This window comes from Emydura macquarii, unplaced genomic scaffold (assembly GCF_026122565.2).
Source record: "Emydura macquarii macquarii isolate MOO-44397 ecotype Brisbane River unplaced genomic scaffold, CSIRO-AGI_Emac_v2 contig_1644, whole genome shotgun sequence".
Lineage (NCBI taxonomy): Eukaryota > Metazoa > Chordata > Testudines > Chelidae > Emydura > Emydura macquarii.
Window position 1 is genome coordinate 11,486,198 of NW_027131781.1, and position 71,868 is coordinate 11,558,065.

At 47.1% G+C, this 71,868-nt stretch overlaps 1 protein-coding gene and 1 pseudogene across 2 annotated transcripts; one reads left to right on the forward strand and one right to left on the reverse strand.

Moving 5' to 3' along the window:
- The first annotated feature begins 5,573 nt into the window (after positions 1 to 5,573).
- LOC137158320 (F-actin-capping protein subunit alpha-1 pseudogene) lies at positions 5,574 to 6,437 on the forward strand (annotated as a pseudogene).
- Positions 6,438 to 17,227: 10,790 nt separating this feature from the next.
- On the reverse strand, positions 17,228 to 52,886 carry ST8SIA2 (ST8 alpha-N-acetyl-neuraminide alpha-2,8-sialyltransferase 2). Of its 2 annotated transcripts, XM_067556101.1 has the most exons (6): positions 52,786 to 52,886; positions 38,520 to 38,582; positions 35,017 to 35,145; positions 33,852 to 34,109; positions 29,496 to 29,789; positions 17,228 to 17,805 (listed from the first exon to the last, which is right to left on the reverse strand). In XM_067556101.1, exons 1-6 carry the CDS (start codon positions 52,884 to 52,886, stop codon positions 17,520 to 17,522), a joined length of 1,131 nt encoding a protein of 376 aa, XP_067412202.1. In that variant the 3' UTR covers positions 17,228 to 17,519. The 2 variants fall into 2 exon arrangements, with proteins under 2 accessions (XP_067412202.1, XP_067412203.1); XM_067556102.1 differs by lacking the exon at positions 38,520 to 38,582.
- Positions 52,887 to 71,868: the final 18,982 nt, after the last annotated feature.

Genomic DNA, 71,868 nt, shown 5'->3' on the forward strand with positions numbered 1-71,868 from the left:
TTGTTATAAGAGGTCCAGAGTCTGCAACAATCGTGTGACTCATATAATAGTTAACTACTGGCAAAGACCTGGCTACCTCATCACACTGTACAACCCTCCTTGTCTCTTCAAAATGGACAAAGATCCTTCCTCTGCTTTCTGGAACAGCCTCTCTGGGCCTAATTAACTTCCTGACTTCGATCAAACCCACTCAATTCCCTCTGGACTGTGACAACTTCTAACTCCTGTGTCTACGTTATGGGAAGTATCTGTTGCTGAGAATGAGTGCAAAAAAGCACTGTTTAAATGCAGAGGTGGCCACAGACAAACATTAAATGCCATTTCATTTCAGAAATCACAACTGAGCAATCTATAAGCCAACCCAACCCAAATCATTCTCCCTGAATTGCCTGTTTTCCATCAGTCCTATCCACTGCATTCACATTTGCCTCAGTCCCATCTTATTCCCAGATACCGCTCCAGCACATAGCACAAGCTGCATTACATTGCTGGTATCCACACACATACACTGTAATTGGCTATGAAGCCCCCATGACACCTGTCTCTGACTTGGGCTGTACAGACGTGATTCTGCACTCTGTTCCATTGTGCACCAAATGCTTTCTAACAGGAGGACCTCTCAGAAAGGTTTATGCCTCCATATAAAATAAATGTCTTGAAAGTGCTATAGAAATGATCCCTCTGATGTTCTTGCCTAACAAATGGACAGCAGATGATTTAAAAAAAAAAATCCTGGCTTTCCAAACCAGCGTTTTTATTACATTTTTTAATTGCAATCTCAAGAGTGTCACAAAAACTACATCACAGATGCAACTGTTTCCATTACCTGTTTCACATTAAAAACCCATCAATAAATGGAGCAGACCCCCTGATCAGCATCCTTTGCCCCCTCCCTGACACAGGATAATGAAGGCTCCATAGTGTTAATAAATCTGCTAGGCAGGAAATGGGTTCTGTTCTGACACCCATGTAACACCTTCTCTCCCGTGTCTCTATCCCTAATTGCATTTCATTTAACACACCCAATTACCAAAATGACTTCTTCCAAAAATAAACGGCGGGGTATTCAGCGCCACCTCACTTCTCAGCATTAGGGCTCTTTTCAGCCAAGAAAGCTGTGCCTTTTAGCGCTCTCTTGGCAAGCTCAGGTGCAGGCCGAAGCACTTGCGATTCCTCCCCATCAATACAGTCCTGGGAACAGACCTAGAAAAAAACCGGAGCTGGAGCAGGTGAGACACAATGGTTACAAACCATGATTCCTGCTTCGTCATTAGGTATTTGTTGCAGAGTCTTAAGTCAGCAAGCTCAACAGTTCAGCGGGTCTCAAGCGAGAAATAAAGGAGCTGTAGGAAATCAGGCCATGGTAATTTCCCTAAACCACAGAGTTAACATGCATGATAATGAATCAGGTGGAGAAAGGTTTACCGGGCTGGCTGTGAACTCGCATGGTGCTGACACAATAGTTCTCACACCTAGTGAGGGAGCTAGATGGCCTCCCATGGGCTTCAATCATTTGTACCATGCAATGCTACAAAGACCCCTTCAAGAAACATTTTCAACAAGGGTTTCTAAAAATCAGGCTCTGAAGGCCTCCCCCCCTCCCATCTTTAAAATGGGGGTGCAATCTTCACTGCCTGGGGGAGAGATCCAGGCTCCATTGACATCAATGGGAGTTTGAGCATTGAGGACTGGGGGTGGGGGCCAGGATTTCACCCTGTGTGGCCCACCGTGCATTGGTTTCTCTGTGCAAGATGCAACACCGCACGCTGGAACCTGTACTTTGTAGCCTCTGCATTAAAGGAAAGGGTGGCTGCAATCTGGGCCTTTTGTTTTAGAAATTAGGCGTCACTGTAGGGCTCTTGGCTACTGGCCAGCATGGTCCTTGGTTGAGCAAAATTTGTCTGCCCCTGAGTTAGGTGTATGTCCACATCCAGAGGTGCATCGAGAACATGTAGCTCAGCAGGCCGCTTGCATTTGCGATTGAAGCTTTCCAGACTGGTGCTTGAAAGCCTCTATAACTGTGGTCACAGATGGAGCATAAATGCCCCATTATCGAAGTTGAAGGGCACAGCTTACTTTTGGGGGAATAACAGAACGAAATAATTTGATAGAGATCAACTAGATTTTTTTTTTAAATGTTCTGTTCCTCCAAGGGCGCTGTTGAACATACAACAGCCCCCATAACAAATGCATTATTATACACCACGCTGGTGCCTCTAAAATCAAATGGGATATAAAATGACTAGTATTTAGTGCCATTAGTTTCAATAGATTTATACAATATTTGCATCATTGGCTGTCTCTTCTTGTTTTGGAGGAATACCAAAGCTGGATGAATGTACTCGCATTATAAGCCATTCATGGGACCTGGCCAGGCCTGCCTAACAGATGGAGGCCCTTATGTTTTGGCATTGCACCCATATGGAAGACTAATATGCAGTTCAGGAATAAAATGTGTTATTTCTCTTCTTCCCCAGCAATTTCAAATGCACAGGCTCTTTCAGATGCAAACCAAGGTAAGGAAGTTCATCTGGACCTTGTACTGCAAGATGCCACAAGACAGAGGGTTCAGGCAAAATATTTTTCCTTTTCGTAGTTGATATTAGACTCCAAGCCTAAATTGCAACACTTTCTGGAATGCAACAGGTCGGGTTTTGAGCATTTGAAAAGCTATGCGTGTCTATATCATGCTCAAAGCCTTTCACCTCAGTCAATAGGGGGTTCAAATCAGCCTGAGGCCACATAGGAACAGGATGTTTTACTTCAGCCCTCTCTTGAGTGGGGCCTTCTCCAGAAAACCAAACCACGCTGCCACTGGAGACGTGCCATGCAGGCTTTATTCACTGGAGACTCAGAACTGGTGTAGCAGGGGGTGCTGCCCCTCCAGAGCAGAGTGCGTGTGGCAGAGCCTGTCCATTCCTGGGCTGTACCTACCTCTATCAGACCTTCTCATTCAAGAACATTTCAAATGATAGGGCCAGATCCTGAGCTGGTGTAAATTCACTGGAGCTATGTCTGTTTGCACCAACTGAGGGTCTGGTCCCTCACTGTTCTTTTTTCTGGGTGAAGTCAGTGACTTAATTGTGTTTGTTACTGTAGGGTTCACAGAAGAGGAAGAGGCGAAGGTTTCTGCAGCCGTGTTTTCACCAAAGGGACCAGTATTTTAATCTCAGGGCATCAAAATCCCTATGGAAGTACTTAGTCAGCCAAAACGCCACCCGCCACCGACACCAGGTAAGGCCTTCCACATGTGGCATGCTAACCAATAGGCTGCACGGTAAATAAGGGTCCACGAAATGTTACCCCAACGACGTGGCTGATATATTGCTCCTATGTACCTGCCTTCAGGAAACAAGGACCAAGAGGCAGTTTGGTCTAACCAGCCCCAGAAACCTGAGTGTATGAGCTTCACGGGACAGGGTGGTGATGGGGTCACTCACACGCCCTGGGAGTTTCCAGTCCTTGCAGGCTCACTCCCAGGGAGCAATCGCTGGGTGATGCCATCATAGAGCGTGGGTTACCATGGGAACCTGCTGTTTTGTACTCCTGTTTCCAGAGGTGCAGCCGCGGGAGCTGAGCGGGTAATGGCTCCGGCCGCGCTCCCGCTCTGCATCGCCCCGCACCCGCGGGGAGGGAGCGGCCCACGGGTCAGAGTCACTGTAGCCGGTCCGTGGGGCTGGGTATGGTGTAGGGAAGGGAGGCTTTCTTGCTCTATTGTCCTTTGTGCTGTGTTGCAGGGGTTAGTGCTAGCAGGTGGGGGGGGGGGGGGGTGGCGGCTGGACGTCGCTGCTGCTGTTTCCTGGCTGGCTGTGCTAGGGAAGGAGCTCAGCCAAAGCTCACTCAGTTATCATCCGTGGGGTGAGCTTTACTAAGGTCACCCTGGTTCTAGGGAAGGCCGAAGGGGGAGACAATGCCCAGAGAGGTTCTCTCAATACTGTGGCAGTGCAGCTGAGCGACAGGAAGGCTCAAGAAGCGGCTGTTAGGGTGAGGTGGCCATTGAGAAATTCCCAAGGAGCTAAAACAAGATGTAAACAACATCCCATGTGAGGGGGAAGGGGATGGAGCGATGAAATTACTGGGGAATGTTTGGACAGAGATTTGCTGTTGGACCTTCTCTGACCAGCCGTGGTACAAGGTACCAGCGCCGTGTTCTCTGTGTAATAAAGCTTTGGAGAACCGCAGTTACGCGTCACACAAACAAACCACACGGGAAACCCTTACTTGAATTTGTGGTAGTGCTAGAAAAAGGCAGCAGCGGCAGCAGCGGGGAATGAGTTTCAGGAATCATTGGTGCCGGCTGTGCAGAACTTAGACCTCAGATGCAAGATGTTGAACTTCAGCTGTAAGGATAAGCTCATGTCTGTCAGTCACGTATTTACCACTCCCTCGAGAAACTCGTTGGGAATGAATGCAGCCAGGCCTGCTGGTAAGAGAGTCACACAAACAGCATTGTCACCTAACAGCGGAAGGTCAGGCAGCCAAGAACAGCCAGGAAACCAGTCCCATAGGAAATGGTTTCACGCGCTGGAGGCCACGTGAGCACAAATGACTGTTACTGGAGCAGAACATGTGGTCACTTGGCCAAAGCCTATGAAGGTCCACAGGCAAGAAACAGGTTCAGCAACCAAACAGACCTAGAGGCTCGGTAATGAACTTCAGCCAGTGTTTGGACACAACGGTTGGTGGAGGAAGTGAGGCTCTGCCAGGAGCACAGGGCAAATTCTATAAGCAGCTGGTTTTACCTCATGTCCATGAACCCCAGGCGTGACAAGACTGGGAACCCTGGTGCAACTTTACTCAGTGGTGCCCTGTACTATGTTGTTTCCAGCCTGTCATGTGCAACATACAGAGCAGGTAGTGGCTGCTTTGTAGAGCTGGATGGGACACATGATAAAACCTCTGGGAGCTGCCAGTAAGCAGAATAAATATGGGTGACTGTGACTTCAGAGAACCTTCCACAATCTTGTGTTACTTGCTTCACAGGGGAAGGTTCTGGAAACATTTTTGGTGAAAATGTTGGGGCTCCCAAAAATGTAGGGCTGCATCTGTCCACAGCCTACCTCCATTGTTGGGCATGGTTGCTGGTGGCGTAGGGTTGTGATATATGCTATCAAGGAGGAGAAGCAGATACTAATGTGGTTATCTAGGCTCCCCCAACGGAATGTGGGTGGCCCTCAGGGTACACCTGTAACCACTGTAGAGAGATTTCCTAAGCCCACATCTCCGGATGTGGTGGTATCCACAGTGATAATGGGCAGGTTCATGAGACACCCTTGTGACCCTACTGGAATTGTGAAAGAGAACCATCAGTAGCTCAGGGCTGTTTGCTGTAGGTTAGAGATCTTCAGTATGGATGGGAGGTGGGAATTGTAGGCCATGTAGTGACCCATGGGTGATACCTGAGGTAAGGGTGAATGCAGCCTGCTCCATTATGTGTGGCAAGTTGCCTGTGTGGCCCTCAGCTTTCCAGGCAGTACACCAAGAGCATCCACATTTTGCCTATCTAATAATTGTCCTTTCCTTTTGCTTTTCCTTCAGGTGAGGTGGATCCAGTAACCTCAAGCCCCACATCCATGGAGCGAATAACTGGGAAATGCTCACTGACCAGACAAGAGAAGGTGAAGATTGTGATCGGCCTCTTGAAGCAGGCCCCACCTGAAGAGTTCTGCGAGGCCTTCAGTGATCTACGCCGGCTGGTGGGTGACGACAGCCTGATGTGCCAGGAAGCTGCCTCCCTCTGTGCCCTGCACAACAAGCTCTACTTCACCCCAGTCAGGAGGAAGGAGTGCGAGGTGCTGCTGACCCGCCACAACGAACTGGAGGAAAAACACTTCCTCGACCCCGAGAGACAGGTGTCTTTCAGATTTGACCACGTGAGGAAAGAGGCAAGTGAGTTTCAGGCTCACCTGCAGGAAGATGAGAAGGGTGAGGCATGGAGAAAGGCCCTCTATGAGGGTCTGAAAGCATATGTCAGCAGCCACTATCCTGGGGGGCTTTGCAGTGTCTTCATCAAGGACACAGCCGTCCGGAAAATCCTCATTGCCTGCATTGCCTGTCACCTGCACAGGCCCTCTGCTTTCTGGAATGGCCTCTGGAAGTCAGAGTGGACTTTTGCCCTGACTCCGACTTCCACTCAAGTGGCCGGGACCATCATGGTCCAGGCTCACTACTTTGAGGATGGCAACATCCACTTGACAGTGTGCAAGGATGTGGCTGAGACTCTGGCTGTCACCACGGAGACCCAGACCGCCCAGGACTTTGTGAAACTGCTGGAGGAGGCAGACAACCAGTTCCAAGGTGGGCTGATGGAGGAATACCAAAGGATGAGTGATACCCACCTGAAGGCTCTCCGGAGACAGCTGCCCATCACCCGCAGCACAATCGACTGGGAGAAAATAGTGACAGCTAAGATTGTGGAGGCGCCTGCTGTCCAATGAAAGGCCAGTTTGTATGGGATAGATCCGAATAAAGTGTCCAGAGAAGGGAGAAGTATTAAATACTCTATCAAATAAAAAAAGAAAAGGAAAATTGAAAAATGAGAAAGGCAGAGAAAGTGAAGAACAGGAAGAGTTCCATGGTGTCAAGGGCCAGGGTGCTACCCTGAGGGGTTGGGAGATCCAAGTGGGAGGTGTCCTGCTAAGCAGTGCTGAGCGCAGGATAAGCATTCGCACAACTCAATAAGCAGTCACCTCGGTGTATCAGCTCGTTGATAAAGTGGAGAGAGTTCCAAGAAGAGCAACCAAATTGATGAATGGGCTGCAGAGAGTGTGATTTAATGATAGAGCACTGGACAGCACCTGGTCTCTGTTTCCCCACCTCTCAGGCCTCTTCAATACACAAGACCAGAGTCATATAGTACATCCCTTCTCGGGGACTAGTTTATTAGCATATCATAACTTAAACAGTCTCTCTTCCCAATCTCTCAGGGAGGCACTGTTCCTTCTTTTTGTGGCCTGGGGGCTTTGCCATTTCAACCCATCTTTCTCTTCTCAGCCTCCAACCAGACAAATACAGTTTCTCAGCCTCCTATCAGATGAACACAGTTCCTCCTTCCTGAAGTCTGTCTTCAGTCATCCACAGCCGAAAATAAAAACTCAGCCTTTCGAGCTACTCACTAACTCTTGTCACTTTGAAGTCATGGAGTTTCCCAGGACTTTTTTCTTGAGACTACAGTCTCTAAACTTTCAGGCTGCTTCTTGAAGGCTTACCAGCCTGCTTCGCTCAGGACCTCGGTCCCAGCTCATCCTGGCTAATGCCATCAATCTCCCCTACTGCTCCTGACTCCCAGGTCTCACTCTTCTTCCTCGTGAAGCAGACTCAGCTATTGAGTCTATTCCTCATACAGTTAAGCCACTACATTCTTACCCTGTTCTATATCTTTAGACATTAATAGAGCTTTTTAATGTTACCCCACTTTCCTAATATTATCCCTAAACCCCTCATCGTGTTTTCAATCACCTTAAAGCATTTAAATTCTTCATCAAGAGTCTCTCTTTTCTGGGAACACTCCTGGCATTCCCATATCAAGTGATCAGCAGTTTTTTTAACCTTCCATATATTACATAACTCAACTTTGTGTCTGTTCAATAACTATAAATTATTATCAAACCATTATTATTATTATTATCCTTTTATCCCTTTGGAATAGCACATTATCTTCTATTTTGGGGAAAACTTAATAGATTCTTCTCTCTCTTTTCTCCATGGTCCACAATTCTTGCTATTCCTTTTTTAACTAAGCTTTTAAATTCCTGCGTACTCAAATAGATCCTTATATCCATTTCTCCATTTTTTAAAGCATCTTTCTCTTTCTTACCTGCCATTTCATTGCCAGGTATCCCAGTGTATGCTGAAATCCATACTAGTATTATGTTCATGCTCAAGCATACTAACTGTGTTGTCAACAACATTTCATTTATTAGCTCACTTCTGCTTTCTGAGGAACCCCTTTTAATTGTCAGTATATCTGATAATGCACCTGAAAAGATAACAGCAGCGATAGATCGTATGTTCTTTATGCTAACATTATTAATATCATCATAATCAATTCAGCTGGCATTAAAATTAGATAGTCTTTTAAATTTCTTAACTCCAGTCTCAGGGATGTAAAAGGCTGTTCCCACTCTACCTGTTTTTATATCTTTAGATCCGTCAATGTATACTCAGCAACGATGACCCCACTTACCATATATAATTCAAACTTTATCTGTCACACAGGATGACTCTTTCTTTCTCTTTATTTTATCATATAATTCTAAATCAACATCTGGAGAGATGATTTTTCCAGGTATGATTTATTGTCCCATAACTAACTATTGACTTTAATCTCTTTTAGCCCTTCCTTTTCATTTAACTCTTCTACCCGCATTTTAACCCTAAAAAGCATGAGGGAGTTTATTGTGTCAGGCTACATTGTGTCCATTTAATTTCCAACATTCAGTTGCCCAGTTTTCTTACGTGCCCTGTTTCCCTTGACCTTAGCCCAAAATGTCAGATCTAACATTTTCATTCTTAAATTGATAGGCATTTCTCTAGTAGTGACGCCAAGGTGTCATAAGAGAGGCACCACATGCAATTCATAGTGCTTGAGCTTGAACTGATTCTAACTTTTTAAGCTTCAGTCTGGATGCAGAGCTAAAGGTTCCATCCACAATCTATGACAGATTTTATCATCACTCTGTATGGCATCATCAGCACTGTCTTATCTGCTCCCCAGTTAACCCCCGCAATATTTTTATGTAAATTAATCCTCCTTTTATTTGTTTGTAACCCTTTCTATATGGTCCTCCAAAGTTTGATAATAAACTAACAGGATACCCATTAACTTGAATGGTTAACTGCATGCACCTGTCCTTCATAACATAAATTGCACTCATCTTTATTATTTCTTTTAGTGAAGATCATTCCCTCTTGTTTTAATGATGGAAAATTTAAATCCCCAAACTTCTCCTCATCCCAAGAACTCCCTGGAGGCTTCATTGATTCTTTCTCCATTCATTTTAATTCTCCTGTGCTTAACCCATGTAGCACAATCATCCGCAAATAAGGTAATACCTATTCCCATCCTTACACTTTTTGGGAGGTCACTTGTGATAATGTTAAACAAGGTAGGTTTGACAACATTCCATTGGCAATACTATAGATACCTGATAAGACTTTCCTCTCTTATCCACTAGAACATTCTTCCTTTTATCCCTACCGTGGCCTATTTATACAACAAACCCTCCCTTCATAACATATCATATGCTTTTTCAATGTCCACAAAAAACCCCAGCTATATACTCTTTGTTCCTCATACTTTTTTGTATTTCTGTTTCTAATCTTACAATATGGTCAATCATGGATCTCCCCTTCCTAAAACCACGTTGCACATTATTTAAGATGTCATTTTTTTCGAACTACACAACTAATCACTCTTTGATCATTCTCTTTCCATAACTGTGCCCACACAAGAGGTAATAACAATTAGTCTATAAGCATCAGCTCTCCTAACTTGGCTGGCTTCTCTACTGATACCATCACCATATGCTTCCATTCACTTGGTATTACTCCTTTTCCCATATACTATTACGTAATTTTAATAAAATCCTGAAACTCCCTGCAGGTAATTATTTAAGTATTATATTACACATACTATCCTTACATGGCCTGTGTGTTTGCTTTTGTTTATAGCTTTTTTGACATCCTGCATACTGAAGTTTTCATTCAGTATCTCAGCCTCATCTTTCCAACTATTTAAGATCTTACAATTTTCTTGATCGAATTTTCTCCTCCCCACTCTCTGAAAATCTATATTTTGATGCTCATCATTACTAACATTTCAGAGCACATTTGCTAGGATTTATGCTTTTCCTTTGTTAGAATTTATACCTTCCTCCTCTTCAGTAAGACCAGGGTCAAAACTGTCATTGCCCCATGTTCATTTACCTAACTTGCTTGTAAATCTCTGAAACCTGTATCTGTATTTAATTTTCCCATAATACTTCTTCCTACTTTTTTTTAATCCTCTTAATTCTCTGTGCCACTGCCTTCCTTCTTTTATGTTTCATCGAGTCTTTACTATTCACTATGGTTTAGCTTTTCTGCATGCCTTATTCCTCTTTTAGTTGCAATCTCGCATTGCACCAAGAAATTGGGTTTCTGAATTTAGGGCAATCTGTTACCTTATGAACAGATACTTTTGGCTGCTGTCACAATTCCCTTTATTATATTATCATGAAATTCCACTATATTATCAGTTACATATTTATTAACTCAGGTATTCATCACACTTAGGCTGAAGAACTTCCAATCAGACCTTTTAAAATTCCAAGTAGGACTACCTCCAGTGTCTTCAATATTACCCTTGCCTTGGTACATAAGCACAGGGAAATGATCATTACTCAGTCCCTTTTCTTGGTAAATTTACCAGTTATATTTACTAGCTATATTGCTTGTTGCATTCTCAGTACCAACTGGGAAAAGTAACCCAGTAACTGAGCTAACATTTGGTGGTGCTCCATTATTTACTATTACCAGATGGTGTTCATCAATAAACTGTTCCAAACATTTGTCATTGCTATCAGATTTCCCACTTTCCCATAACTTGTTATGGCTATTCAAATCTCCCCATATAATATATGGATCCTTTACTTCTCTAATGAGCTCTTTTAATTCTCCAAATCTTTACAGGGGTTGTAAACATCATAAATCCTTAAAGAAGTGGTTTTATTTTGCATTGGAATCAATAGTAGTATACTCAAAGTTCAGTTTCATTATAAACTAATGTTGAAATAAATGTAAAGGAAAACCTGTATTATTTCTCTATCATATCTGACTATCATATCCTGGGACTTTAAAAGACAAACTTTTTCATTAACCATGTTTCCCGTATACATATAACATGAGGTTTGATCTTCAATTTCTTTTAGCACCATATTTATTAAACTGCAGTATTGGCCTCACTCAAAAATGCATTAACATGCAAATACTGTTCTGCAGCTTTTATTATCTGTATTCTTTCAGTTCTCTTTCCTCTGTGTGATGTGCAGTTTATTACTTCTTCCATGAATACTACAAATTTCACCTTCTGTACAAATAATATTCTTCTCCTACTGCTTTTATATTTATTTACCATATCCTGTGTTGTAGCCATGGTTCCTTGCCCTACTGATTTTCTCCTCCTTCGCCAGCTATTGCTTTGAATGCCTTTTAGCAGCTTCTGCATAAGATACCTTGTTAATTCTTGTTTTGTGTCTCCATAGCCTGTTTAGCTATCATGAATCCTTGGTAAGCTACTCTGCTTATCCCAACAGTTGCTACATTTTGAGGGTAGTGAAGCACTGGAATGGGTTACCTAGGGAGGTGGTGGAATCTCCATCTTTAGAGGTTTTTAAGCTGAGGCTTGACAAAGCCCTGGCTGGGATGATATAGCTGAGGTAGTCCTGCTTTGAGTAGAGGGTTGGACTAGATGACCTCCTGAGGTCCCTTCCGACTCTAATATTCTATGATTCTAGCTCTGCTCCTTCCACATAAGTTTCATACTAATGCTCCTCTCCACATTGTGTTTCCCCTTTACACACCTGTCATATGTCCACATTTTGGCACTTGTAACATCCCAAGGGGGTGGAATATATAGTTTAGTCCAAAATATCTGTAATCCTAGCTTTATTCTATCAGTAAAAACCCTTCCTCTAAGTGTTATTTGCACACCTGTTGATGGTTTGTTCTCTCCTCTGCTGCTAATTAATTGCTTGATGAATAGCACCTGGGCCACTTGGTGTTTATGTACAGGGCCCACCTATACCTTTTTAAAATGTATCAATCATTTCAGGTGGAAGCCCATCTATTACCCTGCTTTTTTCAGTCAGATATTTGGGTGACTAACAATCCACTTTTATTTTCCCAAGAATTTTATTTGTAAGCAGTTTCTCAGCCTGTTCTTTACAAGGACGATCCACCAATAAATCTCCATCCTGTAATCTTCTAGCTCTTGATATATCCCTAACATTTTCCATAATCCATTCAACTATTTGCAAAGGATTAACGTCACCTGTCCTCACTTCCTTACCCAGCCATTTGACACTTGCAGAGTTTTGGGTGTTCCACCCTACTCTTTGTTCCCTTCCTGTCTGCTTTTTCTGTTCTTTTCACCTTTTTCCTACTTTGCACCCATTCTTCAATCCTAGCTTCTTCTCCCTCATTTCCTAGAGTGATTTCTGTACTAGTCAGCTTACTTTTTTCTTCAGCCCCTCTCCAAACTTGTCTCCCCAGCCCTTCTCCCACTTGGCAAGGGCAGCCCATTAGCTCAACTTTCTGCTCAAGCCTGCCAACTTCCCCTAGCTCAGCACTGAGGGTCTCAGATCTGTTTATATAGCCTTTCCCAACTCCCTCCCTCCCGGCAGCTGGGGTCAGTTACAATTCAATCTCCTTAACACAACAGCAAGGGTAAATTATCACTTGGTTGCTAGGACACAGGCCCAGCTTGCCTTAAAGGGCCGGTCAGCCAGTGATAGGGACCAATGGGCCTGAGGGAAAGACAAACCAATGGAGAGGGCAAAGGTCTTTCAAACCCCATAGCAGCACAGACCAATGCAACTTGCCACATCCTGAGGAATTCAGCCATGGGTCAGGCTGGATGGGTGTGGGCTTCGTGGCGCCAGCAGCACCCTCTACAGGTCATGCCCCAGCACAGCAACAGCATTCTTGTTTCCACATTAAAACCATGCAGCCCTTGTCTGAGACACAGATAGAGGAAACGGGCAGCATGAAATACGGAACAAGAGGAAAACTCAGCAGGACACACAATACATAAATTAGTGCTCATGATACAACACCCCCCCATGTGTTTGGATTTGCAGGTCCCAGAAGGAACCATTGCTTCGGATGTTGACACACCATCACATGAAATGGGATAGCTGCATAGTCATTCTTGTAGCCCATTGCACGTTCCACCTCTCCTCACATGCTGCCCCATCTTGCCGTGATTAGCATGGGGCGCAGTGCTAGCTGGTATGCCAGAGTCCTCTTTAAGGGTGCCTGGATGACTCAAGTGAGTAGTTAAATGGCATGGAGCCTTTCAGCTCTATAGCACAAGTTCGAATCTAGCCTGCGTCAGTAGCAGCCACCGTTTGTTGGTCTTTTGGCAGAACGTTTTGGTGGTGGGAGTTCAATTCCTAGTACCCAAATATCAAGATCAGAAAACCACCCCCACATCTGGCCAGGACGGGCTGTGTTGTGGAGCATCAGTTCAGACACCAAGGACTGTAATGATTATAGAGAACAAAGTCCCCTCTTACACCTAGAGGTCAGAGCTGGGATGGTTTTGGGTTTGTGGCGCACTCTCGTGGTGATGGAGAACTTCCTTTTCCAGCACTATGAGGCTGGTACCATTCACTGACACACAGAGAGTGTCTTGTCTGTACCATTCAGCCCCCGCTCCAGCTACCCCGGGAGACAGGCTCATGGCTAACAACTGATCTCAGCAATGAATGCCGCTGAGCTGAGGCTGAGAAATGTCACTTTGGAACGAACACTCAACTGAGCTTTCTGGAACAGTGCTGAAAACGGGTTAGTCCTGGCTACGCAAGCAGTGCGGTCAACTGGTTTAAGCTCCCATTTGAGAAGAGTCCCACATTCCATTTCCTAGTACAGACAGGGGTGAACAAACCCTCCACTCTGCATATGCCATTTCCTTTCCATGGTTTTTAACAGCTGTTCTGGATTTTTTCCCTTTGGTCTGGAGAAAGCACGTGCAGTTTTACACGAGAAATAGTAAAAAAAATAAATCCCACTCCAGGTTACTATAGGAAATGCTGGCGTAAGCTGTAGTGAGGTTTGAAATTACTACAGTACTTTTTAACGGGGAGGGGTGAGGCGGAGAGAGAGGGACAGAGAAAAAGGGGGCCAGACCAACATATGGGACCAGACAGAGATGGAGAGCAAGAGAGAGACTGGGAGGAAGAGAGGAAAGGGAAAAGACAGCCCGGAGCAGAATGAGAGCATGTACCAAACTGGGGGGGAAGCTGCTGCTGTCATTTGGGAGGTTATTAAGGACATTCATAGTGCAACACACACGTCTGGATTCCCATCTGAGCAGCATCAATAAACTTTTAGTTTCATTCTCTTTGGAAGAGGAGCCTTAATTAGGCATGAAGAGATTTATCCAGCAGCAGCCTCCTGGAGCAGGTTGGTCCCAGTGACATCTGGTGCGATGGCTTCCCGCTCAGTTCCCAGCAGCAGCAGCATCAAGAATTTATTAAGACCGACACCCCTCCCCCCATTCAACTGCAAAATCCAAACTGCATCCGTCTAATTGCCACCGTTACTGTTTTGATGCAGAAGGGAAGGCAAATGTGAAACTCAGCTGCTCACGTATCCTCTAACAAAAAGCCAACACACTGTATTGGTTTGTCTAGGCTGAGACGCTGCCCTAGTGCTGGGGCGTATTGTGCCAGTCGGCCCAGCCATTAGTTAAAGCAGGAATGGATTCAGTAGGTTTTTCAACTCACTGGCCATCGCTGCACATTGGTGCTGGCGCTGCAGCTGTTCAGACGTCAAGTGAGAACTGCCTAGAGGTGGCACCATACGGAGCCATGTTTCACAGGATCGGGCTTTAGGGCCTGTCCCAAATCTAGTAAAGCCAATGGGAGTCTTTCCAGATGCACACAGGTAACTTATAAGTGGCAGATTCTAAACAGGATTTTTGAGCGTGATTATTGTGTAACGCAGAGCCATTGTTTTAAACCACATCCCATGAAGTGAATGGAGAGATTTGCCATTGAGTAAATAGGAGCAGAATGTCACCCCTGGTTTAATGCATTTTGTTTCAACAGTGAACGCCTGGGATCCAGTCCAGGGCCAGCAGTGTCACCGGGATACTATGCCTGTAGAGGTGCTTCACAAACATTGGGCATGTACTTCGATTCAATCAAACAGCAAGTCCAGGAGTTGTTACGTGTGACCCAGGAAAACAACCCCTTCTTTAAAAAAAAGCCCCCCAGTTATGTAATGCCCTGGGATAGACCTCGTGGGGCTTTGCAGGCGTTTTAAAATATCTCACAGGAAGACCTTTAAGTCATAGCCACGCCACCCTTTCAAGCAGGCAAGCAATCACTTTCCCTTCATAGACCCCCATCGCCACAGCAAGGAAACTGGGCTGTGCAACTTCCACAGCAGGGGTGCCAGCTCTGGCATTTTAGTAGCTGTTCGTTTTTTAATCAATTTAAAAATAAAAATCACACCATTTAGTTTATTTTTTTTAAAAGTTATGGTAACAGCAATCACTAGCCAGCCTCAGGCCATTCTGTAAAGGCAAACAGCTGAGGTTAAGAATCCAGTGGCTTCACGGTTAGCCACCACCTCCTCCTAGCTGGGCATGAATGCCCCAGGGGATGGCCAGGCTTGAATGATCATTCATTACTCAATTGTGTAAAGCCTCTCATGATTATAAAACATTTGGTTTTGATGCTTCTTTCTTTTTAATCTCTGCCTGTCTCTCAAAAAATACAAATAATTATATCAAACTAAGGTAGGAGGTAGGATGTATACTCAAAAAATCAAGATGACTCTAACGGTTAAATCTAAAAATCTGGGCAAAAACAAACACACGGGATATAATTTCCTTAGGTTAGGAAGAACTTCTCCTACAGGCAGTTTAATCCATAATTGTCTGCTCTGCGGTTACCTGCACCTTATTGTGAATCAGGTAACACTAATTACCGGCTAGATGGTCTTACAGGAATGGCAATTTTTGTGTTCCTAAACATGACATATAGTTCTACCTTTCATACGTTATGGAGGCTGGCACTCAGATGTCAAAGAAACAATGTTAAGTAGTTTAACCCTGCAATGTAGGTGTGCAGGTGACAAAAAACTAATACGAACAGGAACTCTTTCACAATTAAAGACAAAATTTTGTAATGCCACTTGTTGCTGTTGTTTAAATTAAACCTTCTGCATTCTTTGTAAGCTAAGCAAACCCAACTGCATTCTGTGAGAAATGAGAGTTAGGAAACGGAACTGGAATAGAAACGGGAAGTGAAATTGACTAACCAGGTCAATCTAGTTTTACTGACAAACAAAAAAAGTCAAAAGTAAATGTTTTTTGTAAAGAAACATTTCATTCTTCGTACTGTAAGTATTAATAGTAATGCAGGGAAGGGACTGATTTATTTAAACTATGCGTGAAATTCACCTGTGGGCAGAGGGCCAACATGACATGTATGTACCACTTAAATCCTACCTACATCTTCTAAATAAAGATTAACTGGGCCTTGAATGGTGCACAGACCTCATGGTGATTCTCTGCCCAAGTGTGAATGTCACCTGTCTGATTTAATCTTGACAGGGTCCCTTTAAGCCCTCACTTTTGGTCTTTCTGTTTAGCTGAGGCTTGGGCCCATTACTAGTTTTGGAGTTGGAGGACAAAGGGCTGTTTAACAGGAATCAGGAGTTACAATGTGCTTATGGTTTTCATGAGCTCTGACAGATGCTGAGTCCCTTTGACTCCGACGCAGTGTAAGTCTTAGCACTGACTGTGCTGGCTTGCAGCATCGCACCTGCTACGTTCCAGTGTTTTTGCTTTTTCTATTAGTTCTTTAGGAGAAGAATCAAAAAAGCATAAACACGGCATCCTTCTGAGACCGTCAGCCCAGTCTGATCTTCACCATCACCTGTGTCGTCTCCCGGAAGGCCACGTATCTCCTTTGACAGCAAACCTCATTTAAATCAGCCTGCCTTTGAAAGCTCCCTCTGGTGTCTCCTGGAGTCACAGTCACAACCGAGGGTGAGTCTCACATTGCATCTCAAGGGCTCTGTCCAGAGTCCAATGGCCTTTCCAAACAGGCTGCTCTGACTGTGGCACCTGTCTCACCAAACCGTGTGGGTCGGATCTGAACTGGTGACCGTCTGGAAGAAGTCATGTGCTATTCACCGGGGACAGTAGGGCAGCCCCATTGGAGAGAAGGGACTGCAGTGCTCAGCTGAATCCTGCTGCATTTCTCAGTTTCTGTCCAGTCCCTCAGGCACTCTCTCAGCTGTTTAGCCACAAACAAAGGCTCCCTCCCCGCCCCTCCCTCACTCCCGTCATTAGCATTAAGCCAAGAACACTATTTACTGGGAAGTGCCAGCACCTGGGTTCTTGGCCAAACAGACCCTAACTACCCACCTTGGACCAGTCACACACATGGTCTAACATTTACCCGTCACCCTAACGTACTCTTAAAAACCAAGGTGACCTTCAAGCATTTTTGACGTTGCAGAACTAACTTCCTTCTGAGCCTAACCAGCCCAAGGCAAAGCCTCTAGCCCGGGCAGCAGCTTCAGACTCTCCTGCAACTCGTCTGTCCTTTCCTTGGTGAACACCAAACAGTTATAATACTCAGGTCAATATAGCTAGGCACCACGTATATATATTTTTGTCACTGTTCTGCACATTAACAAAGAAACCCACCCTACTAGCCACTGCTCATCCTTCTGTCCCGCTCCCCCATTCTCCCATGGTGTGTAGCCTGCAGGAACGTGAGCCACAGAAGCCTCTCTTACGTGGCTCCATCACACTCGCCGACAGTCAGTTTCAAGGCTCCTTGCTGGTGTAGCGTCTTTAGGGCTTTGAACTCCAAGGGCATGGTGTGAGGGCTGGCCTGGGAGGTGTAGCCGTACTTCAGGCTGTCATAGTAGTGGTATTTGACAGGGTTCTGGTTCTGATCCCGGGGAAAAGGCCAGAAGCCGTAGAGATCGATCCTGTTGCAGAAGCGGGTGGCCAGGGTGTACATGAGCAGGCCAGTGGTTGGTCGTTTTATGTGCACTTTGTTTGTTAGCCAGTACCTGGAAAGGGAGAGAAAACCAAATCCTGTTATTCATGCCATACGTATGCAGCCTTCATGTCATGTATTCTCCCCTTCCCTCCCTCTGCCTGAGCTACATCAAAGACCGATTCAATAGTGAGAGATGTCTGATTGATGTAGCAGTGCTGCTGGCCAAGAAATAACTACTGCTGGGTTTGCTTCATGACTGAGCAGCTGTCTCTCTGTCTAGGAATTTACATCACACTTGTCACTGTGGCATCTGAGTCCTTTACTTCTCTACAGACCTTTATGAAAATAAAAAACAATCTCCTCCAACAGTGGCCCTCAGTATTTCAGTCTACAAGAATCTTCCTTACAGCAGAGAAGACCAATACTATAGACAGGTCAAGTAGTCTCTGTCGACGGCTCGAAACACACTCACATACAGATTATATAGGCAGCTCATTGTTATCACTGATGCATGCATGATGTATGGACTCTTCTAGTAACTGTAGTGGGGCTGTGAACATTTTTGACTTTGACTAAGGGGTTGCCCACCTGAAAAGCTTGAGAACCTTAGAACATACGGCACATACCACAGCTTTTTGGAGTAACCGTGCATAGAGCAGGAGCAGGCATAGTGCTGGTGCAATGGTTTGGGGCCAGCACTGCTGAATATTATTCTTCGTGAAGGATGGCCGAGAAGATGGGTGGAAGTTGCATCCTATTGCAATGGGCCAAGGTATAGCAGAAGCCCTGTTGAAAGTGGCAGTGTTTTGGGCTGTGACTAGCAAATACCGTAGCATTATTTATTTTCACAAGGGATGTAACTAGCTCCTGGCGTTTGACAGCACAGAGCATCTCCCTGCTTTGCTGAGCTGTGAGCGCTGGGTGATGAATGTCAGAATGAGGATAGGCGGAGGGCAGAAAATCTCCTCCCGGTGTATTCCTCCCCAACCAAATCATGTCTGATATTGGCCATGTTCTACAGCTGGCATCCGTGGCTGCAGCACAGCTGCTGCTCTCCTGTGATCACGCCTGGCTTGCACTTCCCCAGGGTCCACAGGGAGCTTGTTCAAATACCTGCTGTAGGGTACGTTCACTGTAGATGCCCATGGATTATTTGTAATCAGGATTTCAAAGAACCTAGTTTCAGGCGAGTCCCGCTGCAGGGCTGACAGGAGATGAAGAGCAGCGTTTGGCAGCTCTTTGCGGCATTGCTGGGCGGCCGGCCAGAATTCTGAACATCGATTCTGCTCTCTCGGGCCCACTCCACAGTGCAGGCCTTACACTCACATACAGTCCCACTGATTTCCATGGGACTCCCGGCAGGTGTAAAGGACCACTCAGCTGCAACACTGTGCAGGGGGTAAGCCTCAATCCTGCAAATTAGCTTTGCCAAGGAGCCATGAACATTTAGCAGCCCAGGTATAAAACCTACTTGTCTCCGTTCTACTTGATGGGGGGGAAAATGACACACTCCGAGTGAGCTGGTGAGTAGAAGTGTGTGCGTGCAGCTAATTTGGACAGCGCCTAAGGGCATGCCGGGAATGCAGTCCTGCTTTCCTGTAGGTTAGCGTGGTGACCGCTGGGTGCTAAGCGCTAACATCACCTGCTAGCTGAGTGCCTGTGGCTATGGCAAAGCACTCTACTGTGACCTTCCCGGAAGGCATGCCTCAGGAAGACGGTGCTCCTTGGAACAGCTCACCTGCTCCCCAGTCAGCATCTCAGAGGGTGGTGCGTTCTGGGAATGACAGGGAAAGAAGCATGGCGATGGGCGTTGGGTGCCTGCCTCTGAATGGCCCTGCTCAGAGGCATTGTCCCTGCATCTTCTGGATCTGCCAGGCCTCATATGTTGTAGCAAGAAAAAAGTAAGCTTTGCTACTGTAAAGAAGTGCAGGGATATCCTACAGGTGGCCATGAAACAGCTGTGCCTGTGCATTTTACACTGCAGCCCAGAGGGCAGCCATTAGACTGATACAGCCAAGAAGAGAAATGGGCTATTATTACAGCCATTTCGTACTGAGAAGCAGGGGAAAGTCATTCAGCTACTGTAATCTGGCTACCCTGGGAATCCCTGTAAAGCCAAATTCATCCGTTTGCACCAGTGGAATTACACCAGGGATGAATTTATCCCATAAAGTTTACTAGCCTCCAAATTCCCTCTACCCCCTCTGCTGATCTAGCATTGGCATCTTAACAGTATCTTACTGTGCCCCACCGTGGGCTGTGATATGACGCCACCAAGAAAAATATCGGCTACCTCACAACCTATCAGAGGTATTTTTTGCAGGGTTGGTTTGTTTACAGATTCCAGGAAGCCTATTAACGGACCATGGCCTTGTTGAAGTTCCACTGAGAAGGCCGGGAGGCCTGACGTTTTACCAGCTGTCCCGGTCACAGGGAGAGCTGAGCCTTTACAGGTATGGCTGTGTTGCAGTCCGAGATGTGACTGCAACACACGTAGACAAAGTGGAGCTTGCTTTGATCTAGGTAGCTCGAATAAAGGTGGCAGCGAGGTGGCAGCAGCATGGGCCATACGCAGCTCCTCAGTGCTGCCCCGGCTTCACTGCTGTTGTAATTCCAGCTGGCTAGATCAAAGCTAGCTCAGACATACCCTGTAAGACAAACCCCAGGGCAGCGAATCTGAGCACCCAGGACAACTGACTTGGGCCTGTGGGGCTCATGCTCCTGGGCAAAAATGAGCACTGTAGACATTCCCACTCAAGCTGGAGCCCGGGGCGTGAGACCCTTCCCCCTCGCCAGGTTTCAGAGCCCGCGCGGGAATATCCACACTCTGTTTTCAGCCCTGGGGCTTGAGCCCTGCAAGCCGGAGCCGGCTGAGCCAGGCTCTGAGCCTCCCTGTCCTGAGGTTCTTTGTACATTATAGACGTATCCTCAGAGTTTGAGTAGTTGGGGTTCCGGGGCGCACACAGACGCAGGATGGCATGAGCTCCCCTGCACTTCAGCTGCATTTCCTGGCGGACAAGCCTGCAGCCAAGCGTTGAACGACTATGTGTAGAGCCCCTGCCGGGAGGGGAGAAGGTCTGACCTGTGTTGGTTGCTGGGTTGCACTTTTGGGTACCCTAGAAAGGGAGAGTTTTGATTTGCCCAGAGAGCCAAATGGCCCAAGTGCTAAGAGCAGGAGGAAACAGAGGTATTGAAGTGGGGAAAAAGCATGGCTCCCTCACAGTCTCTCCTTGTAGCTGTGTGCAAAATCTGAGTAATTCTTGATGTTTTATGTCATTTTAAAAAATATCTTAATGGTAATAAAAAATAAAAAAAAAGTCAGTGCCAGCAACAGAAGCAACCCTACCAAAACAAACTCGTGTGCACAGCCCAATATTAACGAGTAACCCTATAATAACAAAAATCCATGCGTCTTTCCCCTGGATTTCCCTTTATTGTAGATACTAAATTTTGACACCCTGGCTCCGACCTCCTCACGCTCTCAGCCATAACCAGATAGTTCCAGCCCTTTTGCCACTTGGCAATCATTGGGTGGCATTTAGCAGCAGCAGTGCTCACCCTCGGAAGTATTTCTGAGTGGCACACGGGCAAAATATTTTCCCCTTCTCAATGTCCAGAGATCTGCTGGTGCCAGGAGGCAAAGGTGCCTGCTGCTTTAGTGCTGAAGAGTAGGGATGAGGTGGGAGGGAGGAAGAGAGGTGAGGCTCCAACTCTGGGCCCTTCTGGAGACAGAGAAGAAGATGGACGTACTGAAAGGATTGTTGTATAGCACTCAAGCTATGGTGCCGTCTGGATTGTGGTGAATGCATCTCATCCTCACTTTGTGGGAACTGAGAGCTCCTCAGGTGACGTCTGGAAAGGACACAGGGGCGCTGTTTAATGAGCAGCTTGTAATAGCAGCTGAATGAGTTATGCAGGAACAAATCACTCTCTTATCTCTTTCGCCGCTCTGGTCAATTTAGACAGCATCCACATTGCCAGTGCATGTGCTGTTCCCAATTTGGGAGAACAGCTGGGGACTGAAACAAACACTAATTAATTTTGCAAATCCAAATGAGGTTGTCTGGGTGCACATGGGATGCTGTGTCAATAGCACACCTTTCAGATGCGAGGTCTGGGATTTTAATTAGGAGGCGAGGTAATCTTGAGGAAGGCAGTAATTATTTTTCAAATTGGCTACTCCAATCACCATAACTATTAACTACAATGTTTTATGGAAGCAGACAGCAGTAAAAGGAGAGAGTTAAGAACAAAGTCTTCAACTTGATGCCTCCTTTCCCTGAACTATTCTGGCAGACTGGACTGTCTTCCAAAGGTAGCAGTATGTCATTTATGTAAATAAACCTTCAGAGGCTTAAGCACCCACACAGAGGTGGGCTGATGTGTAGGTGGGTCTGTGAGTGTGTAATAGAAACCGTAATGCCATCAGGCAAAAATGCCTTAAACAATTCTTGTGCAGAATCCACAACAGTGACCCACGAAAAACCCTTTGGGATCATCATGTCTGTCTGCTGTAAGGGCAGGATGTAGCCCCTTATGGTGAAATTGCTATTAAACTGATACTTGATTGTAGTCAAAAAGGCAGTACCTTCAAGAAGTAAAGCTCCAGTAGTCCTGTGCTGACCCAGTTAGAAGTTGACTAGGACACTGGGACGCTATCAATTTCCAATGAAATTTCTATTTCTCTTCACCGTCTCTCCTAAAATGTTGCATAACGTTACCGTGTGGAACAACCATTGGTATGTTCCACTCCAGAAGTGGTTGTCTCCCAGCTATGGAGGAAGTGATCTCTGTACAGTACATCTGTATTGTAACGTTTGTTTTGTGAGTCTTCAGGATGGAAAACACCCTGTCATGGTCATTCGCGAAACTGTAGTCTCCTCTGAGGCGATTCCTCTAGGCTGCCCATCAATAGGATTCACAAGTCTCCTTGCATTCATCGCCACACTCCGAATTCAGAGCACAGAGCCTGTCTGGAGTTTGTGTGGAAAAGTTCAGTGCAAAATACCTCCCCACAGGCAGGCAGACAACACTGCAAGACTGCCAGCTGTTAGTTTCAATAACAGAGAGAGTTGATTTGCAGCTAAACATCACCTCTGATCCCCATGCTGATTTGTCCTACAAAAGCTGGGTGGGGTTGCCTTTGAGGGTAAACCCACAGGGCAAGTTGAACAGAAAATCCTGTGATAGGAGTGTGCCTCTGGAACGAGTATAGGAAGTCCCAGGTCAGACAAGAAATCAGGTTATAGGAGTATCAGCTGCCATTTTTCTGTGATAACAGTCACAATGGAGAAATAAATAAATAAATAAATGTAACTCCAGGCCCTTTTAAACCAACTTATTCATAACAATGAGATGAAAAAATCAAACACACTCTTCTGGAGATGCTGGTCTCTAACTGGCAGAAGCATGCTATCCGTCTGCCCCATATAAATTGGTCAGATGGGTGGGTCAAATTCTACTGTCAGTTACATTGGTATAGACCTCGTGTAAATCTATTGCCGTTACTCCAGATTGATGCTGGCGTAGCTGAGAACAGAGTCTGGCCCATTATCGGTTAAGTGCTTAGCGCACTGCAGCTGCTATAGAAATAACAATACATAATCAGAATGCAGCTAAAATATAGGGGTGATCATCCTTCCAACAGGCTAGCATCTGGCAGACCTATTCTGTCTGTCAGTCTAGGTTCTTCTACCACCCTGAACAATGTAATAACTGAGTGCCATATAAAACAATCAAACCTGCGTTCGTCACCTGTAAAAATGGGACCGTAACGCCCCTTTAACTTGGATGCCAAATTGGGATCAGGATCTGAATTTTACAGTTGTCTCCTAACTGAATAACAAGCCAGATCCGAACAATCCACATCCACATCCACAGTGTGTGGCGTAGGCCCACCTCTAACGATCAGACACGAAATCAAATTGAGGGGCTAGAAGCCATCACACATCAGCGTCTCTTGCTTTGAAAGTGAACAACTTGTCGTTTACTGTGCGGAGAAGCCAGAAGCTGTTGTGTGCCACTCAGCCACTCTCTCTTCATTCCGAATTCAGCTCCTTCCTTACAACTCACTCCTGTGTTCTAACTCCTCCTTCGAAACTCACCGCACACCTTCGTAGTGACAGCTGTCTAAATTCCATAATGTAAAGAGGAGAGAACGGGAAAATAAGTCTCAAGAGAGCTATGTGTCTGCCTGCTTTTCCCTGGCACTCCACGCGGAGAGGCATGTCCCTCTGGTGTATCCCCCTCCTCTTACTTTCCTTTGCCTCTCCACTCCCTCCCTGACTGTTACCTTCCTCATGTCTTGGCTCTAACCGTCCTGTAAGCTGAGACCTCATCTGTAAAGCACCAGCCTACAGGTGGGAGAGTACAAAGCCTAAGCCCCGCTTCAATCCCACTTTAAGTCTTATTTTGAGGACTTCAGTGGTGCACAGACTTTGCATGGGGCCCGCCCTGCACAGGGATGAATGTCACCCCATAGTTATTATTTATTATTTGTGCTGCAGTAGCGCTGAGCAGCCCCAGCCATGAATCAGGCCCCCTTTGTGTTAGGTCTGTACAAATGCAGAACACAAGAGATGGTCACATGAATCATACTCCTTATTCCGATGGCGAACCTAGAAGGAGACCTCGTCACGTAGGTTAGGGCTAACCCTGATTTATCTATTTTTTTTTAACAGAGGGTCTGAATAAAAAACCAGTGCAATTAGCAAATGTCCAGCGCCTGAAGGCAATGGTGATGGGTGTAATGCAAATGCCAGAATAGATAAAAAAGGCAGACTGAAATGTGTCCATGAGTTTTCTATAAAACCAGTGACACTCAAGCCTCCAAATACACAGCCAGTTACATTCAACCGCCCTATTCTTTTCTCCTGCCTCGTGCAAATGTGCTCTACCAAAATCTGCTTGGCAATGAAATTGCCAGGCTCCTAGGAGACATACACAGCTGACTCCGTAAGGAGACTTCTTGCTTTCCAGCCTGCAAGAGAACCACTCAATTCCACACGCCACTTGCCAGCTTGCTCCGGGGCATTTGACAGAAGCACTCAGAAGTGTTCAGACATTCCAGGAGCCTCCTGGTACCAGGGCTGACCTAGAGTGCTGGCTGCAGGTGTGATGAGCCTATATGAGCACTATTCGTATTCCTAAGTAGAAATTCCATTTCACAGCTGCAAGAGTCCGTCACCTCCCCTCATGTCAAGAGTTTATACTCCTTTGACCTCCTGCCTTAGAAGCCCAGGCAAATCATCGGGATGCATGGCTTGTCATGGCTGACTGCAGATAGCCACCCTCTTGCCTGCTCCACAAATCATCCGGAATTTCTGCTAGCCTGCTCCTTAACAAAGCTCTCAGGACACCTACTTAAAGCGCATTCGTAGCCAGAAAAGTGATGTTTCAGCTGATATAGCTGTGGACGACAATAGTGAATATTTTATATTTACAACAGTACCTTTCCTTCCAAAGGATCCCAAAGTGCTTCCTGAACTACAGGGAGAGATCCTGCTTCAGCCACCACTGACATGCAGCCATCTCTGGCTGGCAGACAGCAGCTGTTTAGCAGTGCACAGTTTAGGATAGGGAGTGAAGAATTATAATGTAATCTGGTGGAACCAGAGGAGAACCGGAGGATGGCCGAATGTATTTGCCATCGCTGGAACTCGGCTAACACACCCCTTCCTTTTGCCAAAAGGTGCTGTGGAACCTTTAATAACTCCAAGTGTCAGGGGTTCTGGTCTGGCAGGCGAGTCTACACCTCTTTCTCATGCTCTTTCTTGGTGACTTTCAGATCCAGCTGGCTCAGCTGGAAGTCAAAAGATGTTTTACTCCAACAGCCAGTTCCTAACACTCCTCAGGTGAACGGCCATTAAATTCCTGCTATCCTGGGCAGACCCCGACCCTGCGAAGGCATCAGCACCAGCAGCGGAAGGGTTAATAATGAGCGTGGTCTCAGCATTGCTCTTGGGGTAGCGCAGCTGCTTTAGCGGCTCACCTGTGATCTGGTCTCAGAGCAGGGATTGTGGCCACACCGGAAATTCGCCAGCCCAGCTAGTGGCTAACCCCTGAAGTATCCTCACCCAGCCCTGTGTTTCTGAGGGTGACGTGGAATCCTGACTGCAGTGATGTAGCATTCTGTGGTCATTAATTAACCATCAGTTTGCATCCTTATCCACCCGCCCCTGGGCTGAGAGGTGGGAGAACCAGAGCGGTAGGGCAAGTCAGTCTGTTGCCCTCATGGCTGCAAGACTGATCCTCCTGGTGGGGTGCTGCTGACTCTGTGGCTGTCATTGAATTAGCTCTGTTCAGTACCAGCTGGCAGCTCTCCTCAACCCCTCTCATCGCTGCCATGCTCATTACAGACAGGACTCGTCTCTGCAAGAAACAGCAGTTCTGCCCTCTGCTCTGTTCACTTCATTGGCTGCGGGTCCTGGCCCCTGAAGCCTTTAACCCTGCTCTGGACTCCCTAGGCCCCCATCCTAGCACTGGGCAGTGCACTAGTGCCGTGGCCTTACTGGGCTCCCATCCTCGGGTAGGAAGCGCACCTGCCTCCTGGTCTGATTAGTGTTGTCTGGCTGGGCACCCTCGCCCGCGGCAAGCATTGTCAGAAGCCTGAGTGAAGACCGTTCCTTCCTAGCGTCCTAGAGTGGTTCCCCCTTGCCAGTGGATCCCATCAGACTCTTTACACTGTCCTGATTAGTCACCGAGATCTGCTGGGAGGACACTCGATCCCAGAGCAAAGGAACGTGAATAAAAGATGCCCTGGAAATGCACCCCCAATTGCACCGAGAGATATCACCTAGGGGCTGCCCCCGTAGCACTTCTGAGCCTGGGACTTCCCAAGGCTCCGGGGTTCTGGGCGTTCACTCTTTGCGGCTCCTCGTTCACGCAGGATCGCCAGCCCCTCTTCTCTGGTGGCTGCACGGTGCAGGCGGAAGGCTGCTCCTCTCACCAGCCTTGCATCTGGTTTGTTTTGGGAGAGCACAGTATCACTCAGCCCGTCAAGACCTCTGGTTGGCTTGTTCTGTGTTCCAGAGGCCTCCAGCACGGCTCGACGGGTTGTTGTTTTGCCAGGGCCCCTTTAGACAGCCTGCGAGGAGCCGTTCAGCCAGTGAGCCAGCGAAGGAGGTGAGATCCATTACCAGACTGCCCAGTGGAGTCCCTCCTTCGCCCTGCTTCCCTCCCAGCTGGAGACACAGCCAGCCCCTTGCCAGTTTCTCACGCAGCATCTCCTGTGGGGAGTTTCTGGCACAGGAAAGTGCTGCAGTCACAGGATTAGCAGCCTGTTGATTTAAAAGGCTTATTACAGGAGCTTAAATTTATTTTGACAGGTTTAAAGTAAGTCAATTACAGCTGGAAATAGCTCAAGGTTTGGGTTATATTTTTTGCCTCCTGTGTACTGTGGGATCCTTCCCTCTCTTCTGTGTGAATCTCCTGCCTGAGAGCCTCTGGGCCCAAGGAAACCACTGCCCTGCCAGGGGAAAGCAGGGATTCATTCTGATCCCACTTGGTGCTTCATCCAGACAGCAGGGTCCCCCTTTCTTTGTCGGCGGGTCAAGGGGCCCTACGGAGACTGCTGCCTGCTCACAGGCGCTCAATAGTTCTTTGGGTTTGTTTCTGCTGGAAACCAGCCCCTGCTCCCTTCCCACACACACCTGCCCTCAGGGGTGTTCCCAGGAGCTGCCCCGAATGCCCAGTCTCTGCTGACTGTTCTGCCTTGGCTGGGATAAAGCTCCAGGCAGCTCAGATGAATGGATCAAACCTGCGTGAACTGACAACAATGCTCTGGGGGGGAAAGGGGGCGGGGGAGGCAAATCCACAAAGCAGGGGAGGGGTGGAGGGTGATGGGAGGGGGGTGCCCGTGCAGACAGGTGAGTGAACCAGTTCGCATCCTAGGAGGGGGTGGTGTAGATGAAAAAACATCTGCAAGGAAGGGTCTGCTGCTGCCCCAGTTTTCAGACAGCAAAGCTTGGATCACCTCTCAGAGTCCTCGACAACTGATCATGGCCCAGCTGGCCACCCATGACCCTGTGGATTCTCCTGATCTCACTCACTGGTTGACATGGAAGCCTCAACCCTGCACTGATAAACCCCTTTGTCTTGATCCCTAAACCTGACCTGAACCACATGTGTGTCTCCTGACTTACTGCCACTCAGCTGAGGCTCCAGTGACAAAGCGGGCGACACCTTCTCCTTTATTCCATCCATCCATCCGTCATTCATCTAATCTATTTACCTCATCAACATAGCACCAGAGTGCCTTGCACAGATGATGCTACTGACCACCTCACGTCCTCTTCATTTTAAGCCTTCTCCTTGGCTCTCTCTAGCAGAGCAGTCGGGCCACCACCAACTCCACACAAGAGGGCTGAATTCCATAGCCGGGCCCACGTCTGACCACCCCAGCCCAGCCTGCAAGACAATGACCAAGTCCTCAGCATTGCCGCAACCTGATGATGTTGCATCACCATGCAGTGTTGCAATGATAGATGATGACAGTCCTCAGCTGTTCCGCCAGCTCCCTCCTGGTTCTAGGGAAGCTGTTTTTTATCCCCTGTGAGCCTCTGATCTCAGGAGGCTTCAGTAGAACCCCTGACATTCAGCTTCAGTTTTGGATCTGACGACATTAAAACAAGGAACAGAAGAACTTCAGCACTTCCTCACCATTACTAGGCCTGCAACACTTCCATGGGAAGGGGGATGTAAGAGGCAGAGCCAGAAATGAAAAGGGAGAAGGAACCTGTATTGCTAACACTAGAGAGAAGTACCAGATTCACAGCCCGTGAGTCTCTCTATTCACAGCCTGTGAGTAGACCAGAAGCTCCCCTCACATTGCTTCACTTAGACTTAACCCCGTGAAGGGTAAAAGATATTAAAGCCCATCCTATCCTTGGCCTCTCGCTTGAGATTAGCAATGAAGTTGCCAGTCATGGTGATGGGGTTTTAGGAGGGGAATGCATATCCACCAAGAAGTGGGCTGAAACCACCAAGGTCATTTCACACAGGCCACTTTGGAACAGCCATCAGAGGGTAGCAACTTTCCTTCACTCCTGACCCAGGCTAGATTGGAATCAATGAAATACTTTGTTACCCATTCCTAATCTCCTGCTCCAACTAGCTCCTTGAGGACCATGCCTGTGACCCAGACACAAGAATGGGGAAGGAGCAAGAAGATTAATCACTAGCTAAGATGACCACAGCACAATTCCTCACAGGAAAACAACAAATACCGCAGTCAAACTGCAGGTCTGAAATTCAGGCCTAGGGCCAACCAAGTATACACCGTCTGAGGGCCCAGGGACACTGGTATCAGGTTTACTCGCTCAGCAAATTCCAGGGCTAGAAACAATCACTTCCTGCAGTGGGACCAGAGCCGGGAGCCTCAGCTTGCAAATGATCTAAAGCAGGGGTTCTCCAGCTCTGGTCTATGGACCATCCATTGCTCACTGAGCCCTTCCTGGTGCTCTGCAGAATGAAACACCGAGAGAGTGGGTTTGGCTCGGGCCCGCTCCAGCTCAAAGCATCGCACTCTCGCTGTAGAGGTTCATGAGATACCAGCTACTAAAACAACGTCAGGAACACTCTGCTTTGTTGGGCCTGCAGCATGTGTGCGTCCAACTGTGGGAAACCGGCAACACATCGGCCAAAACAAGGACAGGTCCCCATAAACCATCCTTTCCATGGGGTCATTGAGAAGCCCCTGCCTCGTCCCCAGCACAGCGCATCGCCCATCAGAGGCCTGGGGAGCCAGAGAGGCATTCTCACCCTCGGACGGCGTGCAGCAGGCGCAGCGAGGGGTAGGCGGTGCGGACGCTGATGCGGTGCTTGAGGATGAGCTCGTTGACCCACTCCACGCGCTCCTTGCCCCCTTTGGCCATGAATGCCGGGATCCAGAGAATGCTGCCATTGAGGCTCTGGAGGCGCTGCAGCAGCTTCTCCCGCCAGGTCTCATTCACCAGGTCCTCGAAGGCACGCTGGATGACGGATGGATTCATAGTCACCAGGTCCGTCTTCATCCCCACGTCCCAGGCGTATTCCTGAACAGGGGCCAGATTACACCTGCAACACAGGAGAGGGCGTCAGGGCGTGCTCAGAGGAAAGGGGATGACAAACATTAGCCGAGGGACCGTCGGGGACTGTTAGAGCTGGGGAAAGGTGCTTGATTGCCAGTCCTGGGACTGCACAGGTAGGGCACAGGCAGCGCCAGGGCAAGCTTCCTCGCAACTCCCCATGGCAGCATGGTGCAAGCCTGCCCTGGAAGGATCCCTTCTAGAGATGAGAGGGGAATTCAGTCTCCGGGGCTCCGCCAGGCTATGCCCTCTCTTCGAAGAGACCACCGCCAAAGGGACCAATCAGTGCCTGTGGAGAGTGGTGGTGTCAAAGCAGCATGGGGTGGCGACTGCAGGACCAGGAATGCCTCACTTTGAATCCTGGCTCTGCCACTGACTTCCTGTGCGCCCCTGGGCAAATCACTTAGCCGCTGTCCCCTGCCTGAACGTAGGGATAGCAACACCAGGTGGAGGTTAGGAGGATTTGTTAATGTTTGTAAAACGCTGGGTAGCATTGCAGTGATGAGGGCACCTGCCTATTGGTGGTGTCTGCTAGGACACTGCTAAAAGCCTGCTAGGAATATAAGTAATTACCTAACGGCCCCTGGGCATCTTGCTATGTTGCTAATGTGACGTCAGAGCACACAGGATTGGAATGTCAGAGTATTCCAATTCAGGCCACGGCTACGGTTTAATACAGAAAACCCACAATGGGCAGAAAGAGTGTTTGTACCACACGAGAACGTGGGAAATGGTGTCACGCATGTGCGTGCCCGTGCGTGCATGCATCTGTGTGCACAGGTTTATGTATGCATGTGCGCTTGCACATCTGGGTGAATGACTACATCTGTGCATATACAGGCATAGATTTGCTTTTGAATGTGTGTGTCAGTCAGTTTGCATGCGTGTCTGTGGGGAGGGTCATAAATGGCCCAGGGTGTGAATTTTTGGTGCACGTGTGTGCAGAATTAAAAAAAATACAAGGTAGCAAAATATCTATATTTACTACTATGACAAATTTGAATTGAAGGGATTTTTCCAGAGCAGGGAAACCTTCTCTGCAGTAGATGTCTTGTGTGTCTCATTGCATCAGAATCACAGCCTTCAGTTCTGAATGTCAAGGGGTGTGAGGTGCACAGAGGCCACTGTTACCTCTGATGATGGTCTGTGTACCTGGGGAAGGGGAGAGCACACAAAGAGCCGGCGGCTAGCGTGAGCAGAACCCTCCACTGGAAGGAGGGAACAGCTGGTCATGGAGCTGCAGGAAAGCCGTGGTGGCTGAGGAGTGGAGTAGGTCAAAACTGGGGCTCCTTTCAGGGTGCCCCGGGGACTGTGCAGTGTGAGTGTGTGTAGTGAGACACCATCTCTTGCAACTTGACAAGTCACTCCAAGGACCTTACTGCACTGTAACCTGCAGAGATCTGCTATAATTGGAAGGGCTAGTGATACCCTGTGAGAGCGTTTGCTTCTCGCCAGGAATGACACTCTGACACCTGTGGTCCTTATTTCTAGCCCTGCTGGGGTAACATTATCCTGAGCAACTTCTTCCCTCCCTGCGACCGTCTGCTAACTGTCTGCTAAACAGCAGGGCCCAGGGCACCAACATGATACTGATACCAGCAGAAGGGGGAGGCCAGGGATATCGATGATTGTGGGCTCCACAGGCCCGGCTACTTAGGGGCTGTGACCTTCAGAATCCTCTTTACGTTGTAATGGTGCCTCCTGTTAGGATGAGTGCGTGCACACTACACACACGTGCATGCACACACACGTGCATGCACACACACACACACACACACGCATGCACACAAAAGGAATTCATTCCTTCTGCTCTGGAAACCCCTTGCACTCACTCTGTGATTCCAGCCCACGTGCTAGGGCAGGGGAAGCTGGGAGGCACTGACAGTGAGGGCTGCATTTGCACAGAATCATTCCCGTCCCCCATTGATTTTGTTTTGCTCCCCACGATCCAAGTCACTTATTTGTGTTGCTTTGACTGCAGGACAGATGACTATACTGATCCTTACCATGCAGCACAGCTGGGGCCGGCAGCATGGAGTGTGTGAGCAGCTGATGTGGCCTCACAAGGCCCTGCAAGGGTGCCATGCTTCAGGCAATGTTGTGTGGAAAACCCCAGAGTACCCCCACGCTGCCTATCGTGAGCATTTCTGTAGCGCCTTTCAGCGGAAGGTCTCAACGCACGTCCTGAACACCGATGAATTAATCCTCCCGACTATTCTTACAGCAAGTCATCGTCATTGTCCCCATTTTACAGAGGGGGAAACTGAGGCACAGACCAATTAAGTGACTTACTCGAGCGTACACACAATGAGAAATAGGATGCAGGAGTCCTGACTCCTAGGTCCTTGCACTAATCTTTAGAGAATGCTGCTTTATGGCTAATAAACTCAAAGGAAATACAGGAACTGAAAGCCAAAGACATGGCAATCTCTTTGCCCAGGAATGCAGGTCACAGTTTTCCTTGTCACCATCCTTGCTGGTGCCTTGTGTACACTATGACAGGTTGGCTGGGAGACCTATGCAGGTTTAGCTGCACCGGCAAACCCTCCAAGTGTATAGTCCGTTTGTACCAGCAAAGAGTGCTTTTGCCAGGAGAGCTTATTCTGGTTCTCTGAGCAAAATAAGTTATACGGCACAAGCACTGTTATTTAACCGTGTCTACACTAGGACTTTTGTCAGAGAAATGTTGCATCAGCCGACCTTACTATATTAGTTCCTAGTGTAGAGTTAACACTTTTGCTGCCACAAGACACTGGCCTAACCTTTGCTGTGACTGCAACAGCCTTTGTTTTCTATGCTGGCTTTTGTTTCGTTTCAAGCTGCCGAGCAAAGCACCCGGGGAACATTCCCCAGAGATCAGAGAGAGGCCCGGGGTTCCACCCTGTCACACAGGAAGGTTGGGTTGGCTGTGTTCATCTAGAGGGCAGAGGTGCCATTATCTTCATTCCCATGTCACACACAGGACTGCCTTTGTAAGCCACTGATGGATTGGGCTGTCTCCATAATAGACTTGCCAGAAAGTCAATGTCTGCACAGACATAAATCACCAGCAGACACGCAGAGCTCCTCCACTAACAGATCTGCATGGGCTTGGGTGATCAAGGGGTAGACACTTTCCTTCTCCGTCTTTGCTAATGCAAGTATTTTTTGGTAATTGTGTGTGTGTGTGTTTGGGTGAGAGAGAGGAGGGGAGGGCATATGTTTGGCTTGTGTAGGGATCGTATGTGTTTCTTTAGAGGTAAAGGGGATGGTACATCTGTGTGTGTAGGGATGCTTGTAGATGTGTGTGTGTTTATGTGTAAGAACAGAGTCTGTATTGGGGTGAGAGTGATGCATGTGAGAAAGGATTGAGTTGGGATGTTTGTGAAGCGTGTAGGTGACAGTGGGCGAAGATACAGGGTGTCTGTGTGGGAGTGATGTACATGCCTGTAGGGGTGTATAGGGTAGGGTTTGTTTGCATCTGGGGTGTTTGGCTGGGGTGTGTGTTGTCAGATTGTTGGTGTACTTTTCTGGAACAGTGCGGGGGTGGCGTGTATTGTAGGAAATGAGCGGTGCATATGAGAAGATGTGCGTGTTTGTAGGGGTGGGAGGGACAGTGTGTGTTAGGGTGTGAGGAGCGGGTGTGTGAGAAAGACGTGTGTGTGTCTGGGGGGGTGTTGATGGAGGTGTTCATGATGTGGGCTGTTTGTGTGGATGGAGTGCGTGTGTGTGACAGGGTGTGCTTGTGGGGTTGTGGAGTGGAGTGCCCTGGCTCCTTCGCCGACTCAGATTTCACACTCCCCTTTGGTTTTGTTGTTCAGTGCCAATCCTGCCCGCCCTGGCCAGGGGGCCCCCTGCACTACCTAGCACACAGCAGGACGGGGGAGAGAGTGCGGCAGAGGGAAGCTTGGAGTACACCGCACTCTGTCAGCCCCCCAGGGACAGGAAAGGTTCCGGTCCAGTTCACCTGGCTTGGAGCCTGAGGGTCCCATCCCTGGAGCCTCATGTGTTTTGTGGGAGTGAGTAGCAGCCTTGCTGTATGAGAGGTGAGGCCTCTCTGACCCGCCGCTACCTGATCACGAAGCTGTGAGCATCAATCTCCCTCCCGCAGCCGCTGTTCAGCAGGATCCCCGAGTTGCCCACGATGGCGCAGGTCTGGAAGTGCTTGCCCTTCAGGGGCGAGGTCCTTGGCAGCAGCTTGTAGAGGTTCTGTGAGACGTTCATGGTGCTGTCCCTGTCAAAGATGTAGTGGATGATGTCCCCGGGCTTCAGGGTCCCCTTCAGCACCGAGATGTCCTTCTCTGCATCCAGGAACTTCAAGATCTGTTTCCTTGGGAAAGGAGAGAAAACACATAGGGAAAGCTTGCGGCGTGGCCTAGAACTGCAAAGCACCCTCCTCCTGCCTGAAATTAACAGGCAGCAGCTTTAAAATGAACAAAAGGAAGTATTTCTTCACACAACACACAGTCAATCTGTGGAACTCCTTGCCAGAGGATGTTGTGAAGGCCGAGACTATAACAGGGTTCAAAAAGAACTAGGTAAGTTCCTGGCGGACAAGTCCATTAGCCAGGATAGCAGGGATTGCTGTTTGCCAGAGGTTGGGAACAGCCGACGGGATGGATCACTTGATGATTGCCTGTTTGAAGCACCTGGCATTGGCCACTGTCGGAAGACAGGACACTGGGCTAAATGGACCATTGGTCTGACCCAGAATGGCTGTTTTATGTGCTCCAAAGTCTGGCTGCAGACAGGCTGACAGCCTTCAAGAGCCACTCAGACTTTGGTATTCTACCTGCTACCCCACCTGTGCTATAAAACAGCTCCCAACCTTAAGGTGTGCATCTCCCATGCCCCAATTTCCACCAGAGCAGGCCCTTTACAGGCCCATCTCTGCTGCTCTGCTTTCCGCCAGCAGGGGCCACTGTATTTACCCACCGGGTGGCAGATTTCCTTCCCCCCCACGAGTGGCCAGCCATGGTGACTCTGCAGCACACTCTTGCCCCTGCTTGTCTCCAAGAGCGGAGGCTCAAGCGTGCGTCGCTCTGTTAGCACGAGGCTGCCTGACTGAGCTGAGAATTCATTTCCAAGTGATCGCTTACAGATATGAAGTCTAGCGCAGCAGGAGATAAACATTTTCTTTTTTTCTTGACTTCTTTGGATGATATACAGAGGCAATTTGCCAGCCTGCACTGGAGAGAACCAAATCTGTCTCTTGTCCTATAGATAATTACCAGTACCTGATCTTCAAAGAGAGTGTCTGGTTGTGTCTCCATCTGAATGAAGCTGGTTTAATGTTGTGCTTAATGCTTTCATTACTTCTGTCAACAACAGCTGGAGATGAAGAGCCATTTATTACTACCCCAGCTCTGGAGAAAAGAGAGACAGAGAAAGGGGGGAGACATGATGCGTTAGCATCCCAATGGCATCTCTAATCGCCCTGAGGCGGCTGGGATTCACACTTCTTCAGAAAAGCAAAATTGCAGTTATCATCAGAGCAGGGAAGGAAAGACTATTTATTCTCTGTTACACACACACGTGCGCGCGTGCAGGCACAGATTTACACAAACAGACATAAACTCATACACAGACTTTCACAAATACACATGGACTTGCAGACAGACACACAAACACATGCATACACAGACACACTGACACACATTCAGACTCAACCTGCAGACATAGATATACAAACACAGACACACACACACAGATTCCTCTCCGAGCTGCCGGTCTTCTACCAGGAACTCCTCCAGGCCTGGAGGCTGGTCTCAGCCTCCAGGCCCCTTGCGGCCACCGAGGGGGAGGATCTCCTCACGGAGCCCCTGCTACACAACCCCCAACTCTGTGTGCAGGTGGCGGAGGTCCCCTCGGTGCGACGGAGGTTGGTCCTGGCAGGAGTCACCAGGGTCGGAGATTTCCTGGACTACGACCGGGGGGACTGGGTGGATCCCCACGTGCTGGCTCGGTGCATGGGGCTCTCCACCCTTCGAACCCGCCAGCGCATACTCCAGGAGGTGCGGGCAGCCTTGCCCCCTCTGCTTGGGCCTATCTCGAGCAGGTCTTGCGAGAGGGCGCTCCCCGCCCTCCCCTCAGTCCCAGCCCTCCGGTGCTTCCATCAGGCCCCGGCCCCCGGACCCCCCCAGCCGCCCTCTCCCCACACCTCAGGCTGGCTGCATGACTTGCAGTCGGTCCTTTTCGAACTGCGCTGAGGGACCATCTGTACACACTCGTGCTCCACACCCTCCATTTCCTTGCCCTCATGTTCTGCCCTGACACCAAATGGCGGGACTTGCTACCAACTGCGGAGGGCAAGGTCCCCCGGTGGGCCAGCCTCGATTCCACCTTGACCCCACGGCCTGCTGGGGACATCAGTTGGCGGCTCCTTCACGGAGCCGTGAGCATGGGCGTGTACTTGGTGCGGTTCACCCCCTGACACCTGCCCCTTCTGCGGTGTGAGGGAGACCCTGGCGCACGTGTACCTGGAGTGCGCCAGGCCGCAGCCCCTGTTCCGGCTCCTCCAGAACCTCCTGCTGAGGTTCTGGCTGCACTTCTCCCCACACCTACGCACATCCCATCCGTGGCCCCACAAAGTCGCGGGATCTCTTTGTCAACCTGGCCCTGGCCAAAATGGCCATCTACAAGATCATGGAGAGGAGGTTGGCTGGAGGGCACTCTGTGACTATGGGGCCTACTTCCATTCCCTTGTGCAGTCATGCATCCAGGCGGCGTTCCTCTGGGCAGCGTCCACTGGCTCCCTTGACACCTTCCGGGAGCAGTGGGCGCTGTCCGAGGTTCTCTGCTCGGTGTCCCATTCTGGTTCCCTTCGTTTAAACCTGTGACCCCCACGCCTGCTCCTTTTTTCATTAGTTGTCCCACGCACTTAGTTGTGTCTTGGGTCCAGTGATAGCACACACACAGATTCTCACAGAGACTTAGACACAGGCACAGACTCACAGGGATTCTATAAACAGACAGTCTGGCTGTCGCATGCTGACACAAACAGATGCCCCCCACACCCGTACGCATGAACCTTTCACAAATGACAAATCAGATCCATCCGTTGGGTTAAATCAACATCAGAAAAATGTGACCTTTACTTCACCCCGGCGAGAGAAATGAATTTAGCTGAGATGCTGGGCATTGCATGCAGGATTTGGTACTAGTGGCAAAACGCCCCATTACAAACAGCAGGGCTCTTTGATAACTTTTCTTCCCTTCAGAGGCGAACAATGAGATTTCATTGCAGCCACTCTGCGTTAGGGCACCAGACCTTAGCGAGTGATTGGTCGGGGAGGGCCAGAGAGCAGTCAGGTGCCCAGGTGCTGCAGCTCTGGAGATGATCATTGTGAGACCCCCAGATTTAATCACTGAACCAACAAACAATTAAGGCCCCGGTATTTCAATTCAGTTTGCATCAAATGGCATAAATTATGGAAGCCTCTGCATGTTTTATGTCAGTGAGCCTCCCTCTAAAAAGAATAACCGAGAATCTCATCAGGAAGCAGAGCATGTGTGTGCAGCCCCAAAAAACCCTTCACACTCCAGAAAAATTCACAGCCAGAGGGTTTGCTGCCAGCTAGGCAGAATGTCCCTCCTTGTCGCAAGGAGCTTCTTCCAGCCGGAATAGAGTTGACAAATAAAGAGATCTATATCAAGGAGGTAAACACCACGGAGGGAGAGGAATTACCTAGGAGGCATCTCTAGGAAACATGGGGTGAAAGTAGATAGGGATGCTTTTGATGGTAGCAGGTAAAACTATGCTGACAGTGAGCTATGGCAGCTGGGGGCATCATGACATAAGGCCAGGTTCATACACAGAGATGCAATGTATAGTGCAGTGTGATTCCATTTCTCCTGGAATGCCGGCTGCCCTAAACGAGTGACTGCCGGTTGTTTGCTTCAGGTACAGATGGGGAATGATTGACAGGAGATTTCAGGCACATGTGAGGATATTTTGGGGCTCATGCTACTTAATATTTAGAGAGGGAAGCTGAATATATTTCTAGATGCCAGTTGCCATTGCATGTGTGTATAGAAAATAGCAAACTATGATCTCCAGAGACTGCCATCAAGGATAGCTTCCAATCTCACACTTCACCACATAGTCTGATTTCTTGCAAAGCAAATTTAGAAAATGGAAAAAAATGTCAAAGTTAAGTGGGTGGAGAAAACCCTCCTAGCAATAACTGGGGTTTTGTGGTGCATGATGCTTTTTGTACTTTTAGTGTGTCACTGACTGGTGTCACTAAGCTACCCAATTACGGCACATAACAATGTTGTGATGACATGGGATGATCTTGCAAATGATCTAGAAGAATGTCACAGTATCACTGACTGCCTGTAGTGCCACAGAATGATTTGGTGATGCAGTGATGGCTTTGTGTCACTGAATGGCATTATGATGCAACAGAATGATGGTCTGATGTCATAGAAAGGCATCCCTTTTTTAATACCACAGTGGAAAATTGCAAAGGTGGAAACTTTCCCTCTGACTTATTTTGTACAATTAATAACTCTCTCCCATATTCTTGGTCACTGCACTTTGAAGATCCTTGGTCATTTGCAAATAATTATTGCACTGAGATAGAGGGGGAGTGATTAAGAAAATGCAAAGCAAAAGTGAAAAGAAACGGACACATTTGCTAAATAAGAAGAGTACCATCCAGCAAAGAAGAAGACGAAGAAGATTAATAGCTGCCTTACAGCAAAAACAAATGAACACAAAATCTAATTTACAAACCTATTAGATTTGCTATGTAAGCTGTTCACAGCTGATCTGATTGTACCTCTGCCTCCAGAATTCCTGCAAGACAAAGGAAATGCATTATTTATAAACCCAGCTCTTCTTTGTACAGCACTGTTCAACAATCAAGAGATCCCCGGTCTGGAGAGCTTCAAACTGAGAAGCTGCTACAACACTCACTCACTCGGTGCCATCCAAAATGGAAACACCCGGGAGGGCGGGGGAGGGGTTCTCATGTTCATCTTGGTTAGCATGGCCCCATCGTGACTAAACCAGAAGTGGGGAGCGATCCCCTTCTGTGCAGTCCAAAGAATCAGTTAAAAGTCATTTTCATTAAGCACTTCAGAGCTGCTGCAGGCTTCTAGTAATGAGCCTGATTCTCTCATCCTGACAAGCTGCACTTGGAGCCAGAGAGGGGGGTGGGCAGCAAAGGTATCTTTAATCCATCTTCATTCTATCCTGATCCTAAGGTTGGCCACGGGTCAGTTCCCAGCATGCCCCTCTAACTTATCTGTGACTGCCTCCAATGTGGTTTTCTGGCAGCTGTGGATCAGCAGGGAGCAAGGACTCCCTGGCCCACCCTCTTTTGCCTGGCCAGGCTCATATACCAGTGTCTAGAAGTGGGAGTGGCATAGCAGCTACATTTCCCGGCCATGGTCATGGGGAGTAACAAAAAAACTACAGAGGTGCTAGAATACCAGATCCAAACTGCTGCCTGTAGGGGAAGTTTGGATCCAAATCCTGATCTGAACATCACAGCGTGGGCCCATCTCCAAATAGAACTTTGCATCTGTAGATGCCCCTTTCAGGTGGGGCTCTCATCATACTTTACCTTGTCCCAGTTTTACAGGCAGGATCCAGGGGCTGAGAATGTACGCTGGACTCCCCTTTTCCCTGCATCCCCAGCCCATCCCGCCCTGCACCTAGAATGTTGTCAGCGTGGGAGAGGGGAAGGATTAGTTCAATGGAGGGGATGCTTTTTCGGTTGGTTGTTTCTGTGGGTTTATTCTCTGAGTTTAAAACTAACATCCAAACAGCCCCGAGCACTAGGTTTTTGCCACTGCCACAAATGGCTTTGGTCACATTGATGAACGACACGACCATCATATGGCAAAGGACATAGGCCAAATCTTAGCCTTTGATAGTGGATGCCAAGGGCCCACTGACTCATTTACAAGCCTTGGCTGGGGTGGGCAGCATGGATCCAACTTGGTCCTGACCATTTCTCTCCAGCAGATTCCAGTCAAGTGATGGGTTATTGCTCTTTTTCCTCCCCAGCCCTCACCGGCAAAGAGCCCCAGCAGTCAGTCCTGGCCCCCATCTTTTACAAAGTATAGAAGAGCTCTTTAGCAGAAATTGTCAGATTGCATGGGCCGCACTGCCACCAGCATGTTGATGAGATCCCTGGTCTGACTACATATCCCATCAGGCACCTACAATGTGCCACACAGCTTAGTCAGAGGCAGGACTGCATTGCATCATGGGAGCTGTAGTCTGGCCAGAGAGCCCAGCCCATCAGACAGAATGGTGCTATCAGGCGACTCAAACTTCAGCTCCCATGAGGCAGCATGCCACAATGGAGAAATGCAGTTTAATGTTAAACTGACTCGAAATAAATATATGTTTCGAGTCAGTACAGCAATCCAAAATATTACATTACTATTGGAACTGACCCGAAAGGAAATATTTCATGTCAGGTTTCCCAAAAGAAAATAAAAAATTTTCCCCAGAAAATTTTGATTTTTGCCAAAACTGCATTTTCTGTTAGAAAAATTCCAGACCAGCTCTATTAATAATAACCTCACCCACCACCACAGGTGTCTGGCTCCAAGATAATCAAAGTATCACACAACTTCAGGGTCACACTAAATTCATCCCTGGTTTGCAAGAACTAGGTCACAGCAGTACCTAGGAGAGCCTTCCTCCAGTCGCCAGGAGACTTCACACTTCTCTCTCACAGGAGGAGTTGGCAAACAAGATCCATTTCTAGACTGGACGCCTGCAACCGCTTTTATCTCGGGCTGTCAGTTAAGGCCAACCAAAAATCTCCATCCTGTCCAACAGACAGCAGCCCGTCTCCTGGGTGAGTCACGGAGAACATATCACACCAACGCAGCCACCACGGGCTCCCTGTGCCCAAGGCTGGCTGCAATTCAAGGTCCTGGTATTAGTCTATGGCCAGACTGTGATGCCTTAGCACAAATAGTCTCGGTGAAATCATGGGCACTATTTAGTATGGCCTATGAGAGGCTGGAATAGATTACCCAAGTTAGAGCCTTGTCGTTCACAATCCTGAGACCACTGCACTCAGCAGAGACACAGAAACTGCATCTTTCCAAAGTCAGACTGTTGGGAGCCAGAGGTAAGACATTTCTAGTGCTGGCTTCCAGACTAATGCAACCCCGTACCGGGGAGAGGAGAAAAAAATAGGACAAATATCCAATCTGCACAACGCTGACCGCAGAGCTCACTCTTTCGTTAGCCTGGCATTCTCAGGGAATTGGCCCCCAGTTCCTACTGATGTTCAATAGGAGCTGGGCCCGTAACTCTCTTAGACCTATTGGGAACTACCAGCTTTAAGTCTTTTCTCCACTTTGTGCCCATTGCCTAGGTACGAGAATTACTGTGCTCTATAATTACTAAAGCTGCTCAAAAGATTCTCTTTTTTTCTTGCAGAAATGTTCAGCTTTTCATCTGGACTTTTTTTTTTTTAAATGAAAAATTCCCTTTGGGGCCTGTTTGCTCCCACTGCCCAGATGCACCAGCCCCAAGAGGGTAAGCAACAGAGAAGAAAACAGTACTGTACCTCCAGAAAGAATTTGAGTTTGGAGTGAAAGGTCAGGGGAGCTGGGAGACAGGTTCCTTGCTTTATCTGAGCTGGATTCTCACCCCTTCTTAATATCACATCCTCTGAGCAGTTTGTTTTGCACATGTTGCTTTGGGGCATTCCATCCTATGCAGCTTCTTGCTTCCCATAGGACACTGTATATTTTCAGACAGGAGGGATTCCTCCTGTATCAGGTTTTTCATTCCTTTGACAAGTCTGAGAATCAATTGCTATTTCATCTCGTCAAGAGGATGGCGGGGCTGATTCATTCAGATAGCTTATTGGCATTTATCGAGCATCCATTTGCAGGATGCAGGAGCAGTCAGGATTAATGGGCAATCTGAGCATCCTTTTCAAACACTTGTCCTTTGAAGAAGCAGTCCAAACGGGATTCACGCTCCCTCACACTCTCTGTAATACAGATACGGACTGGATTAAGGTCTTGGAAAGGGAAACGTATTTCCCTACTGCCTGAATAAGTGGTTGCCCAACGTCTCTGCCACACGCAGGGATGGAGAATTTAGGAGCTGGAGAAGACCCTTGCAGCTGGGGCTGTGTCAGACTGAGAAGATGGCTGGGAATGATGTCAGTGGAAGAACCCTGCTAGCTAAAGACAACACTGTCATCTGACAAGAGGGAATGTGAAATGTGATCCATGGCTGATGATCACCCTGAGCCACTTGTTCTATTTCCAGTGCTCGCTGGTTATTGACCTGACGTGAGAGTAACTTCAGGAGAAAAACAAACAATGGCTCTGTTAGCAAATATTTCTTGTAAGTTCTTTCCCCTCTGCTCATCAGTTTGTCGAGCTTTTCTCCTGAGGGTGCATTTAAAGCTTACAGTCCTCAGGGCATGTGAAATGCCAGCCATGAAGAACACTGCCAGCATCAGAGCCCATGCAGGATTGGAGAGGTATCCTCCCGTTTACATCTCTAGCCTGAGGGCATCTAAACTAGTTCTGGTGACTGCTGTGACATAAGGGAATTGGAGAGGAACTCTGTGCCCTATGTCTTCAACCTGATGGCATCTCAAATGAGGAACAAGGTGTGGTTTAATGCAAGGAGTTCAGGCAAATGTTTCATTTTCCCGGCCGACACACACAGCAGATACTCAGCTTGAGGACATCTGCACGGCTAGTCATGGTCACTGCAGTAGGCACACTGCTGGCAAAGAAGAATCTGGGCGGCACTCTCCTGCACTAGGTGGGCAACTGAAATGCTGCTCATGGCGACTGTGCCAGGCTCTGAGCTGATTTCATTTATTCTTCACCATTCCCTGAAGCTGCGGGTGTTGATCAGAGGTTTGGCATGACATCAGGCTTGATGGACCAATGGTCTGAACTGGTCTGGAGAATCCTATGTCCCTCCAGTGAATAAATACTAAAAATATGAGTGGACGCTGCGCCTTTTCCTCTTCACATTCTAACATTAGGATACTTTCCCACATCTCCTCTCAGTGTACAGTTCAAGGCATCATGCAGCATGACTATGGTCTGCAGTGCTGCTTGTCCCTTCCCAGCTGGGGCACTGGACAGCTCCCCAGTAGTGACTGTCCAAGCAAATCTATTGTTTAGACACTTGCGGTCCCAACAGGCAAAAGATTTTCCCAGGTTTGTCATGCTCCCAGACAGCACGTGCAGGCCAATATCCCTAGGCAGGCCCTGTCACTGGTCTGCCAAGAGGAAAATACTAAAAGATGGGCGGTACTAATTAAAAAGAAGCAAAAAAGTCAGCCCATTTTATTTTAGCTCAGTTGCTCCAGACTTAAATCTCTCAGCCTCAAATGGTAAAGACCAACCACTATTAAAGCTACGTGGACAGACCTTGATGCAAAAAGCTGCCTAATGCTGCATGGCTGTATTCTCTTACTAATCCAGGTGTTCTCAGTTTGATCTTACAGTCAGCCCCACAGCATACTAACCTGCTTCCCAATTTCAGTCACAAAGCTCAGGTCCTTTGACTTCTGTTTGGAGATGTTTTCCAGTGAGCAACTAGCATATATGTATGGTAGCTTTTTATTATGGATGAGTAGCCCAGACGCTTTAATTTTTGCTTTGAGGTAGTTGGGCTGAATTTGGGCTCTGGAAGATGGTATGTTGGCTTAGAAGCTCTGCATACAAATATAAGGTGACATGATTTATATCTCACAGGCTGGGGAGGCCAGATTGTCCCATGGATCAGTCTGAAGTCAAGGCTGTAGAGCTGAATGGATCATTTGCGATGAATCATTTATTTGAAGAATTTTCTGGTCACAACTTGTCTGTGCCCAGCCTGTGATTTTTCTCCAATGCACTCATTTTCTGAACTGATTCACTTACTCTTCTTTGGGACTAGTGCTTGGTCTGTAGCTTATTTACAAGCCATGTGCCGTGAGTTTTCGATAGGCAAGTTCCGAACCACTTTGACTGGACAAGTAGATCATGTTGTCTATTTGAATGAGTGGAACTTTGGAGGCAATTGTCTGGTCCAAATTCTCAGGATTATGAATTCAGAACGTGTTTTCCATGGATATACTCCATATCTACTTAAAATTCGCAGCTGCCACAAACAGCTTTGCCAGTCAGCTCATTCACTAGAATATTCGTAGAAAATGAACACAAAAAAGGGCACAGTAAAAGTGAATTGGTTGAACATTTTCAAACAAATCTCAATGATCATTTTTGCAGTATTCACCTAGTTCTAGTGGATCTATAGCTGGTTCTGACACATCTGGTCTGTGTGACCTGGGGCAAATCATTTTAGCTCTGTGTCTCAGCTTCTTCCCTTTGTAAAATGAAGACAATAATAGCTACCTAGCCCTGCGGGTGGGGTGGGGTGGAGGGAGATTGTTAAACTAAATTTAAGCCCTTTGATATTCCCAGATATCCGAGGATCTCAAATGATTAACTGATTTATTAAGTTTCACAGCTCTCCTGTGTGTCAAATAAAATTGATCATCTCCATGTTACAGATAGGGTAGAGAGGTTAAGTGACTTGGGCAAGGTCACCCAAGAAGACAGTGTCAGAAGCAGGAACAGAACCTCTCTCTCTCTCTCACACATGCACACTTATGGACACAAACACTCAGGCACAGATTTACACAAACACAGATATAAATTTGTACACAGACTCACACAAATACACACAGATTTACAAGTAGACATACAAAAATATCATATGGATACACAGACAGATACACTGACAATCAATCATCGACTCAACATGCAGACTCCTAGATGTGCACACACAGACACATACACAAACAGAAAACACACACTATCACAGAGACTTAGACACACACACACACACACAGATTCTATACAGTCTGGCTCACAGATGCTAACACAACCAGCTACCACCTCCCACATACACACCCTCCCCCTCGCAAATGACAAATCAGGTCCATCTTTTGGAATGGGTTGAATCCACATCAGAAAAATGTGACCTTTCCTTTACCCCAGGGAGAGAAATGAATTTAGCTGAGATGCTGGGCATTGCGTGCAGGATTTGGTACTAGTGGCGATCACCCCATTATGAACAGCAGGGCTTTTGATAACTTTTCCTCCCTTCAGAGGAGAACAATGGGATTTCATTGCATCCACTCGGCACTAGGGCCCCAAGACATTAGTGAATGATTGGTTAAGGAGGGCCAGAGAGCAGTCAGGTTCACAAGTGCTGCAGCCCTGGAGATGATTATTGTGAGACCCCAGATTTACTCACGGAGCCAGTGAACAATTGAGGCCCCAGAGCTGGGTGGAGAATAGTCATCCTGTTTCGTAGAGGATTTTCCAATTTTGAAATTTGGGCTTGTTTTCATTCAGAGCCAGGGGGGTGAGCTGGCAGGAAATCAGGCAGGCCGCAGAATTTCACTGGAATCAGACTATCTTTGCAAAGCCTTTTGCTATTGATGAATTGGCAAATTCCCACCAAAAATGTTTCATTGAAGTTTTTCTGACGAGCTGTAGATTTGGGGTTTTGGCGGGGCCCTTTACAGAGACAGGAGCTGAGTGAAAGATTTGGGTTTGAATTATGAAATCCTCATCTGCACCCCAAAACTTGGCTTTGGGACAATGCCTAGGTGTGATGCTGCCTGGCGAAGGTGCGGTCTGAGTCCCGCAAGCTTGACTGTGGATGATTCAGCTGGGCTTCAATTTATACGTGGACCTTTCACCTGGACATGTGATTGTGGCTTGAAAATTAGCTTGGTTTGTCTCATCCTGTTCTCCATTTGAGCACATCACAACTCAGCACGTCTGGCTCAAGACAAAACCAGCTGTGGCGCAGCAGTGGGTGCTGTGCGTGAGGAGTGAACTGAATTGACAGAACAATGGGGGACCCAGGACTGGACTAACAGCGGGCATCAGAAGTGAAGTACACTGGCAGAATTGGGCGGGGCCTAAGACTGGAACAGCAGGGGTGCTGCAGGCCAGAGCTGTGTGTGGGAAACTTGTTGGGTGCTGGCCTGCAGTATGCTGGCTCTCAGCACCCCTAGTAGTCCTACATTTTCATTAGGGAGACCTGCCAACTCCCACTCTCATGGCCAGCGAGGTTCCCTTTTTTGGGATTAGGAAATTGTGAATGCGTCTCTCTGCTGGGGGGAGGGATCTTGCAATGTGTCTCAGTGAGACATTTGAAATCTCACTTACCCATGTTTAACATCTCACTTTTCACGTTGTCACCACTTGGCAGCGTTGGTGTTAAAACCTCCTAAATATCAGATGCTATTTTTAGAGCTGTGAGCTTCATTTCTCCTAATGTCATGAGACTGAATTCTAGAGAGTGTGTCTATGCTGAGGATTTCAGGAAAATTCGCACACTCTTGCTGTAGGGCTGATGCAGCTCCAACAGGACTAGCAACAGTGGAGCCACTGGTGTTCTTATCTTAGAGCAGGTCTAGAAGATACAGTGGTAAAAATGTGGAATGCTGAACTATGCTACAACTCCCAACTTTGCTTGTCCCAGTGGAGATGCATAGATGCTAGACCAATAGTGGGAGAATGCCTTACAATTCTCTAAGCAGACATGGCTCTGCTAGTCAGATACTGACTTCAGTGGAGTCACTCCAGATCCACAGCAGTGTAAATGAGAGCAGAATTTGGCCCTCAGTTTTCTGCCTTGTCACAAATAAGTGTCTCATTGCAAGTGTAACCTGAAGACACAGGAACCGAGACACTGAGTCTACAAAAACCCGACGCCTAGTGCCTGAGAGAGAAAAAGCCAATTACGCTGACGTGCTGACATGGGGAAATCAGTGAAGAATCAGCATGAAAGGCGCAGATCTATACACTGAAGTGCAGGTGAGGCAGCCTAAAATGAGGCAACAGGAGGGAATCCTCCATCTGCATTTCACATGGCCGTCATGCGGGGATCTACTTTCATTGATAGCAGTGGGCAGCTATATGGCCACACCTCTTTCAGTTGTTTTCAAGCATGCAACCCACGGAATCAACAGATGGGAAAAATGTCACTTTTCCTAAAATTATCTTACTGTCTCTTTAACTTGTTTAAAAAAATGAGCTAGAGGGATAAAAAAAGAGGCATATGTGACGTGTCAGGTTTCAGATCCACACACTTCCAATATAATGTCAATGGGGCTTGACTTATCAGGCATTACTACTCTTGTTTTATCACTGTTTTACAGTAGCATGCTTCAGGAAGTGGGATTATCCACACACTTCACATCACCACGCACCCCTGCGCGCAGCCACAGCGTTATTCCTCATTTACCCCACGGCAGCTCTTTCAATAATAGCATTGGCTCTCTTTTGAGCAAAACAGCTCTGCCTGAATCCCCCATTTACTCTTACTTAATCACAGTTGAATTTACACTAATGAAACAGCCAGCAAAAGAAGACAAGAAGCAGCCATACAGGGTTCAGAGAGAGAAACTCAGGTTATCTTTGATTTACTTGGGTGAAAAAAATCCTCTGAAAACCTAGGAGATTCTTAGAGCAGAGATGCTTCCTCGAGTCCTGTCGAAGACTGACAGGTGCCTCACCTCTGAGATCAGAAGTGGCAAATCAGACTGCCTGGAAGACCTAAGCAGACCATGAGTGTTTCATGGATGACAGCGAAAGAACATCTGGGCTAGAAGTGTTCTAAATTGAACACATCAAGTTGTCACTCCAGTCTTGTTGTCAACACAAACAGACGTTCAGCCATCATAATTGACCCCCAAAGCCACCCCTTGTTGTTTCCTCTGCCCTAAAACCACAACCAGAGAACAAAAAGCAAAACCAATGGAAAAGTGCTCCCCAGATACTCAGAAGCCAGACACAGCCCTGCAGTGGGATCTGAAGCTGGCCAGGCTAGGGATCTGAGGCACTGTCTGGGGGGACTCTCAATTGAGAACACTGTGCCACTGAACCTGGAAAGCAGACAGTGGCAGCAGACACATGTCTACAGCAGGATATAAGGAGACAGGTAATCTCTTATGTAATTGGGTCCCAGATATCCAGGGTTTAAAGATTTTCACCAGCAACATCTTGTGTTGCACCTTCAACTGAAGAAGTAGCCAAAACAGAATACAGACCTGGTAAATGATCGGACAAACCCACTCCACTCGAAAGGGGAGGTGCCACTGTGTTCTGCAGCCTCTAGGCTGCAGCTTCCAGAGGCTGGGTCAAGGGCAGGTTTACAATAATCCAGTCAGGGGGCATGGCTAGGAGTGACCAGCTCTATGCCTGAGAGAAAAGGCCACAGTGTCCTGGAAATGGGCGGTACAGGCTGCTGTTATGTGCTATGTGCACATCCAGATGAAGTGAAGGATTCAATGGAACCCTTAAGCCACACTAGCAAACAGTAGCATGCCACCCCCAGTTTTCCAAGCTGGCCAAAAACTCATGGGCAACACCAGGCATTTGAAAGAGCAGCGTATATTTTCTCTGTAATTTGAGGCTGAGGGGCATGCAGTCTGGTCCAGCAGAGAAAGGGTTAATACACATGACAAATGTGCACCAGGATGGCTTATTGAAGAAGTCACCTGGTGACAGCAAAGGCACGGGCTCCCTTAATGGCTCTGACAGATAATCAGGGCAGTGAGGGATCCCTGCAGAACTTGCTAAGGGACACTGTCCCTTTAAACTTCACAAAGAGAAGCACATTTTTACTCTCAGTAACTGACAATAATTATTCCACCAGTCGTGGCATCCTTTGTCTCTCCCTGCAGTAAGAGGCAGAGGGGCAGGGCAATTATTCCCCATTATGCCACACTAACTAAAGCGAATAAGAAAAAAGCCACACTCATGTCACGGCTTCCCCAAGGTGTGTTCTAGAGGGAAGACTTACAGGGGAACTTTGCTCTGAGTATTTCAGGGGAAACAGAGCAGACGGCACAGAGGGACTTGCGGAAAGGAAGTCTCTACAAGATTCCAGCAGCCTGCAATCAGGCAAGTGTTTGAAAACTAAGTACCAATGTCATTTGAAATGCCAATGCTTTATAAAGGCAATATACCAGAGTGAAATGAATGGACTTGTCTAACCACAAAAGTTGCGCTTCTTTGACTATATCAGTACCAGTATACATCAGTATAGTCAAAGAGGTACAACCCATCTAATGTGGCTGCAGTTATACCAGTATACAGGCACGTATACCAGGATAACTTATTCCCATACCAGAAGGGAAACTATTATAACTCACTAAATTAAACTATTTCTGTGTCCACGGTAGCAGTTGAACCAATATAGCTTGTTACAAATTACTCCCCTAATTGACACAGTTATACTGCTACAAAAACTATGTATAGGCCACGCTGAAGAGAAAGAGAGGGGTGGGTTGATGTGTGGAGCTGCAGTGAGTAGCTCCTGGAAGTGAGTAACTCCTGAATTCTAATCCTGGCACTGACTTCCTCCATTTTAACCTCTGCCTCAGTTTCCCCCATCTGCAGAAAGGGGTGTAATAACATGTGGAGCAGCAAGAAGGATGACTTGAGAAAGAAACAAACTAAATGACTGGCTTTCCCCGAAACATCTGTCACACTTCAGTAACTACAGCACTCCTGCGTCTTAGCCTTCTCTTTACCTGTGATGCTGAGGACTTGTCCTTGGAAAAAGCCTGATTTTTTTTGGTCACCTCGCCAATAATAGTCACACGACCTTCACTTTGCATTTCATGAGCATTTTATCCATTCTTTCTCTTACTGGGATGCTTGAGACTTCCCAGTGTTTGAGGGTGAGACAAGCATGTTCCTCTCCCACCCAACTCCCTTCCCATATGAGCCATCTTCTTCCAGACAGGATGCCTGGCCCTAGAATCCAACCAGAGCTGGGGGAAGGGCATGTGAAAAAATGCGCAAGCTGTTCTTTTCCTTAAAATAATCAAGGGATATGTCTAAGCTGGGGAACGGCACGATGGGAATTGAACCTGCCCTGATTCCCAGCCAGTTTGTTATTTGGTCCTTCCAGAGGACACATGGTCGACTCTGCTTTCATTTCAATAGGCCAAGAAAGCTGAACAAAGAGGAGGGAGTGGACTGAGAGCAGAGGAAGGAGCTGAAACACAATCTGGGATCCACGCATTCCTGAACTTGTGGGTGTGAAATGCAGATCTGGATGCAAATCCTGCAGATTCCTGGCAGCTCTAATTTAGAGCAAGTTTGCTCTAAAAAATACACTAAGAACTGTTGGAAAGCTTTGAAACACTGTTTCTCTAAGCTGTTCCCCTTCTATCTGCACATTTGCAGCTACTCGCTCCTCTTCATATGCACTTAGGGTGTCTACACTGCAATTAAATACCTGCGGTTGGCCCATGTCAGCTGACTTGGGCTCACAGGACTCGGGCTACAGGGCTGTTTAACCGTGGTGTAGACATTCCAGCTCAGGCTGGCGGTTGGGTTCTAGGACCCCTCTCTCCTTACCAGGTTCCAGAGCCTGGCTTCCAGCCCAATCCCGAATGTCTACACCGTAATTAAACAGCCCCGCAGCCTGAGCCCTGTAAGCCTGAGTCAGTTGACACCGGCCAGCCGTGGGTGTTTAATTGAAATGTAGACATGCCAATAGAGTCTGCAAAAGATACTGGAATCACACAGCTCTGGAGACTGAAAGCCAAGATTATACCCCCAGAACAGGTGCAGCAAAGGCAGTAGCAACTTCCCTACGATGCCCCACCAATGTCCCTTAAGCCTGACATGGAAGCACCCTCTGAGTAGATTATTTATTTATTTCATGGTAGCATCTTTGCACCAGGCTCTGTACAAACACATAACAAAGAGCCAGTCCCTGCTCTGAAAAGTTTAGAATCTGAGGACAACCATGCAGATCAACCTCCGTGGCCCATTCAGTCCTTGGTCTCGTTGCAATAGTCACCAACCAGAGGGCAATCAGAGTATCTGTGGAGGTGATGTGTTTAGCTGTTATACAAGAACTGGACTGAGACCAGCAAACACATTTCAGAAAGGCCGTCACCTGGTAACAACTTGCAGTCATTGCCAACCTGGGTTAGATTGGAACCTAGAGGTTTAGGCTCCATTGTCTATTAAAAATCCCCTTCTACCCATTACAGATCGCTTCTTATGATCTCTAGGCAGTTGCATTCCAACATGCTGTTTGTTATTCCTGAGGAGCTCCCTTGATCCTGCTGGCTCTTCTTCACCTGAATTCATATGCAATCCCTCCTGTGAAGGACCGCTGTCCTCTCCACAGCAACAAACTCAGATGCCACAGACTGGGGATACGGATCCTTCGATAATAAGCCTGCACTTATCATCCAAATGTACAATAACAATGAGGTGGGATGGGGTGGGTGGCACAGGGACTCCCTGACGAAAATGATGACTGAGAAGTAACTCCATAAAATGGTTTTCTGCAGAGGTGCCCGTAAGCCTGAAAGAGACAGACCCTGAGGGAGTAGAAGCTGGGACAGAGGGAAGAGAAGAGGTGGAGCAAGATGAGAGGGAGAAGAAAAGGAGGACGGGAGATTAGAGCTGTCTGACTGATGGGAACAGGGCAGGGAGGAGACGGCACCTTTTAAATACATTGCAACTGGTTTATTATTTCAAAGGAGCTGCCAAACCAGACCAGAGCAATGGTCCATCTAGGCCAGCATTCCTGTCTCTTGGTGATTCAAAGGAAGGTTATTGACATCTGTAATCATCTCCTGCCCTCAGCACCAGGAAATGCACCCAATATAATGTAATAATAAAATGATGAAGACAATTAATGAATTTATTTGTACAGTGCCGTGCTGGGGGGGGGGGGGAGGGGGAGGGTGAGGGATGAGGAGGGGGAGGGAGGAATCTCTTCCTGCTCCTAACAGTCCTTGTCATTTTAGCCTGGATGGTGTCAGTGCTTGGGCGATTCTGATTCATAGAAACGTCGGATCTTTTGCTTTCATGCTGCCTGCAGCGGTGAGTTCCGCAGGTCAAGAGACACCCGATGTTATTTAAAAGCTGCCCCCTTCGTCCCCCGCATTGTGCCCTTAGAGAATGCCTTGCCTTTTAATGCCAAGATGCCCCTGGGCGCAGGTCATTATGGGATGACTCACGCCCATCTGCCACCTGGCAGGATCCCCAGCCCCACAAGCTACAAGAGACCCACCCTGCTCACCTCGCCGCTAGCAGTGCCTCCGCCCGGAACCGGGGCTGGGGAGGAGCCTTCGGAGCAAACACAGACGCGTCGGGGGGCGGGGGGGAAGGGGAAGGGGGGAGACAAGCGCAGCAGAGGGAGGGGGGAGGAAGAAGGGCTGGGCTGGGCGGGGGGCGCGCAGGGGTTAATCACAGAACCCCAGCCCCACCTCGTGGGAACCCCTGCACATTTCGGACTGGGCTCTCTCCACTCCCATCCCCCATCCGGACCGGGACCGGATCCCCCGTCCCCACCTGCTACTCCTGTCCGCACCTGGAACGGTACCTGCTCCCCCATCCCCGCCCGGACCGGCACCGGCTCCCCCATCCCCGCCCGGACCGGCACCGGGACCGGCTCCCCCATCCCTAGTCGGGCCGGTACCTGCCCCCCGCGCCCGGCGTTCGCCTCTCAGAGACCCTCTCTCCCCACTTGCTCAGTCCCCGAGAGCAGAGAGCGAAACACGTCGGTAAAGGCAAGAGACCAAGAGACCCGGAGAACCAGACAAAGAAACTCTCCTGAACCGCCCCCCCCTCCTCCTTCCTCTCTGCCCGGCACCCCCTTCCCGACTCCCCCAGCCCCCCCCGGTACGTCCCCCAGCACTCTTCCCCCCAGCACCCACCCCGGCACCCCTCTCCTCCCCCCAGCACCCCCCCCAGCACCCCTCTCCTCCCCCTAGCACCCCTCTCTTCCCCCCCAACACCCACCCCCGGCACCCCTCTCCTCCTCCCTAGCACCCCTTCCCCCCCAGAAATTCCTCCCCCTAGCGCCCACCTTGGCACCCCTCTTCCCCCCAGCACCCCTCCCGCACGGAGCGCCCCCTTTCCCGCGGGCAGTCGCCCCCCCGGTGCAGACAGCCCAGCGCCCGTCCCGGAGCCCGCTCCCGGGACCGGCTGCTCACCCGCTCCCCTCCTGCTCCAGCTCCGAGATGTCCGCGAAGATGAGGAAGCCCACGAGCAGGGTGAGCAGCGCCAGCGCCCAGCTCCGGCACGGCAGCTGCATGGCTCCTGGCCGGGGGCGGGGGGCGGCTGGCTGGGGAGCCGCGCTGGGGTCCTGGGCGGAGCGGCCCCCCCCGCCCAGTGCCAGCCGCTCGGGGGCTCGCCCGAGAAACGCCACCACCTCTGCCCGCCTCGCGCCTTCTTCGCCCTTCCCCGCTCGCCGCAGCCCAGGGGTGGGCAGGGGCTGCTGGCAGAGCCCGGCCGGTCCCCTCTTTGCAAAGGAGCAGGAGAGCGCTTTTCCCACCCTCCCTGACACTGAGCGAGAGAGAGGGAGGGAGGGAGCCAGAGACTGGGAAACGTATCCCCCTCTTCCCTCCCCCCCCCCCCCCCGCAAAGTTTGTCTGACACACAGACCAGCACTGAGGACAGCGCTGAGCTCCTGCCTGCACTCCCCTGACACAGACAAGGGTGGGTGGGCAGAGGCAAATGCTTTGTAACATTCCCCCCCTCCCCACACCACCCGTACCCCCCTGCAAGTGTGTGGCAGATCCACTGCCAGCCTCTCCCCCCATGGGCGGTGCTATACCCTGGCACAGGAAGAACCTCTGGCCTCTCCTTATGGACACATATGGGTTCTATTGATGTACAGAACATGGATTTAACATGATGAAAACTAACCCCTGACATTAATGTCTGCCAAGTGCTTGGAGATCCTCAGATGAAATGCACTATATTACTTATTACTTGCATTACCCTGTCACCTAGGAGCCTAGTCATCCACCAGCACCCCATTGCACAACCAGCCAAATCTTATAGCTAGGTCCTCTAGATTTGTACCTGCAAAGATGCCAGAGGCAGTGTTTTGCACCTACAAAATGATGTGTGCGCTAACATTCCCGTCTACCCAATCTGCGCGCATAAATAGAGGGGTCTGAGGAATTTTTGCAGCTTCAATCACTTATGCATGTATTGGAGGGAGTGCCAATTGGTGGCAGGTTTGTCCCTCTAAAGACAAAATATACTATTAACGCTGATTATTATAATCAGGTTTATTACAGTAGTGATTGTACCTTTTCCCTTCTTGTATAATGTCCACAGTAAACGGGGTCCTTTGGGATAAAAAGCACTATATAAACATAAAATAAACATGTGATTAATTATTAACATTCTTTATTAGTATTTATATATAATTTGAGAGGAATAATTATTTGAAAATTGTGAAACTGCTTTTGTAATAATAAATTATTAGCCTGGTGTGACTCTGACTCTCACTAGAGTCATATCTGGGGTTTATTTGGCCCATTGTGTTTAGCAGCAAAGGCACACTATAGCTTTAATGCCCAGAGAAATAGAGGTGTCTGTCACACTCCTAGCCCCAGTGACCTGCTGCAAGATACAGCCATAATCTTAGTTTCTATGTTGGAGAGAAATGGCTGCTGGGGTTAGAGCTGCAATTTCTTTCACAGGCAGGGTAGTGATGGTGTGTGTGTGTGTGATGGGGTGGGAGGAGGGGAAAAGGAGGTGGAGTTGGACTGGAGAATGACCCAGGAGGTCCTTGCCTTCCAGCCCTGTCATCTATGAGACTATGATTCTGGCATCCTGCATAGAGATAAAGGGCCAATAATGAAATGGGGTTAGCCGAGGCCAAGCTGTCCTGCTGTGCCTAAACTCAGGCTTGTTCAACTGATCTAAAGGTTGCTGGACATAAGTAAAATATCTGACGTTATTCATGCCACCAAACTAGAGAGGTATGTAGTGGATAATGATGCAGCAGATATGAGGTACAGATGTGGAGAGAGGGGGGAGAGAGAAAGACTAAGGCCTTGTCTACATTACAACTATGTCTACACTTGCTGTGAAATTTGGCGGCTGCTGATGGGAGATAATGCAAGTTACGTAGAGTAGCTTGCGTAACTCCTGTCAACTTCCTAACTTCTACTTACCAAGGCGTCTTCACTTCACTGTGCCGATGGGAAAAGCACTCCCGTCAAAGCAGCGTTACTCTTCTTGGTGGGGGTGGATTAGCAGCATCGATTTCCAGGTCGATTGAGTGGGTCTCCACTTCCGAATCGATCCGACGGCACCGACTGTGCTGCCGTCAGTATAGACATAGCCCCCAAAGATAAGTTGACGTATGTTAGGTCGACTTACAGCCACTGTATTAATTACTGCGGTGGCTGATGTCCACACTCCCCTCCTTGGGTTGGTGGTGTACATCCTCACCAGGAGCTGTCCGAAGAGGGGCAGTATGGGGAGCTGAGAGCCAGGTCTCTCAGCTCCGCTGGCAGCTCCCTGCCAGGAGCCCAGCTGCCCCACAGGTTCCCGGCAGTCTGCCACCCCCACTCCCCGTTCCCCACCAGGAGCCGGGTCCAGCCTCCCAGGGCTTCTTCCCTCTCTGCTGCCAGCCAGGAGCTGGGGGAAGCCTCTCAGCTCTCCAGGGGAGCAGAGGGGCAGCTGGGCTCTAGCTGCCCGGCTTTCTTCTCAGTTCTGGAGCCATGATATTGACAAGAATGACAGCCAACAGTGGATGTAAGGAACACAGTGTCTACATGACACTGCGTCACCCTAACTACATCGACATAAGCCCTACATCGCTCGTTGAGATGGTTTTATTATGTGGGCATAGCAGGGGAGTTACATCGGTGGGAGGAGCATTTCAGCGTTTACACCTCCATTGTTTTGTTGACAAAACCTGACTTCTGTTGACAAAACTCTGTGGTGTAGACCAGTCCTACTTGCCTGAATATTTAAAACAGCATATTTAGCCTGAATAAGAGGCACTATTAAGCAAAACAGGGCTATTAAATGGGGCCACTTGGAGAACTGTCATTTTCTATTCTACACCCAATTTTGTACTGGTATAACTATGTCAGGTAGGAGTGTGATTTTTTACCAAGACAGTTATTCTGGTACAAATCCTGATGTGGATGCAGTTATATGGGAAGAAGGTACACTGATATAAACACATCTACCAGTAGAATTGCACCCACACTGGGTGTATGTAGAGGGTTGTATCAATATAACTACATCAATATACTTAGAGTGGTACAACTTTTTGTGTGTAGGAAGGGGAATGTGGGGCTTTGGGTCTTAATGTGACTTTGTGGTAGTGCAAATGGCTCCATAATTTCCCCTCTGCAGAAATCCAGAAAAAATGCTCATTTTCCTTCCAATTTCCATTTCCTCAGCTCCTCCGTCTTGGAGCTTCATGGGAAACGGGCAGCATGGCTAGCCTAATGAATAGGCAGTAGTGCATGAGGTGAAGAAGGGCTGTGAGAGGGAGCACGATGACTGCCATCTGGGGTTCTGAAGATGCACTGGAGCGAAGCTCTCATCCTGTGAGATGAATACCACACATAAGGCACTTTTCCTCTGCTATGCGACTCTCTAGTGATACAGAAGCTCTGCTCCTCAGGGTCTCCTCCTGCTCTGTCCCAGATGGTGCTTCAGTCCCTTCTGTCTGATCCTTCTGTTTAGAGTGTGACAGTCACATTGCCTAAATACCAGAACAGCCTCATCCGAGTGGTCTGAGTAGGAGGGCAGGATACTTTGCTCTGCTTGTGGCAGGACTCATACTCCATAAGCTGTTTGTCTGTCTCAGTAAGAAATGTATTGGGGACTGGGGCTTGCTGGCTGGAGAGTCATCCCTTCTGCTTAGGAAAGGCTTGTGTAAATAGATGCCTGCTCTGGGTCTTGATCTGGCAGCCATGAAGTCAATGGGAGTGCTGCTATTGACTGCAATGGAAACATGACCAGGCCCTGAAGGAGGCAAGCTGTGAGTTGAGCTTGATGGCAGGGAGCTCCATAGTGAGGTACTTTCACAGAGAACTTTGCAGCATCAGCTGCATCATGCCTATTGACGGCATGTTCTTGGAGTGCTGCAGAGGGAAAGACTATTCTTTAGGTAGTCAGGCTTTGGCCACAAGGACCAGAACCTTGAATTGAATCCAGTATTGGATGTGGAGCCAGTGTCCTGGGTGGAGGATGGCATCTGGCCCCCTTGATCCTGGTTAAGGAGCCGGGCAGTTTACTAACTTATTTTGTAATTGATTAACATAGTCACACAATGTCACGTAACTCCATGCAGCTCTGTAACATAGATCTGGGGGATTTACTGTTTCAGCTAGGGCTAAGTGGTACAGCAGCCTTGAATATAGGCACAAAATCAGTATAACAGATACCGAGCATAGTACAGTATATTTCAGCCTGCATGGAGGAATCTGAGACTCTCCCACAGAGGATGCCGCAAGATTTGGGTTTAACACACCCAGTTTTGATATCATGCTCTTTATCCCAAAGGATCCCAAAGTGCTTCACAAACAATGGGCCTGATGCTGCAGCTCTGAGTCACCTGTACATTGAAGCCACTGGGACTACTCACCCACTTAAAATTAAGCAGGTGCACAAAAGTTGCAGGATTGGAGTCCATAAATCATCAGGGCCTCAATTTCAGTTTCAGGAAGATTAGAGCAAACTGTGGAAAACAGTCGGTAGAGGAAGGGCAATATGTTCTCAAATAGAATAAAAGACTATTATATCACCTGGCCTCTGGTAATTTAGAGAATAATTCTCCACTCCAAAAATTTTGCACTAAATAAAATTGGGTGTACTGAAAAAAAAAATCTTTGCATAGTGGCAAAAGCAATTCCTTTATGCATTATCACATTCATTGCTTTAAAGGAAAGGAAAAGAAAGGAAAGACACTTCTACATTTCCTTTTGACCTTTCATAAATATCAATGGATATTAACCAAATTCCCATACAATAGCTCAAGGCTTCACGAAATAACAGTTAACTCTCTAGGGACGTTTACCAATAACTTGAGGAGAGAAGGTGGATTTATAATGCAGGTATGAAAGAGATGTGTAGAGAGAGCAGCAGTTCTATATATTTAAAACCAAGTCCTTAACCTGGGCAGGAGGCACCATTAAGCCAAGTAGTGGCATCCTGAACTGGCGGGGGAGGCGCAGACAAAATGGCCTAATGGGTACCTGCTGTGGTATGATGAATGATAAGTCCTTGTGCAGCAAGACCTTTCTCCTTCAAATTTGTAAAACTGTAAAATGCACATAACCTTTATCATAGCTGTCAGCCCAAAATGAACAAAATTGACAGCCCATTTTATACAGCTAAACAGTATGGTGACATGATAAACAGGTATGACAAATGGGAGCCTACATTAACCAGGGCCACAAGATTTCATAGCCTCATTATTGACACTATAACCTGCCTCCAGGCGCTTCTTCCAGTGAAAGCCTCAGGCCTCCTGCAAAAGTCAAACATCTCCCACAGGGCAGGATGTGTCTGTTCCTGTCCAATCAGTTCATTAGCAGGAATCAGCAATGCAGATTTGGCAAAGTTCAGTGTCCTCAATCTTCTCTTGAATGCTCTTGTCATGCATAGCAAAGCCCACATCTGCATAAGTCCTACTCTTGCAGAAAGAATCCATTGCATCTTTGATTGTTGAATGGATAAACACCTAATACCTAAGCAGCTTTCCAGTGAGTAGAGCAAGGCACTGGGAACCAGGTACCTCAGCTCTTTTCCCAGATTTGTTTGACTTTGGGACAAAGTCACTCAACTTCTCTGTGCCTCAGTTTAATTATATGCAAAACAAGACTTACCCACCTTGCAGTGACACCCTGCTGCTTGTAAAGCACTTTGAAATCATTGGTGATCTGGCTCACGGGTCTAGAAGTGTGTTCTCACTTAAGAAGCAAGACATATCAAGTCAGATCCTCAGCAGGGGTAATCTGATGTAGGTTAAAGTCAAGGGAGCTGGGTTGATTTATTCCAGATGAGGATTTGGCCTTCTGAGTTCCATTTTTGGATGAACCATCCAAGAGAGCAATATTTCTACCTGGATTGTTGGGCTGGGGCAAATGATCCTCACTGTCCTGGGATGAGAGTGTAAAGTATCAATATACTCCTCTTCCCAGTGTTTATTGTCCTCAGAAGGAGGAGTCCCTTAGCTCATTTTATTATGTCGAGGGGAGAGCTCTCTCCTGGTGGCATAACACGGCTATACGAGTGCTTTTACAGCGGCACAGTTGCGTAGATACAGCTGTGTCTCTGTAAACTTGTAAGTGTAGACATGGTCTAACTCTGCCCTGTTCTCTACGCCTAGAGCTGTGCAACAGCAGCGAAGATCCTCACTGGTGCACAATAAAAGGCGAGCGCAAAATTAAATTGTATTCATTTCAAGCTCTATTAGGATTTTCAGAAAGTAAAAAAATCAATAGAAAAGGACAGAATCAGTAGGGAATGGGACCTGATTTTCCCAGCCTCTGAGAGGGAATTGTAAGCAATGGAGAGACAATAATATACACAACTATAAAAATGTACCAATTTCTCTGATGGGGAAAAAGAGAAATTAAAAAGCCTACAAAAACAGCCATTTAACTGTTTGGCATGAATGTCCAAAACAGATAACTGTCCATTATTCTCCTTTGTTTTTTCCTCTCATAGTAAATTGCTGAATAGGGTGATCCATCCCAACATTTCCTCGTATACAACTCACTATTGTCAGGGTGCAATGTTTGATATAAAACAAGAATAATCTTTTTTATTCTTTTTTTTCTCTTTTTGGTCAGATAAGCTGGTTTAGATGAATAAAAACACTATGTTGCAATGATATTGATAATTTGCATGTGAAAAGCTTTCCACCTGGTACCAAAAACAATTTTTCAGTTTTGCCACCACGAGTCACAAGAGATAAGGCCCTTCCTCCTCCCCCTCAATTAGACACACACAAAAAACTGAAACGGTAGAAAATGTGTGACAATTGTACCTCCTGTTATCTGAGACTGATGCTAATGTATTGATATTTCCAAATGCATCTGCACAGTTGGCACTGTACCCATCCATTATATCCTGGCAGTTTATGCATCTCTAACAGGGCATCTCCCATTTGGGGAGGTGGAACATATCTGAGTACTGTCAACTTTTTAAATGCACTGCTACTGGCATTTGGCTGAAATCTGCAGATTTGCATTGCCCCTCTTTGTTACTGTATTGCTTTGGTGGATTATCAAGCCACCAGGTGGCAGCGTGTGTGTGTAGTGGGCAGGGAGCATTCTCCCAGGGGGGCGTGAACCTGGGAATGTTTTGATCATGCTTGATGAGCACAGGGTCACAGAGGTGCCCAAGGCAGTGAGAAAGAGAACGAAACAGGCTGGAAGAGGCTTTAACTTTGAAGAATGTTGGTTCTTGCTGTATTTTCACTGACCCTTGTAAACCTCAACAGCCAAAGGGAGCAAATTCACTAAGTTCAATCCCAATGTCAGCTTCAGAGGCTCATAGAAGCAGTCAAAGAGTTCCCTAGAAATTTGCATTTGCAAATTTTCCCTTACATAGATCCATCAAACAAGCAAAGGAGTCTTTCATGGATAACACTGGTGTAGAAAAGGCACAAGATTTACCTGTTCTATTCCCTGAGCCTCCACACTTCAGCCTTATTCTTGTGTACGTTACAATTGGAGAGGTGATTGTTGCTCATGTAGGCATTCCTGCAATAGTTTCAGGGTGCCAGGGGGGCTTGAAGAGGCTGGGCTGATGCGCACCCCACCACATTTCCCCTGCTATTTTTATCTGTGCTAGCTAGATTAAAGCTAGTAAGGGTATGCCTACCCAAGCTGTGGTCACACTTCTGATTGCAGTGTAGACACACACTTAGTGGGGCAGCCTGCTGTTTTAGAAGTAAAACTCATTCATTAGAGCAATAACATATTGGAAACTTGCACAATAATGAAATAATCGGGCTATATAAGATCATATTTTTAATTAATCAGACTGGAATGTGTGTAATACTTATATTTCCTATAGACAACCTGCAGTGATACAAATTTAACAGCACTTTGCACAAAATAAGCCCCAACTGGTTATTTCTCTTTTACAGTGATAGTTTTAAAATGACTAATTAGCAAAGAAGGGCTTCAGATACAAAATTCAGACCTGGTCCTGATCCACCCGAACTCAGAGCTGTTAGGATGTGGTATTCCTCTTTGGCTTGATATTGTATTAAACCCTAATCATGACGTTTATGTCTGGATTTTAAAGCCCCCACAGTTCTGGTGGCATTTTTGGATTTGAAGTTCTGATTCTGGCCCGTCTCTGCTAGAAAGATACCAATAGTTCATCTTGTCCTGAACTTGGCAGAAACTAGGTCACTCTTTACAGCTGTTTTGAAAACCAGGCCAGAAAACCTGATCTATAAGGAAAGATTAAAAAATTGGCCATGTTTAGTCTTGAGAAAAGACTAAGGGAGAACCTGATAACAGTCTTCATATACATTAAGGCCTGTTACAAAGAGGATGGTGATTAATTGTTCTCCACGTCCACTGAAGGTAGGGCAAAAAGTAATGGGCTAAATCTGCAGCAAGAGAGATTTAGGTTAGATATTAGGAAAAACATTCTGACTATAAGGATAGTTAAGCTCTGGAACAGACTTTTAAAGAGGCTCCCCATCATTGGAGATTTTAAAGAACAGGTTAGGATCTAAAGGCTGGTCTAGTTATACTTGGTCCTGCCTCAGCTGCGGGGTGGATGGAGTAAATGACCCCTTGAAGTTTCTTCCAGCCCATGTAATTCTATTATTCTATTTCACAAGAGTAAAACTTCCTAGATAGGTACTTGCTTAAAAGTTTTGTATAAGCACTTCTCTATGGGATGTGTCTTTTCACTGAAGTACAGGCGTACTCACAAGGGTAATTTAATGTCTGAAAGATAATACACTCTGGTCCTGCTCTTTAAGAAAACCAGGCAAGTAGGGGAGGAGGAGAGAGAATCATATTTTCAGTAGTGCAGTTTCTTTTTCTCAAGAGAAGAGATGACTCAGTCCATTTCTAGTGGGTAGCTGTTCATCTCCCAAAAACCTCCTTCCCATTTGGCATTAATTGGCACCCTTTTGGGACCATCTGGGCAGGAAGGTCAAGGGATGAATGGACATGGATTAGCACTGACACATCCTAGTGCAGCCCACTGGCAGCCTGCCCTGCTCTTTTCTCTGCTGTACCTGTCCTGTGGACATGTGGAAGATTTCAGTCTGCAGCCCCTGCCAGCTGGGCAGATTTCACCAGCACTGAAAATCCCCATGCACATGTGATCTCTTGTGCTCACACATGGGATTTCTTTCCTGTAAGGAGAGCCCTTATTATTTGTTCTTTTTAAAATAAATGGTGAGATATTCAGGGCCAGTGTAAAAATACATTTTCCTCCCCCCTCCCCCACACTCTTATTAGTAGTGTAACAGAGTGCTAGGAGCCTAGGGCTGGCCAATAAGGTACTAGCTGTTTCCCCTGCCTCCTACCAGTGGATTTAATAGTAGCAGGGGTGCTCAATAGCTTAATTAGGCAGGAGACTGATGAGCTAATGAGAGCAATCAACCCATCAGCTGGGAACAGTTAAAAGGACAGAAAGGAAATGGGAAGGGGGTGGCTGGCACAGGCCAGGGGACACAGCATGCTGAGATCTTGCCCTTTTCCTCCCCAGAGAGTGGGGCAAGAGAAATTTATTTCCAATTGTATGGGGCTGCACCAGACTGTATGGTGAATCAGCGGAGGGGACCCAATATATAAAACACAGTTGCTTATAAACTTGGAAGCATCCAGTCTGTTAGCTGTGGTCCAAGAGGGCAGAGAAGGGAGCCTGTTGCTGTAATTAAAAGGCTGCAAACTCTGTGCAGATGGGGCTTTCATGTCAAACCTATTTTAACTTTAGGAAGATGCTTGAATTCTAACTAGAGCCATGGTCATTTCAATCCCACCAATAGCTAGAGCTATTTTTGCACTAAGGTCTGTCAGTGCAAACCTCCCCTGTATCTTTTGTGCTGTGCACAAAAACCTTGAGTGCACTGCAAGTCATCAGAATAGAGGGACTTCTCATGTCCTGAAGAGAGCAATAGCATAAACCCAAAATTAAAAGCATCCTGCAGACCAGGTCCTCAGTCGATGTAAATCAGTATTGACTTCAGTGTACAACAGCGAAGGATCTGCCCTACGACAAGGTGATGAAAAAAATCACTTCTGGCCAGATTTTCAGAAGAGTTCAGTATGTTGGTGCATGTAAGTCATAATGGGAGCAGCTGGGAGCAGATACTGTTGAAAATCATACTGTCATTTGGGTGTCTGAATGGGAGCTGAGATGATTTTGAATATCTGGTCCCAGCTGTGGGTACTGAGCCCCTAAAAATCCACTCCTTAGAAAACCTGGTTTGTAGGTTTAGATGTCTACATAGCCAGGGAAACAAAATTCAGGTTATATTTAAATCTGGTTGTACTATCGTATTGGATCATTAGGGCCCTTTGTGGTGAGTATGAATAATTGACCTGTTAGATTTAAGCCTAGTACCATCAGAAGGGAGCAATCGCAAGTAACATTCCTGGAAGGTTTAAGTGATCTCTACAAATACAGAGGAGGGTTGTGTGTGTGTGTGTGTGTGTTTGAGGGGGGGAGGGTTGACTTCCTTACTTAGTGATTTATTTATGAAATTCCTAGAGAGGAGAAGCTGCACAAAGATCTTGAGGCTGCAGAATGAGGTAAACAGTCTGCCACAATATACTTAGCAAACAATAACACAAGCAGCAGAATATTCTATAGAGAATGGGGTATGCATCTCCTGCCTGGTAGGTTAGTGAATGACTAAAGCCAGGGAACCGAGAGTTTTAGTATGGGGAAGCAGAAAGATTTCCCTTACTCCTTTCTATGAATAAATCACAGCTGTGAGTCTGCTAAGAAATCCAGATCCTTGTAATGTACTTCCTAAAAAGCTCTGGCATGTCCCCTCCTGGCGTGCACATCATCTCATGCCCTTTTTGTGTTCTGTCCTACCTGCTCGTGGGCCTCCCCAGGGAATTTTGGGCAGTGATATTCATCGACTTTATAGACATCTCTAAACATTCAGGAGAAAAGGCTCTCTTGGGAGCAAGAGCCCTGGCAGAGGCATTTTACAACAAGCTGCTGTCTCGGGAGCATAGTCTGAGTGCTTAGTGAAGGAAGAGTTACTGAGGATGAGTCTAAGACACAATACAAGAAAGGCACAAATCAATGTTTAATCAGTGGCATCAGTGGCAGATAAGACTATCTTTAGCCTGGAAATTTGTACTGAAGCTGGATGGAAAAGCTGATTAATATATCTGTGCAGTTAGTACCATCAAAAAGCTAAAAAGGGGCCAATTCTGTGAGGTGCTGAACTCCCACAGCTCCTAAAGGCAGGCATGTTATACTGGAGATATTCTACTGTTGTTGCTCTGGGTGTAGCCAGCCACCAGTGTAAACACATTATACCAGAACAGCTCACCCTAGTTTCAAACTAGAGCAAGCCACACCAATACTAGCCCTATATTACACCAGGGCAGCACATCTGTACTTGGGACTTGCAGTAGTGTAGCACTGTTCAGGCTTCCTGGGCAGCTCTCAGCACTAGCAGGTTTTGGGGTTTTTTTGCATTCTGGCTTCCCAAGGAGTCCATGTGCCTTTTGCTTATCCAGGTGGGTGCCCCAATCTAGTAGGTATGCATCTGAGACCAAGGTTCTCTCAGGTGTGGGAGAAGGAAGGGAACTGCCACAAAAAACTTTGTTTGCCCACCATGTTAGAGAGTCTTTTGCTCTGGAGGGGATCATTACTAATTGCTCTACACTGTGTTTGCCGGGCACATAAGCTGTTTGAAGCCGAGTTAGCAGACACTGGAGAGGAAGCCTCATGAAAGATGTTGCATAGGTGCGTGACACTGTGTGGCCTAAAAGTATAAGGCAGGAATGAACTGATGTCCGTGGACTTTTCTTGAGTTGATTGATTAAATTATTCATTGCTTGGAATCTGTCTATAGGAAGATAAGTTCTTGCTCTGATAGAATCCAGAATCACTCCTATGAATTCCATAGTTTATGTAGGAATCAGGACAGACTTTTCTGTATTCCCTTAGATCCCCAGCGGTTAAGTTGATGTCAGAACGTCCATCCTGGATCTGCTCATCAACAGCCAATCATCTAGGCATGGAAAGACTGTCAAGCCGTTGTGACGAACATGTGCTGCCACTACTGAGAATACTTTTGCAAACACTCTGGGTACTGTTACTAGTACAATACAGGAAGTACCCTGTATTAGTAGTTGTTGGGACCTACCACAAACCTGAGGAACCTCCTGTGGGAGGCATGAATGTCTGTGTGAAAATAGGCATTTTTCCTGTAGAGAGTTATGAAGCAAGTGTCTCTGTCTAGGGATGGGATTGTGGATGCCAGGGTGACCATACAAAACCTCAACCACTGAGTTGCTGAAGATTCAGGATGGGTCGCATCTTCCCTTTTTCTTGATGATCAGGAAGTATTTGGAATGAAAACCCTTTCCTTGATGTTGATGTGGCACCAGTTCTGTGATGCCCCATCAGAAAAGGGAATCCACCTCTTGGGTGAGTATCCCCTCGTGAGAGTGGTGCTTGAAGAGGGAGGAGCGAGGAATTCCATGGTGTAGCCAAAGTAGATGATATGGAGGATCCACTTGTCCGTTGTTATCATATTCCAATTGTGGGGAAAAAAGTGCGAGGCAGCCACCAAACTGGATATCAGAATTGGAAGGAGATGGCATCTGAGTACAGGCCTCGAAAGTTTCATCAGAAGCATCTTTTGCCAGGGGATTGATGTTGGAAGGAGGCGGAGGTGGAACGAAGAGTATTATGTTTAGTTTTCTGCACCTTCTGCTGCTTCCTTGGTGGCTCATATGCCCTTTGATGGTGAAGGGGTTGTGAGAGCAGCTTAGCTTTGTAGGACTGCTTGTGATATTTCTCTATGGCACTAGTGTGTATATACCCAAGGAACACAGGGTCGCTCTAGTGCGTGTAAGTACTCAGTCTTTTCATTGAATAAACGGTTCTCATCAAAAGGCAGATCCTCATGTTGATTGGACCTCTCCCCGCCCCGGGAATCCTGAGAACTGCATCTAAGATTTGTGGCACATAACTCTAGCAGCTGCCTTTGATCTTCATACAATGCATCAACTGTGGCCTGTAGTGATGTCCTAGCCACCAACATACCTTTACCAAGAAAGGCCTGGAATTGTGTCCTATCCTCCGAAGGGAGCTTATCCTTGAACTTCGAGAACTTTGAGTAATTCACGTATTTTGCTAGTAGAACTTGGTAATTGGATACTCTGAGTGAATGCTGGTGAAGGTGAACACCTTCCTACTCAGAAGGCCCAAACACTTGGCTTCTGTATCTTCAGGAATAGGTACTGGGTGCTGTTGCCTACTCTTCTCTGTGACCACCTGACCCACCAAAGAGTTTGGGGCAGGATGGGCAAACAAATACTTTGCTCCTTTGGCTAGAATGAAAATCTCTCTCTTCTGCCATCTTTGGGGGAGTTGCTCATGTTGCTGGGATACGCCGTAAGGCTCTAGCTGGTTCTAGGACGGCCTTGTTTACAGGGAGTGCTACTCTGCTAAGTCCCATGGTTTATAAAATATCCAGGAGCTTGTAATGCGACTCCTAAATGACTCTAGGAATTTGGAGAGTGCCTGCCATTCTCCTCAACAGCTCCTGAAACTGTTTATAGTCATCTGGAGGAGACAGTGAGGCTGAAGCAATCACCTCCTCCAGGGAGGAGGATAATATTCCAGACAATATGGGCAGTGCTGCTGAATCAGGCTCTTCCTCATCCTGCTCGGCCATGGGTTCTGGGGCAAGCTCTGATTGGTTCCTAGGAGGGAGCAGGTGATGAGTTTCCTGGTGAGACTGCACGGATTTAGGGTGTCATGCTTATGGATCCCATGGTCTCCTGGAAGGCCAGTACAAGGAATCGAAGGTAGGGTGCAGGAGTCCCAAATGCATCAGGTTGCACTGGTTGCAAGGAGGGTACCCAGACTTGTGAGGATGGGGTAGGACCCAGAAGATTCTTGATTCCCTGTCTGGGCTGGCCTCTCTCACTGGAGGTGAAATTGGACCTTTGGCAAAGTCTGATTCCCCTGAAGAGGAAAATGTCAGTTCCAGTTCTGTGGCAGTGCTTTTGATGCCATCAAAGTTGAAATGCGGATGTGACTGGCGGATGGAATGGGAGATCAGACCCCTCCTTTCATAGTCCCTCTAGACCATCAGTGTGGAAATCTCCCTTTTGATGATTGGTTCTTCTAGGATGGGAGATTGTGAGGGATTTTTTTCTACTGTCATGTTGGATCTGAGGAGAGGAGACCTTGACCCTGCTTTTGCCCACCCCTGAATCAGTCGTCGTTGTGCTAGGAGAAGCACTTCTCAACACTTTTGCCCGAAGCACGGGTCTGCCCAGCTGTGATTAGACTGGGGCCTCATTGCAGAATCCATGGGATGTTTCCTAAGACTGAATTTATGTGATTGCTGGGTGAGACTGGGAAAGGAGCAGCAAATGGTACACTCCATGAGAAATGGGCTTTTCCCAGGCAATAAAGGCACAGTTGGTGGTCTTTGATGACTGGGAAGGAGTGTGGGTATAATATTCATCCTGTACTGGGAAGGAAGAAGATTCCCTAAGGGGACTAGAGGTCCCCAAATACTAACTAGAAATTAATTCTAAGGAAACTAAAACTAGATATAACTAACATAACTCTATTTACAATATTTGCAGGTTTGAAGATAGAGGCTCAGCTTTGGATGCTGGAGGATTCTGATTCAGACCATGAGGCGGTAGAGAAGGAACGGGAGAGGTGGTTGGTCCATGTCACCCTTTATGCCCTTGGTTTGGAGTAAGAGGAGGAGAACGCAGGCACAGACCAATGGACATTGCTAGCAAGAAGTCTATGGTCTCAGACGCAAGAAGTGCATGCATGCTCCACAGTGGAACACACACAAAAAGCAGCACTTGAAGAACCAGGGGATCTACCGGTTACAATTACTTTGGCTTCTGAATTCAATTATAAGAAGTTCATTCTTATCTAGGGGCCTGACCCTGCTTTCCTCATGCACTCAAAACTCCCACTGAAGTCAACTGTGGCATTTTAAATGACAAACCCCTTCAGTTTTTAGAATTTCAGGACACGGGAACCCACATAATACCAAACTGACAAAAAAACTTGGATGAAACAAACCACTAGATCTCACATAGCCCTTCTCACCAGATTTCCAGCCCAGTTTTGCCAGCTTGATGCCCCAATAACTTGAAAAGAACACATAAGCATCAGTGTACATGTATTGACCTGATTGAGTTTACACCCGGGCTGGATTTGAGGCCTGGACTTTGCACTCAGTCAAACTCATGAGCCTTCTGAGGTTCACACATTCCTAGTGAAAAAAGAATAATCTCCATTGATACATGGAAATATAATGATCAAACGAGTTTTAGCGCTCCAGCTTTCATGATAGCAGCTTATAACAACATCATAAAACATGTAGTGAAAACGTTGTAAAAATGTAATAAAAGCTCCTAATACTTGACTGTGCAAACATTGCTGTCCTAGCACACCTTGGGTAACCGCACAAGAGAGAGCATGCCAGTCTTTTGGTATGCTTCCAGTATCCTCCAGAACACCACCTTTCCACGCAGGGAATTCTGTTTATTTAAACCGCAGGAGTGATCAAAATGTTTAGATTCAGCAAGTACCTGAAAGGTCCCTGGATGGGTTTGTCGTCTTGGCTGTGCAAAATTGGGTAGGAAATCTCTTGAGAACAGCCTCTCTCGTTGTACCACGGACCTTCCTGGAAATCACAAGGGGAGAAAAAATAGGTTTGGTTTGGGATTTGGAGGAAAGTTAGGAGGACCTGTGGGTGGGCATGAGGTTCTTAGACAATTTGACCTGCCCAGACCTATCTCTAATTTAAACTTTTTGGACAAGATTCAGCCTAGGCATAAATAGACTCAAATCCCAAAGCACCTGCCAAGGCTGGATTAGGCTCTTCAGGGCTGGCTCGTATCACAAAGGTGCCTCTCTGAAATATCAAATTCTCTTTGCTTTCAAGAGATTATTTAATCTAATCTAATATAATCCAGTCCAATTTACTGATCACTATGGTATATTAGCACTTAACTATCCCTTCTCCAGCTCTCATTATTATAATCATATTCTATCTCTAGGATTAATCCTTTCCCTCATATATTTTCATTTTGAAAAAAAAAAAAAGTGGGAAATATCTCCCATGACAGGAAGATCCCATTAGTTTTCCCATGTGTGTGGTGTGTTCATGCTCTTCTCTCTTTCCACAGTAATACATACATCTGTGCAGTGATTTTACTGTCAGCTCCAGGAGTCCCAGAGAGTTCGCCTTTTACTTTAATTATTAACACTTAATTAATATTTTCACCTTCAAAATGTTTCACAAACATTAAAGAGATGCTATGAATTTAACAGTGCCATGCTGATATGAATATTTTTTTTACCAGACTGTAACACCTAAAATGCCTGGACTGTAAGAGATTAAAGAAAATATTATTCTTGATTTTGTTTGCTTTATGCTTTTGACAGCACTTTGAGCACAAACATTTCCACTGTTTCCCCTGCACAATCAGTCAGTCATTCACCTCCCTTGTTTGGGTGGATTTTTTTTATGGAAAAAGAGGAGAGAGAGAATTGAGTTGCCCCATTTACCCAAGCTCTGAATTTGGCCCAATAGAATTTCACTGTTCCTTTATCTACTGGAAAGAATGTTTAAAAGTTTAATTGGCAAATAACGAGATAACTATAACAAGTTAATTAGTTCTCAATTAAGTTGCATTTACTGTACATTCTGAATGTGCTCTTAGCAATTAAGTAAAACTAATGAACTTGCTATAGTGATTGGGTTTACCATGTTAAGAAAAATAAAATAAAACACATATAAAAAATTATGCCCACACATATTTTTATAGCACATTAGAAGCAAAGCATTGTCTAGAAAATATGGCGTTAAACCTCCATGGTTGCTGCAGAATCTATAAGGGATATAGCCAGTAAATTTACTCTGGCACACCTAGTCAAATCTGCTATGAACCAGCTGGCTTTCAAGATGGGCCTTCCTGGAAAAAGTTTCCCTGGGAGCATTATGAGAATTTCAAAGGAAGAAGAAAGGAAAAGAATCAAAGTTGCATGATAACATTAATCGGTCATTCACCTTAGCTTTAAAATAACATAGTTCAGATCATTAAGGTGGTTGAATGTGTTGGGAGTGAAATGGAGACCTTCTGTGTGACAACAGAAGCTGCAGTGCATGATGGAAAAGAGTTAAACTCCCTTCAAAGATCATTTCATCAGGTGAGTATATGGAGAGCAATTTCTCCCTTTTCCTAGAGTTGCCCTCTTCTTAACGCTCTGTGCAATTAAAGTACCACACTGAATAGGCACCAGAAGAAAGAAAATTCCAAACTAATTTACATTTTAATGAATTTTTAATTGAACCAAAATCTGTTGTTTCTGTTTAAAGATGCAGTGTTGACTTTGTGGTCTGTGCTGCTGAGAGCCAAGTGGGATCTTAATGTGATAAAAACAATGATAACGCTAAGCTTAATTAGGTTTGAGAGCCTGTCTGGTAAAGCAGCATGGAATATAGGAATAAAAGCGTTCCCTTCCGATCATACTGAATTTAGAAAATGGGAGGCTGGGGCAGGAGCTCCATTGCTGGGACTAGCCCAGATTAGATGTGAAACTGTAGCCAGTGCTGTTCACGTGCTCTGGGATCAACGGATTTCCAGATCTGGAGTTGGACAGAAACCTGTCCCAAGGGTCTAAGGGTGTTAGAACTTTTCTGTTGTGCTTTGATCACAGATCATCCATTAGGATCAAGTGGGCTTAACCCATGTGATCAGTTTCCTGTGACTGTAGGGTCTTCTCATATTCTTCAGCCAGATCCAAATTTGGGGGATAGCCAGCTTCTGAACCTGAGCATGGATTGAAATGACCTGTGTTTGTAATGGGCTGAACCAAAACTTGACATCCCAGCATTTCCAAACTTTCCAGGCCTGGAACTGAATTTTTTGGCACGGACCATTTCTAGTTTCCGTGTCTTCTCGGAACAATCCCCAAGGATAATGAGTGCTCTTCTCCCTCCTATGGCTGCTGAGTGGAGAAGACATACCCTGGCCTGTAGTGAAGGTCAAAGGCAGACACTAGAGATGGATCTGGACTATAAAGTTTGAATCCACATCTGGAGCCAAACCTTCCAAAGACCAGGAGCTAGAGAAGAGGGCATGTGATTTCATTTTTAAAACTGGCAGCATGCAGGGATTTCTACTGAGTTTCACATTGGAGATGGGCTGGCCAAAACCCGAGATTCAAACACTCCCAGATTTTTAACAGACAGGGTATGCATGCATGTATAATCAAGTGCCAAATTTCACAACTGGCCCCTCTCTTTATGATGGTCTGTAAGCAGGAGATACTCCAGCTTTGTTTCTGACATGTTTTTTACACACACACACACACACACACACACACACACACACACACACACACACACACACACACACACACCCCCCCCCCGGTCAGGTACAAACTTACCTGCTGCCTCAGGCTTACCTTTAATGATCTTAAATAACAACAGACCACTCTCACTGTTTCAAAGATGGTTTCTTACAGTCTTCTGTGTTTCTACTCTTTTTATACTCTTGGGCTGTAATAGGACCCACCTCATCTGGCTTCCAGGTGAGTCAGCAAAATAGCTCTGAATCTCCACGGAGGGACCTAGCATATGATACACTGTCACATGGATATAGCCAAAACTCTAGATCCAAATATCCTCAAACTTTGGGAGCTGAAAGTTATGACTGGAAGCCCATCTCTACTACCAACAAAGGTGCTAATTGTGGTGGCACTTTTTGTCATTTCAAACATGGTAGGGTGACCACCTAGCCCTTGTCTTAAGGGCCATCATTTATTTTAATGTCCTACATCCCATCAAGGAAACATTCTGTCCTGCATTTAGCAACACTTTATTCTGCAGTCATCAAGCAAGGGATCATATATTGTGTGATTCATGCATGAGTCTGTATGGTGTATGATTCTATACCATTCATAAAATATTTGTGGTTTGCTGTTTTGTATTTTTCATACCATTATCCTTTTTGCCTGAAATGTAGATGATCATTTAACATCTGTTCACGAGGCTCTGCACCGAAACTCACCAA

What these genes read in the sequence shown, in the direction of transcription:
- ST8SIA2 (XM_067556101.1), bottom strand. Translation starts at nt 52,886, where the DNA reads ATGCAGCTGCCGTGCCGGAGCTGGGCGCTGGCGCTGCTCACCCTGCTC. An exon ending in CTGGAGCAGGAGGGGAGCGG is followed by an intron (nt 38,583 to 52,785) that starts GTGAGCAGCCGG and finishes TTTGTCTTGCAG; the next exon opens with GAATTCTGGAGGCAGAGGTA. An exon ending in ACACTCTCTTTGAAGATCAG is followed by an intron (nt 34,110 to 35,016) that starts GTACTGGTAATT and finishes TCCTTTCCCAAG; the next exon opens with GAAACAGATCTTGAAGTTCC.